This window comes from Meles meles, chromosome 14 (genome assembly GCF_922984935.1).
Source record: "Meles meles chromosome 14, mMelMel3.1 paternal haplotype, whole genome shotgun sequence".
NCBI classification, from domain to species: Eukaryota; Metazoa; Chordata; class Mammalia; order Carnivora; family Mustelidae; genus Meles; species Meles meles.
The window spans coordinates 31,081,341-31,153,429 of record NC_060079.1 but is presented as its reverse complement, the minus strand read 5'-3'; the positions used below and the strand labels follow the sequence as shown (position 1 = coordinate 31,153,429).

General features: G+C 41.8%; 1 protein-coding gene across 1 annotated transcript; it reads left to right on the top strand.

Annotated features, from left to right (window-relative positions):
* The first annotated feature begins 19,066 nt into the window (after positions 1-19,066).
* Positions 19,067-50,970, top strand: TNFSF11 (TNF superfamily member 11). Its single transcript, XM_045978277.1, has 5 exons — positions 19,067-19,465; positions 26,125-26,292; positions 45,227-45,269; positions 45,350-45,448; positions 49,467-50,970. The coding sequence occupies exons 1-5, from the start codon at positions 19,235-19,237 to the stop codon at positions 49,886-49,888; spliced, it is 963 nt and encodes a 320-aa protein (XP_045834233.1). The 5' UTR covers positions 19,067-19,234; the 3' UTR covers positions 49,889-50,970.
* The last annotated feature ends 21,119 nt before the right edge of the window (positions 50,971-72,089 follow it).

Sequence of the window (72,089 nt, the reverse complement as noted above, 5' to 3'; positions counted from 1 at the left end):
TATTCATCTCTAAATGGCAACAGGTTGTAATTGTTAAGTGCATGGAACCTGGAATCATCTGGCTGGGGACAAGTCCTTATGCCTTTTTAGGTGTTAGGGATTTGGGATGTGACTTAACGTTCTGGGCCTCAGTTTCATTGTCTGTAAAATGGGGACAAAGGGCTATTTTTTGGAGGACTGTTATGATAATTAACCGAGTCATACATAGAAAGTGCATTGTCCAGTAACCAGGACAAAGTCAGGGTTGGATTTAATGTTAACTGTTACTATTTTGAAGTGTTCTCTTCACCAAAGAAAGGAAACTGCAGAGAACGTTACTGGCTTCTGTTATGGGCTCCATCTCAAACTCCTTTTCTTCTGCTGTTTTTTCTTTTCAGACTATGTTGGAAATTATAAGCAAACATGCAAGTGATGCATGTATATTTAGTTTCACATACAACCTCATTGTTACTTCCTGGCGCCTTTCCAAGATATCTTACAAGTTATCAATCTCGCCAGGACAGAGTGTGTTTTCTGACCACTTCCCCTTTGCAATTAAGGACTGTGACCACTCGCTTACGCACAGACTGAGACCAGCAGCCTTAACCCCAAAGGAGGTCAGAAACTCCCAGCTCTTCCCGCCGAGGGGGCTAGCTGAGAACCCGATACCGTCTGTTTTAAGGCTGTGGCTAAGACTGTGACCATAGGAACTGGGAACACCCACCAACACCCTGCTTTCCCCCCACCCCACTTCCTTCGCTTCAATGCCATTAGCATGGTTGCAATGCATTTGTGAATGTTTTGAGTGGAGTTAGGTTTCTGATGTTTATTGTTGAATTGCTAAAGATTTGGAGTGAAGACAAACGAACAGACAAACAGACAAGCAAAGAAACGTACAGAAAACACCCGTGGAAGACGAGCACTATGAGCAGACATGCTCAGGATCACCGGGGTCCGTGAAGTTCTGGGCTCGTACCAGAGCCCCAGGATTTGGTCCGTTGCTCTGCAAAGAAAACCTGCCTGAGACACACAGTGAGGAGGCTTTATGTGCACAGGAAATCTGCCAGTCTGGCCTTGCAGATAGGAGGTTGGGTGGTGATGAGTTTTCCTATTTACCTGTTTACAGTCTACCTTCATGGAAGCATTGAATGCAGGACTGAAAGGGGCTACAGAGGGCCATCTCCGCTCCTCGTTCCAGATTTGCTGTCGCAGTTAAATCCAGGGCTTTGCCTCTCTGATTGTTCTCTGCACCATGCAAAGCACAGAACAGTAAAATAAACTCCCAAAGACTTCTCTCCTGAGAGTGTGGGAGGGCTTGGGAGTGAGGCTGGCTGGGCTGGCAATGGGAAGGTCAGGTTGCACTGCGCTATCCACAGGCTTCCCCGTCTGACTTCATCATGGTGCCTCTTACACATACTTATCCACGTAAACTAAACTCCATGTGGCTAAAAGCTGTGTCTATGCTGTTTGCCACTGTATGCCCCACATCTACCACAGTGCCTGGCACGTATCAGACTCTTAGTTTGCATATTTGTTGAATAATAAATAAATGAAATAAATGTCTACTAATAGATGCAAATATATAGGAGTTGATATGGTCTGGATTTAAAATATCCAGTCGCACTGTATTCATATGTATATTTGTGTACAATCATGCCAGTTTTTTTGTTTAGTCTATGGTTACGCTGTGTTCTTCTTTCCTCCCTTTTTTCTTTCTTCCTTCCTTCCCTCCTTCCCTCCCTCTTCTTTCTCTCTCTTCTATTTCTATTTCTTTCTCTTTCTTGCTTTCTTTTCTTTTTTTCTTTCCCTTTTTCTCTCTTTCCTTCCTTCTTTCTTGTTAAAATAGGGAGAGCAACCGTTCAAGGTCTGGAGACAGAATATATTTGAGACCAGTCTATGAAGGCTGTGTGTGATTTCCTTGAAGAATAGACTCCAAAGGCTCTTCCATCATATTTGAAGAGGCTTATAGTATGTAAGCTTCTCCATCCAAGACAGATGATACATTCCTTGGGAGTACAGGATTTTATCACTCCTTTGAGAGAAGCTTAAAGTTTAAAGAAAGAGAAGTTACTGGATTTGCTGAGGAGGAAGTTGAATGGCACACTTTAAGATTATGAAAGGTTGTGCTCTTTGAAGATGATGTTGGCTGAAGGAGTATAAATTATAGCTTAATACATAAATCAAGAGCCTAAAATTTTACCTTTTCATCTAGTAATTCTTCTAGGAATATAGCCTAAAGACATAACACAGAAATCGGCAAAAGATCCATAACCAGTAAAATTCACCATATTATTGCATTTGAGAGTCAAAAGTTGAAAACAATATTAATGTCCAGCAATGGGCAATGGCTAAGTAGATTATGGAGTACTTTCATTAAAGTGGAAAGTAGGACACCTTGTTGTGGCTGCTTTGATACTGTAGATACTTAATGGCCCTAAAGAACAAGCTACTGAATTCGTAAGTTAAAGAAAAAAGTGATGTATGTAACACATACATCATCCCTGGAACCCTACTTCTTCCTATCTTTGACTCTCACCCCAGGAACTTTAGCAACTGGCTGGGTTTCAAGGTAGGATAAAGTTATCTGATCCATAAATAATTTACATAATAATCTGATGCAAATAATTTAAAATCAAAGCTTAATTGTTTCTTTTTAGTGTCACCAAATAGTTGTGTGTGTTAAAATAAACATGACGACTAAAATAATAGGGTCAAAACTTTATTTATAAGGGTGATATTTATAAAGAGTATTTATTGATGAAGAATATTAGAATAATATCAAGTAAAAAAGGACACAAATGTGCATGTACGTGTGATCTAAATAATATAAACATATTTATATAAATATGTACATATAATTTATATCTATGTATATAATTTTTGTGTTAAATTATTTACATTGATTTTTGTTGTATAATACTATTTTAATATATTCAATTTAGTATTTATATTTTAATAATTTTATATAGATGTATATTGCTTTTATATTGAATTAAAATATTATAATAAAATATTGAAAAGTAATTAAAATTACAATGTGATGTATCTATATATGTATATATTTATTTTGTTTTTGTTTTTATTTTGTGTATTTCAAGTTTTTATTTAAGTTCTAGTCAGTTAACACACAGTGTAGTATTGGTTTCAGGAGTACAATTTAGTGATTCTTCACTTATATACAATCCCCAGTGCTCATCACAAGTGTTCTCCTTAATACCCATCACCCATTTGGCTCATCCCCCATCCACCTCCTGTCCAGCAACCCTCGGATTGTTCTCTAATGTTAATAGTCTGTTTTCTAGTTTGACCCTCATTTTCCTTTTTTCCCCCCTATTTTCATCTGTTTTATTTCTTAAATTCTGCATATTAGTGAAATCATTTGGTATTTGTCTTTCTCTGACTGACTTAACTTACTTAGCATAATACTCTAGCTCCATTCACGTTGCTGCAAATGGCATTCTTTCTGATGGCTGAGTAATATCCCATTGTATATGTATGCTACGTCTTCTTTATGCATTCTTCAGTCAATGGACATTTGGGCTCTTTCCCTAAGTTGGCTAATGTTGATAACGCTGCTATAAACAGTGGGATGCATGTACCCCTTGGAATCAGAATTTTTGTATCCTTTGGGTCAATATCTAGTAATACAATTACTGGATGGTAGAGTAGTTCTATATTTAACTTTTTACGGAAACTCCATTCTGTTCTCCAGAGTGGCCACACCAGTTTGCATTCCCACCAACAGTGTCAGAGGGTTCCTCTTTCTCCACAACCTCATCAATACCTGTTAGTTCTTGTGTTATTGATTTTAGCCATTCTGACAGGTGTGAAATGGTATCTCACCATGGTTTTGATTTGTATTTCCCTGACAATGAGTGATGTTAAGCATCTTTTCATGTGTCTGTTAGCCATCTGGATGTCTTCTTTGAAAATAGACTTCATTTTTAGAAAAGTTCTAAATTTGCAGAAAAACTGAGAAGATATTAGGGAGTTCCCATATGCCCCTCACTCAATTTCCCCTATTATTAACATCTTACATTAGCATGACACATCTGTTACAATTAATGAATCATCACCAATACAGTATTATTCATTAAAGCCCTTGGTTTATTCAGATTGCCTTGGTTTTTACCTGATGTCCTTTTCACGTTTGGGGATCCCATCCAGGATACCACACTACATTTATTGTCCTATCTCTTTAGGATACTCTTTGCTGTAACTGTTTCTCAGACTTTCCTTGGTTTTGAGGACCTTGACAGTTTTTTTTTAATTGAAGTATAATTGACATATAACATTATATTAGTTTCAAGTATACTGCTTATGATTTGATATTTGTATATATTTATATATTGCAAAATCAGCACCACAGTAAGTCTAGTGAACACTTGTCTCCATACACAATAAGAAGAACGGATTGATGAAAACTGTTTTCAAATACTTAAAAAGATGGGGCATCTGGGTGGCTCAGTGGGTTAAAGCCTCTGCCTTCGGCTCAGGTCATGATCTCAGGGTCCTGGGATCAAGCCCCACATCGGGCTCTCTGTTTGTCAGGGAGCCTGCTTCCTCCTCCTCTCTCTCTGCCTGCCTCTCTGCCTACTTGTCATCTTTGTCTGTCAAATAAATAAATAAAATCTTAAAAAAAAAATGCTCAAAAAGAGCTCCTCACGTAAAATGTATGGCGCTTCCTCCCTGACAGTCATGTAGAAAGGTGCTCCCCTTTCTCCTGGAAGGATTAATGAATCTGATGAATGGGTTATCTGGACCATGGACTACCTTTTGTCTTCTAAATATCTGTTAAGTTATGAAGATGGAGCAAGGACAGTTAAATGCTGCCACAAGAAACGGCCATGGTTTTTCTGGCAAGTGCTTTACCAAGGAGGTGCTTGAATACCTGTCCCAATGGCCAATCTCTCTTAATAATTCCCTATTTTCACACTCCTTCCCCATTCAAGTCCCTTTTCAGAATGGACCCTACAGCCAGAGGAATCCCTGAAGGCTGCTGTTGATCTACTCCTCCTATGGCCTCCTACACATTGTGCAGACCCTGGTGCTTGGGTCTCCCAGTATTTAGCTAGGTGCTGGTGGATTCAATGACATACTTAGATAACAAAGCTGGAAATAACCCAAATGAGTGTTTTCTTACCTTGCACTTGACTCTGATCCCTAGTCTCAATCCATGAGGTCCAATTCTCTCAGGGGTATAAATTCAGACTAAGATAAGCCTCAGGAAAGGGCAAGAGTGGTCTGTAGTGGCCTTTAGGGCTCTTGATATATGGCAAACTCTAATGCAGAGGTAATAATATGACAATAGTGAATAGCAAAAGGGATCACATACTTGTGATGGGAAAGAAAATAAAGACATCTCATCTTCTGAGTAAAATTAAAAGCAATACCATTCATTTCACTAATAATTTTGGCTATTTGGGTACAGTACACAGAAGAGTGTGTTTATACAGAACATATTTTCTTCCTATGGATCTTAAAAAAATACTATTTGGATCAGAGCCACTTTCCATGGCAGCTAGGTTTTCCTAAGCCAGCTTTGTGTACTTTGTGAACCTCCCTGAGCTTCCCTGTCCTCCCTGGGGATAGGCTAGATCCTGGAAATGGTTTCTGGGGCTCTAAAGACCAATTCATTCTGGACAATGGGAAAAGAGAGAGTAGAAAGAGAGAGAGAGAGATCAATGAATTGCTGTTTTTACTTGTTATATCTTGAATGAAAGTATCTAGGGGAGGAAAAATTACTCCAGTCAGAGGAGTGCCCTGATGTTTCTTCCCACTCTATGTTCAAGATAGTAGAAGAACTTAACAGGTAAAGAGATCATACCTCTCCTAAGAAGTTTGTGGCCCTACAGAAAAGGAGCTGGAAAAAGCCTGTATTAGTTTGCTTAGGAATGCCGTAACATGTACCATAGGCTAGGTTAAAAAATGGAAATTTGTTGGTCTTTTTGTTTTTTTGTGTTTTTTTTTTACAGTTTTAGAGGCTCAGAGTCTAAGATCAGAATGTTGGGAAGGTTTGTTTCTTCTGGAGGCCCTGAGGGAAGTGTCTTTTCCAGGCTTCTTCCCTTGTCTTGTAGAACGTGGCCTTCCCCCTCTATCTTCGCATTGTCTTTTCTTTATATGTGTTAGTATCCAAATTTCTCTTATGAGTCCCAGTCATATTAGACCTCATTCTAACTTAATTATCTCTGTAAAGACTTTATCTCCAAATACAGTCACTTTCTGAGATTCTGGGGGTTGGGACTTCAAAAAAAAATACAAATTTGGGGGGGTGCACAATTCAATCATAACAAAGCCTGTTTATTCTGATCATGGAATATGCTGGAATAGATGTATTCTCCAATCTTCCCTGCCTATAAGTCTGGGCTCCCCAACTCTTCACACCAGAGAGAGAGGGTAGAGATAATCAACCAGCAAACATTGCCTACAAGATTCCGCTCTTCCAGAAGGTACTGGGTGAGCCACCTCCTCAATCCCAGCCCGGACTGGACCTTGTTCTCTTTCTAAATGGAGCAGTTGCCAAAAAAGCAAAATTGTATGGTGAATCCAAAATAGTCCAAAACTATGAAGCTGGACAGTTTGGCTGTGTGGTGGAGCCCATTAATTATAGTGTGTCCTGATCGTGTTTATTTGTCTAAACTCTTCTTGGTATTGCAGAGCTGCACCCCTTGGACATTAAACAACAAAAAAGTGAGAACCCATGCAAGTCTAGTGATCTCCCCCGTGGCTCAGGTCTATGGGGGGCAGCACAGGGAGGCACACGTGCTGAGTCTCCCTGGGAGAGGCCCTGCATGATGTGGGCTCACCTGGGTCCCACAGAGAGAGATTATCCTGAGTACAGCTGTGGGTCCCCAGGACCAGCCGCCATCTCATTTATCATTAACCAAATGCTGTACAGATTAAAGTGATGGGTTGGGAATAAGGGGGATGGGTGATGAGGCAAGAGAAACACTCGCAAGCCCTCTCCTAATTGTCTTTTGTCCCTGTCCCAGACTGTGGTAAAATAGAGCAGGGACCAGCTGGTCAGCCTTGTTTGTTTAAGCTGTTGACTAATCTCTGAGTTCATGTGCTGAGCTGGTTCATGAAGTTCTTGAACTTTTATTATCCTTGGACTTTTGGCACAGTGAACATGAAATAAGAAACGGGTACTGTTTTGAAAAGAAGCCTATGAGATTGAATGAAGTGAATGTTTGATTTCAAATTAAGAGATGCAAGGAATTTAAATAAATTTGCACAATATTTGTTGACCACTACTCTGTGCCAGGCTCTGTGCTAGGCTCTGAGATCGGAGTGAACTGAATTTTCTCCTTAGCTCTATCAAGAGCTCTACTCACTGAGGCTTCCTCAGTGGGCAACACTGATCCCGTTTCTCTGAAACAATGTTTTAAATGCAAACTGCTAATAAGCAGATATAAATCAGAAATAATGAAAAGTAGGTATAGATCTGTGCTTTTCAATATGGCAGCCACCAGCCTCAGTGACTGATGGGGAACTGAGGAAATTCAGTCCTCTAGTTGCATTACCCATATTTCCAATATTTCAAAGCTATACCTGCCTGGTGGCTACCATATTGCACACCAGTATAGAACATTTTCATCATGGCAGAATGTTCTATTGGACTGTGCTGATGTAGATAATGAACAAATGCATATGGTTTCATGTGGGATATTTTTCATTTGAAAGCATTTTGTAAAATTCAGCATACAGCACCTGGAAAGGCCTGTTAAGGTTGCTAATGTGTATCTCTGGACTGGAAACAACCCTGAAGATTATCCAGATTAACCACCTATCTGATAATTAGTCCACTCTATGACATCTCCACCAAGCCTCTGTCTATGTTGGGCTTGAAAATGTCAACAACAGACATTTGCCTTTGAAGGCAGTGGATGTTCTCAGTGAATTCCCCCTAGTCCAAAATGGTTGGTAAAATTTAGTACAAGGCTCTTTGAAAATATTAAGAAATTCCATATTCTTACAAATTCCTTTGCAGACGAGTTACACAATTTCCATTAGGATTGGGTATAGAAAGAGTAAATGTCAAATGTAAATGCAAATGTCAAAAATGAAACGAAGCTCTGGTGTCAACTGCCCGTTTATCCTGCAGTCTGCTAACCATATTTTAAAAATGAAATCTGGATGAATAGATGACTTCTTTCCTGAAAGTAATCTTAAACGTTTCTCAGTGATTTTCTTTCTCCAAAATACTTCAGCCATTGAAAAATGAGCCAACTTTCCAGATAAATAGTTAGGCTTACCTTTTATAACAACCACTGGTCAAGAATTATACTCAATCATGACAGAAATACTTTGGTGGAGTATCTCCGCTTGAGTAAGCAGGCATACTGATGCACTCCAACCTTTTCTAAAGGTCTTGGCCTTGCCAACACCATGGTACTAAGCCAGGTCATTGCACCACCGAGGTGCACTGGCTGTGTGACTCTGCAGCCGCCCTGATGTGTGACTCTATTGTCATTCTACTGTGTTTTCCTTCCTTGTTTGATCATTCTTTTGACTGCTCTCGCTGAGCACCTCTAGCTGCGGTTGGATAATCTTTACTGGATGATATTCTTTACTGTTCCAATTCTTCTCTTCCCTTTCTTTCTTTTTTTCTTTCTTTCTTTTTTTCCTTTCTTTCAAGATTTTATTTATTTATTTGCAGAGAGGGAGAGAGCACAAGCAGGGAGAGCAACCGGCAGAGGCAGAGGGAGAAGCAGGCTCCCCGCAGAGAAGGGAGCCCAATGCAGGGCTCCACCCCAGGGCCCTGGGGTCAAGATCTGAGCTGAAGTCAGATGCTTAACCCACTGAGCCCCCCAGGCACCCATCTTCTGTTTTTTTTCATACGTACTGGATTTGTTTAAAGAAGAGAATCTGAAATGAGTATTCTTCTAAGATTTCTAATTACTATTAAGTAGAGTACATATATGTTGACAACAATCTGAATGGCTGATAAGTGATGCTGGGCAATAGTCATAGTCATAACAAGGACAAAAAGAAGAATGAAAAGAATGTAACATGCATACATTATGCACCATTCTAAGGATTTGTATACAATGACTCAAACTGTATTCATAACAACCCGTAAAGTAAACATTTCTTTCTTTATTTTTTCAATGGCCTAATGAAGGCATAAGATACTTTGGTCCCCCAGCCAGTAAATGGAAAAGCCTGGATTTAATCACAGGACATATGGCCCCAGAGTCCCTCTTTTTAACCATTTCATTTTAGGACAGAGTTCTAAAGTTTTCACTGTAATACAGCATGGATGCGTGCATGTTAAATAGCCACTTATTTCTATCCTTTACTTTGCATGGGGGACCTTTGACAAAACCCATGACTATTTTATGAGAGTCAGTTTGGTCTAACAAAGAACATAAGGTCTACACTCAGAATGGATATGACATTTGTTCAGGCATCCAATACATACTAGTTTGAACAAAGTCCCATTTGAGTATCTTTTGTTTTTAATCCTTTTGTTCCACCTTTCCCAGAAGGCTAATAGTGCCCGATTTGCATATGAGGATGCAATGCGCCTTCATCATGGTGGTGATAGAGATGGTGTCTGCCATACTGGTCATTTCTGAAATGTATTCACCCAGAAACATCTCATCGTATGTATTTTTGCATTTGTGCTGCTGTTTCAATGTTTTAAGATTAAAAAGGCCACTTTATTCAATAACACTGATTAAGTGCCTGATATTTGCCAGGCATTTTGCTAGGTGATAAGTATGCAATAATGAATACAATAATGTCCTCAAGACTCCCATGGTCTGCTGGGAGGACAGTCATTTGTAAACAGATGAAATCACTAAAGAAATGAAGTAATGAAGTAATGAAGAAGGTGACAGGCTAAAGGTGAGTGAGGAATTTGAGAGGAAGGGCTCTTAGAAAAATCCAGGGATGTGGGAAAAGCCAGGAGGCAATATTACCTGGACTGAGACTTGATGGTTGAATAAGAGTCAACAGAGTAAACAGAAGTGACAGAGAAAACTTCACGGGTGCACTCAGACCTGTGGTGTGACATGGGGCTCATCCAACCTGCAGCTCCTCCAGGATTTCTCCCTTCAGTGAAGGGCATCCCTCAGTTGCAGAAAATGAAAACCTGTGAGGCATCATAGGATCTGTCCTCTTCCTCACCATCCACAGCCAGCCAGCCACCACACTTCCTAAATGCTTCTGGGACCCATCACTTCCCCCCACCACTTCTGCCACCACTGTGGTTTCTTCTTGCCTATATTTGGCAATGGTCTCTTAGCCATCTCCCTGCCTCCAGGCCAGCTCTGTCCGTCTCTTTCCACTACCCACCTCCAAACTCATTCTCCACATTGCAGCCAAGGCATCTAAATTGCAAATCAGAATATGCCATTTCTCTGAGGGGAAAAAAAAAATGTGGAATGGCTCTCCCTTGCTCTGAGAATAAAATTTAAAATTTTATCATGACTGGCAAAAGCTTGGCGATTGAATCTCTGCTTATTTTTCTAGGCTCATCCTTACGCATCCCTTCCTCACACTCTGATCAAGCTATACTGAACTTCTTGCAGTTCCTGAATGCATCCTGTTTTGTTTCTGGGCCTTCATGTGTGTGTTTTCACTAGTTTGGATAACTATTACTCATCCCACAAGTCTCATCTTAAATATGGCTTCTCCAAAAAAAGTCTTTCCTGAACTCCCTAGTCTAGGTTAAGAACTTCTCTTTTGTGCTCCCAGAGCACATTTTACTAATTACCCTCTATGGTTAAGTGGCTGTTTCCTTGAGGAACAGTGTGTTAAAGTGGGACCAAAATACTTGGTGACAAAGACTAGTTGAGAGAAGATACTTGTAGAGAAGGAACCTGGAAACTAGACTAAGGATATAAATGACTGAAGATGAAGTAATCAAGAGATTTATTTATTTATTATTTTGTTTGTTTGTTTGTTTGTTTAGAGATTTTATGAGAAAGGCTTTGAGAGAGACCAGTTGGAGAGTTTGATATTTGTTCTGAAGTATGAGATGACAGAGACTGGGATTTCTCCGATGTCTAAGAAGACTAAAAGTAAATGGTTGTGGTTGCAGCTGCCTGTCTGTTGGCGAGCTAAGATGAAGCTGTCCTGGGAGCAAAATATGTTTTCATTGACAAGAAGGCAGGAGTGTGTACTGGGGACAAGATGGGGGCAGCCAAGGAGGAGACAGTCTGAGGATAATATTTAAAGAGATTTTATCCAAGAGGGCTTCTAGCCAGACACAGGCTGTGGCCAGAAGAAAGAAAAGGGGATATACTATTACCTGTAGAAACTGAGGGATAGTTATCTAAGGGAGAGGGAACTTAGGTTAGATGATTTGGGTGGGAATTTTTTCAAGAAAACATCAACGTGCACCACGAAATAATTAGCTCTGAATATTCATTCACCATGCCCAAAGAGCTCTAGCATAGGTTATAACTGTACTAAATAAGACCTTTCCTGTCCTTTGCTACTTCCCTCTCCACACACACAACAGCTCCTTTAGCCCATGGACATTTTTCCACACTGGTGCTTCTAAACAGAGGGAGGGAAGAAGATTCAACTTTAAATGGCATCAAAAATTTTATTAGTAGACCAATTCCTTCATTTAATTAGCAAACTGAGTGTGTTCTGAAGACCTGTAACCAGACAACTTTTTTATTACAAAAGTGTTAACGAGGAAATTATGAGACTCACATGAGACTTCCAGGGAAAAGGAAAAGAAAAATACAGATTACCGGCTGGCTTTATATTTTGGTTTTAGCAGTTTGATTGTTGTCTGCCTAAATGTGGATTTCTTTGTGCATATCCTGTTCGGGATTTTCTGACTTTTTCAATTCATGAGTTACTGTCTTTATTCAGTTTGGAAATTTCTCAACATAATCTCCTCATAAGGTGCTTCTTCCCTATTCTTTCCTTTTCTTCCTGATCTCCAATTACACATATGTTAGACCATTTGATGATGTTCCACATATTTCTAATGATATATTGTTTTATTTTCTAATTATTGTTCCTTTATATGCCTCATTTTGGAAATCTTCTGTTGAATAGCCTTTGAATTCATGAACTTTTTTTCCCTTTTTGGATCTAGTGTGCTATTAAGCTCACCCAACAAATTCTTAATTTCAGATGTCTTATTTTTATTTTATAGAAATTCACTTATTTTTAAACCATTCCATTTCTCTGCTGAAATTTTATATCTTTTTATGTATTTTCTTTACCCTTTCCCTCTTTTTCTTTACCATAATTATTATAGTTATTTAAAAATCTTTGCCTACTATTTCCAATACTTGGGTCATCTCTTGGTCGACTTCTGTTGGATGCTTTCCATCCTTCTTGATTATGAACCACAGTCCAGCTTCCTATTATGTCATGTAATTTTTAAAATTGCATAATAGACATTATGTATAAAAGAACTTGTAGATACTAACGGGCAGCTCAGGTGAAGAGGATTTCCATCCAATCAAAAGTCAAACTGGGTTGTAGCTTTAGTTTCAGTGCAGCTTTTGTTTCAAATATCTTGAAGGCTATATTTGCTTTGTGCTTATTCTAAATCTCTCTCTCCAGCAATATTTTGAAGAAGTCCTAATTGCCACTGTGAACTTAATGGCTTCCCAATAATAAAAAATGTCCTGATGACACAGTGGTGATACTAGTTGAATGTGAGTTTGGGGTATTATATAATGATATATGTAAACATTGGGAAGATCTGTGGAATTCAGTGAACGAATGTTTTTCAAATGACCATGCCTGATATTACAAAGTCATCCCTGGGGAAGAGATGCATTCAAAGAAAAAGATAGACCAATGGATATTATTGTAATGGAGGAAGAAAACTTCACTGAAGGTTTTAGATGCCACAGTGCAAATATTGGCTAAAAAAATGACCACTTGTTGAATTTTAGTATAGGAGAAAAGGAGAACTCTGCAATTATGAGGAAAGGCAATGAAAATATTCCTCCCTTTTCTAATTATATGTTTGCGTGAGGCTATATTTTCTTCATACACCTCAAGAAAAGCAACGTATCACATCAGAATGAATGCAGGAGCATACAGAATAAGGTTGTCTTCCATTAAAGAAATTTGTAGGGTGCCTGGGTGGCTCAGTGGGTTAAGTCTCTGCCTTCAGCTTAGGTCATGATCTCAGGGTCCTGGGATAGAGCCCTGCATTGGGGGGTCTCTGCTCAGCAGGGAGCCTGCTCCCCCCACCCCCACTCTCTGCCTGCCTCTCTGCCTACTTGTGATCTCTCTCTCTGTTAAATAAATAAATAAAATCTTTAAAAAAATTTGTAAACATAAACAATGCAACTCTATTTGCCAATATTTTTATTCTTAAAATGATAGTTATTTTTCATAAAATGTTACATGTTGTTACCACAAAGAGTAAAAAAAAAGTCTCTGTTTAAATATCTAATATGGTAAATATTAATAACTATAACCCACATTAAAATATTCAGTTTTGGGGGGTACCTGGGTGGCTTAATTGGTTAAGCTTCTGATTCTTGATTTCAGCTCAGGCCATGATCTCAGAGTTGGGAGACTGAGCCCCGTGCAGGGCTCAGTGCTGAACACTGAGTGTGGAGCCTGCTTAAGATCCTCTCTCCTTCCCATCACGCATGCATTCTCTCTCTTAAAAAAATTAATAAATTTAGCTTTTGGGGGTGGTCTCTGGTTTTTAAGAGAGTAAAAAGCTTCTGACACTAAAATGTTTGAGAACTGCTGCTATATAATTACATAAAATCTGAAAGTCACTCAAGTTCAAGTTTTGTTACGTCCTACAAGCTTGATATAAAGATTTTACAAAATTAGCAGTAAAAAATGCATTCTTCATTATTGTGCCAGCATATTATACCTGTAAGTTTGCTGTGTACATTTTCCTAATCTAATTAGGTCATCAAAATATTTAGAGGGATTTAGAGAGTGACATTATTTGGGTACTTTGTTCTTTAACACTCAGTCTTCTCCCCAGTGCAGCCCTCGGTTATTAGAATGCCAGAATCATTTGCATATTCTTTTCCTCTTTTTAAATTTATTTTATTTTTTTAAATTATGATTTAAAAATTTCAGTATAATTAACCTACAGAGTTATATTAGTTCCGGGTGTACAACATAGTGATTCAACAATTGTATACATCACTCAGGGCCTATCATCCCCTTCACCTATTTTCCCCATGCCCCCACCCACCTCTCGGGCAACCACCTGTTTGTTCTGTATAGTTAAGAGTCTGGTTTTTTGTTTGTTTGTCTCTTTTTCATTTTATTCACTTGTTTTGTTTCTTAAATTCCACATAGGAGTGAAATCATATGGTATCTGTCCTGCATATTCTTTTCTTTATTTCTTCATTCATTTTACAAACATTATTTTTTTTTTAAAGATTTTATTTATCTATTTGACAGAGAGAGGTCACAAGTAGGCAGAGAGGCAGGCAGAGAGGGAGAAACAGGCTCCCCACTGAGCAGAGAGCCCGATGCAGGGCTCGATCCCAGGACCCTGAGATCATGACCTGAGCCGAAGGCAGAGGCTCAAACCACTGAGCCACCCAGGTGCCCCCATTTTACAAACATTCTTTAGGCACCTTGTTAAGACAGTAGGAAAACAAAGATAACTTCCCTCAGGAGCTCACAGCCCAGTAGGTTAGACAGAGAAGTCAATTAAAGATTATAAAAAAGTTTCAGAGATATGACGACATATACACACAGTGTAACAAAGAATCATAGAGAAATGGTGCCCGGCCTCTGGAAAAGTAGTGAGAAAAGCTTCATAAAGACAAGGGGCCTTGGATGTGTGTTTGAAGATATGCCAGTAATCAGATGAAAAATTCAGGGAAGGTCAATCCTGGCAGAAAAGACTGAATGACCCAAGGTAGAGAAGTAAGAAAGGGGAGGGTGCAAGCAATTCTGTGTTGCCGGGGCATTAGGGTGAAAGGCTGGAGGGTGAAAGGAAGCAATGAGGGAGGGAGGAAGAAATTGCTAGGTACACGGGAAGGAGCTTGAGCATCATCTGATTGGCCAGTGGACTTTAAGGGGGCTCCATGAAGCCCTAGCAAGGACTGAAAGCCACAAGTCTGTGGGAATGCTTTGTACGGGCAGCACGCTGCCTTAAAATGGATAGGAATGCTATTCTCCAGTTTGTCAGTCTTCTGCATTCTCTATGGTCTTGTGTCTTCTCTCTCCTTATCCTGTTCTGTCAGTCTCTGGATGTCCCCCTGCCTGCTTGCCGTTGTACTGGCACTTAGACCATTTGTGTTGTACTGACCACTTGGGTCCTACAGGTGTCTCTCATCAAGTTTTTCCCACATCTTGTTCATTAAACCCTTGATATATGAAGTGTTCCACCCCATACCATCCTCCTCCCCCCAAAAACTAGAAAATTAGAAAATCAGAGTCAAATCCCTTTTCTGGAGATTTGCAATAGCTTTTGTACATTACTGCCACTGATAAGATCTGCATTAAGCAAAAGCCAACTGATTTTATTTCCAAGCTAATCTGACCACGGGACCTATTCCTTTATTTAAGTGAATGTCAAGTAACATGTAGAGCGGTCATTTTCAGAGTGTTGATGGGGAATGCCCAAGAGTCTCTGAGATTCTCTTAGGGGTTCTGTGACAGAAGTATTTCCTAATGGGATGTCTGGGTGGCTCCATTGGTTAAGTGTCTGCCTCTGGCTCAGGTCATGATCCCAGGGTCCAGGATGGAGCCCCATGTTGGGCTCCCTCTCAGCGGGAGTCTGCTTCTCCCTCTCCCCCCTTGCTCATGCTCTCTTTCTCTCGCAAATAAATAAATAAAATCTTTTTAAAAAGACAAGTATTTCCTAATAATACTACAGCATTATGGTCCTTTTTCCTTTTCATTCTCTCAAGAAGGTACAGTGGAGTTTTCTAGAGGCTGTATGATGTTCAGTGTTTTTTTTAATGTTATGTCAGTCACGATACAGTACATCATTAGCTTTTGATGTAGTGTTCCGTGATTCATTGGATGTCCAGTATTAAATACAGATTAAATACAGAAATGTCCAGTATTCAATTCAGATTAAATACAGAAATGGATAAGCCAGATAATAATGGGATTTTTTAACATGTAAAACAGTGTCACTTTTCTCCCTACTTAAAAACATATAAATGACTTTTTAAAAAGGTCATTATTTATTTATTTAACAGAGAGAGAAATCACAAGTAGGCAGAGATGCAGGCAGAGAGAGAGGGGGAAGCAGGCTCTCTGCGGAGCAGAGAACCCGATGCGGGGCTCGATCCCAGGACCCTGAGATTATGACCTGAGCAAAGGCAGAGGCATAACCCACCACCAACCCAGGTGCCCTATAAATGACTTTTTAAAATAAAACTCTACTGTGTTAACATGTTAAATAGATTTTTAAAAAACCACTCAGTTTAGATTTCTACTATGCCAAATACTCACAGATGCAACTCACATGAACAAAGTCCTTTGGGGTCCTCATTAACTTTTAAGAATAGAAAGCAGTCCTGAAATCAAAGAGCGTGAACACCACTGACCTGGCAGAGTCACACTGGTTGTGAGTAACTGGTATTTTTGCTTGCCCAGTAACACAGCATCAATTCTTTGTATTTGATCTCTGCAATTTAATTTTCCTTTGGGAGTTATCTCTCCTCTCTTCTCAGCCTATAGGTTCCAACTGGGTTAACTCAATCCTCTGGCTCAAGGGAAAAGTGTCTGATGAAGACCTGTGTCCAACCATGCCTGAATCTAGACCTAATGGTACATTTTCTTTTTTTTTTTTTTTTTTTTTTTTAAGATTTTATTTATTTATTTGACAGACAGAGATTTCAAGTAGGCAGAGAGGCAGGCAGAGAGAGAGAGAGAGGAGGAAGCAGGCTCCCTGCTGAGCAGAGACTCCCGATGCGGGGCTCGATCCCAGGACTCTGGGATCATGACCTGAGCCGAAGGCAGAGGCTTTAACCCACTGAGCCACCCAGGCGCCCCCTAATGGTACATTTTCAAGTACATGCACTAATAAATTATCCCTTGACTCCAAAGGATTTTCATCTTAATACACCAGGGTACCAGGAAATGCAGCATGAAAAATGTTGATCTAGTCATTGAATGTAGCTGAGTATTGTCATAAACTTGAATCTTCAATAGTGTTTTTGGTCTTGACATCTCTTAATACCTTAGTTCACTAGGACTCTGACTTAATTATTTTGCAACTAATAACAAGGTAACTGCTTAATTGATATATTAAGGTAATAATAAATCTATTTATGAATTCACAGTAAGACAGACATGCTCAATTGGGAAATGTATTAAGCGAAGAATTATAATAACATAATGATTCTCTGTCTAGGATCGACCCCTGGTCACTCTCTCCCTCAGTCGCTATTATTGAGGGATTAGTTTTAATCATTATCTTTGCCTAGGAAGTCTGTTTTGACCCTCGATAATAGGTTGGCACCCCCTCCCCACCATTACTAAAATGTTCTCATCATTCTTGCACTTTGGCTTTGGAACCCTCATCATAGTTTTAGTTAATTATTTGATGATTTGTTTGATATGTTTCTTTCCCACCAGACTGTAAGCTGCCTGCTTATCTTGATCACTGTGTGAGGGAGAATCCCAAGCAGGCTCCACTCGGAATGCAGAGCCCTTCACAAGGCTCAGTCTCAGGACCCTGAGATCATGACGTGAGCTGAAATTAAGGAGCTACCCATGAGCCCCGGGGGTTAGTTGTTATAATGCACTTTAAATTTCACTGATCCTAATAAAGATTTACCAGAAAGTTGAAATACAGAATTGTTTTCCAAAAGAAGAATAAAAAGGAAAAAGAGGAGGAAAAATAACATCTTATCCTCAAAGTTAACAAACAAAAAGTAGGGAAGAGGCCCAGGTCTGCATGGAGTAGAAGAATAATGTGAATTATTCTATACTGGAGCTTGAAAATTTTTTTCCCTTCTTTTCCTACCAAACTTGTTATACATACACATAAAAATGTTAAAAGCATTTAAAAAAATATTTGAACAAACCATTGCATTTGTACAGATGCTTTTTAAATCCCAAACCCGTTTCTCTTCTGCAACATGTGCTGTGTTCTAAGTGTTCACGGAGCGCACGAGCTTTACTAGCCCCGGGTTGTGTCACTTGTGAGACATCTTGCCTGGAGAAGGGCCCACTAGAGAAGGATGCAGAAAGAGAAAAGAGGGTTTCTAAAAACCCGTGAAAGTTTTCTTTAGGGATGAACTAACATGTGACTTTCACCTTCAACCTTGTGTAACATTCATCTTTCTCCATTCACAGTTATGAGCTCTCCCGCAGCTCCCTACATCTTGGTGTACACCCCTCTTATCTTTAGGATACTGAAGGAAAACAACCCTCAAGCAGTAGCAATGGAATGTGACGAATGTAATATATGGTCCTATATAGGAAGCTACTGGAGCCTACCCTGCTCTCTGTACTGCTTCCTTTTCCTAGCTCAGAGTTGGCACCTACATGTTCTCTGCTCCCACACTCAAAACTGCCCTATTCAAAGCCACTTTGAGGGTGCAGAAAAGGGATTTGGGGCAGGAGTTCTGGTTTTCTAAGGTTGCCAAGATAATGTGGAACCTATATTTAAAGTCATGATAGAGGCTGCACCCTCAGGATCCCCAAGGATATTCCTGGCTGAATTTCTTTCGGGGTGATGGAGAGGAGGAAGGGATCCCCAAGAGATCACCAAGTCCAGCTTTCTCAATTCTGTAGGAGAAATTGAAGCTCTGGGAGGCTGACTGCCCTGCGCAACGCCTGTATCCTTATCCTTAGGATAAGGATAGGACAACCTTTATCCTTAGGGTGAGGATAACCTTTCTCCTTATACCGAGGCCCCTCTGCACCCCCCCCCCCCCCCCCCCCCCCGCCCCGGGCCCATCTCTTGGCAGCTCAGGATGAGCGAGTGGCGTCTGGCTCCGCTGGAACAACCCACGGCCCTCTCCTCTGAGAGCGCTGATGGGGAGGAGGCCATTCAGTGAGAGTAAGAACGCGAGGGAGGAGAAAGGAAGGAAGGGGAGCCAGAGGTGGGAGTGGAAGAGGCAGCCTCGCCCCGGGCTGATTGGCTCCCGAGGCCAGCCCTCGCCAGCGGTTTATAAGAGTTGGGGTAGCCGGGCGCCCTGCCCGCTCGCCCGCGCGCCCCCCGAGCTGCGCCCGGCTCCGAGCGCCCCACGTCGAGGCCCGCCTGGCCCCGCGCCGGCTCCGCGCGGTCTTTGGAGTTGGTGGCGGGCAGAGGCAAGGGAGGGCGCCAGCCAGGGAGGCAAGCGCCGCAGCCAGCCCGCCGAGCGCCATGCGCCGCGCCAGCCGAGACTACACCAAGTACCTGCGCGGCTCGGAGGAGATGGGCAGCGGCGGCTCGGGCGCCCCGCACGAGGGCCCCCTGCACGCGCCCCCGCCGCCCACGCCACCCGCGCCGCACCAGCCCGCGGGCTCCTCCCGCTCCATGTTTGTGGCCTTCCTGGGACTGGGGCTGGGCCAGGTGGTCTGCAGCGTCGCCCTGTTCCTCTACTTCAGAGCTCAGGTGAGTGCCCGCCTCCCCGGAGGTCCGCCCACCTCATCCCTCCCGCGCCTGTGGGAAACTGAGTCTGGACGCCGGGCTCGGCTCCCCCGATCTTGCATATGCCGGAGGGGAAAGTGACTCCAAAGAAGGTGCGTCCGACTCGGGGACAGCCCGGCGCGGGGCCCGGCGCCCTCGCCTCTGCTGTTGGCTCCCGCCCCTTACCCGCAGCGCGCGGAGGCTGGGCTCGCCTGGCCTGTTGCGTTTGAATTTCCCCCGCGACGCAGCATTGGCCGCTCACCTCTAACGGAGGATTGCACGCTCCCCCTACAGACCCTTCCATTTCTAATTTGGAGCTGAGAATGAACTGAACATCCACTTAGGGAAAAATCGATAGCTTAAGCCGCGACCCTTTCCCTTTCCGCCCACCACCCGGAGAGGGTTTGGTCCTGGGGCTGGCTGCTTTGCAGGGGGGTGGGGGTGGGGGCTCTGGGCTGCGGCGCTGGAGGGAAGATCTCGTGCGGTTCTTGCACTGCAGGCAGCCCCTGAAGCAACCGGTGATGATGCCCAGGGCGCCAGATGGGCCGAGTGACACAGCGCGGCCAGAGCCAGCCTGGTTGTGGGTCAGGGGTGAAAAAAGAGGGAAGGACCCTGTGCCGTCCCACTGAGGTGGGCGGGAGAAGGAAGCAAGGTGTGTGTGATGGTGGTGAAGTTCTCACCCCTGACACAGCCTCGTTGCCATCTAGCAAGTAAGTAAACTGCTAAAAGATGAGAAAGAAGGCTGGGAAACTGCAGGGAAAGATAGTAGAAAGGAAGGGGTAAATCTGTAATATTATGCTTTCTGGTGGTTTATGCTCTTGTGTTTTCTTGGAAATTGCAGTGCAGTTGGTTGGATTCATTCAAATGTTCTTGTCTGGTGCTGTGAACTCTTTCTCAGAGGAAGTGGAGGGCTGACTGTGCAAAAAAAAATTTTTTTTTTTTTTATGGGAAAAAAGTTGGGTTTGGACTCCATTGGTTTTCAGATTCAAAGGTGATTACTAAACCAAATTGGATGCATCAAAACATGGCATTGCTTGGGTTTTTGTACTGTATGGTTTTGGGATTGTATGGTTTTTTGACATGTGCCAGAGTCTTGAACTCCATTACTTGTAATCATAGGCTTTTTGTTAAATATTCATTATCCACTGTTTTGTGTTTTATAAAGCAAGTCTGATGACCTACTTTTTAAAAAGGTAGAAATACTATGAGCAGTACTTTAGGACACTTGTATTTGCATCTTAATTAAAATAATCTCTATTGAGATTTTTTCTTTAAAAAAAAACAACTTTTGTAACAAAGACTACACACATCTATATGAAAGTGATGAAATGTTTTTCTTTCATCAGAGGATGCTGCCGTCAGGAATGAGTGGTTCACCCATGTTCCCACCCAGTTTTCTCCTCCCATGTACAGTCTGTATATACTGAGGGTCTACACTGCAGATGAGACTATTAAGTGCTATGGGATGTGAGTTAAGGATCATGAACTCAACATACAATGTCCACCTACTATGTGCATCGCACAGTGGGCTAGGTGATGGAGGGACCTATAACAAAAAACATAAAATTCTTAGTCAAACAGGAGAGCAGCATTCAAAAAAAGGACAGAAGATGTAAGTGTTCTCTGCTCCTTTTTTCTTTTCTAACACCTTAGGGATATGACATTTCATAGTAGTGATAGTAAAGAAGTGTTCGGCAGCGAAAGAACAGTGGGGAATGAATGAGCTCTAGGGAAGATAAACAGCTTAGATTGGTGGGAACCATGGAAACGGGTGTGGCCATGTAGAAAAAGTGGTGTGTTCGGCACTTAGGACAGACGTTCTGCTTCTCCAGGGCATTATTCATGGTCTGGTAGGCTCGAGGGGGCTGTCTGATGATAACTTACTATAATTTAGCCATCTTGACGTTACATGAGTAGTAGTGAAGCGCTCAACACTTCTTTCCAAAGTGAACAGGCCAATTAGTAAGCCTACCTGGAAAATTCTCATTTACAGATTTTTTAAAAAAATATTTATTTATTTATTTGTCAGACAGAAATCACAAACAGGCAGAGGCAGGCAGAGAGAGAGAGGAAGGGAAGCAGGCTCCCTGCTGAGCAGAGCCCCATGCAGGGCTCAATCCCAGGACTCTGGGATCATGACCTGAGAGAAGGCAGAGGCTTTAACCCACTGAGCCACCCAGGCGCCCTCATTTACAGATTTAATGTCATCAGATTTTATAGATACAGTCATGGGTTTCTCTAAGGCTTATGCCACATATATTAGCCATGACTCCTGAAACCCGTTTTTGTACTGCATTTTAAAAGGGGTATCTTTTTTAGGGAAGAAATAATATCAGGAGCAGTGTGTTCATTGGAAGACACATAATGAGACTGCATTTTACTGAGTATACAGTATCTACCTTTGATCCTTAAAGGAGTCCTAATCATTTACAGATACCTTCTGAAGTAGGTACAAGTGAAATGCTATGATGTCTGGAATTTGTTTCAAAATAATAGGTGGGGAGGGTTCCGGGTAGGGAAATGCTTGCTTATAGATGAAACAGGATTGGCCATAGGTTGATAATTGTTGAAGCGTGGTGATAGGTTTGTGGGAGTTCATTCTACAATTCTTTCTAGTTTTATGTATGCCCTTCAAAGTTCTTCTACCTAAGAGAATAGACTCATTTTGAGCCACCACTAATGTAACATTTTTCACTCATATTAACTCCTTTAGATTAGAACTTGGTACCAAGTATGAGATTTTTTTTTTTTTTTTTTTAGTTCCACTAAAGTTGTATCAACTACTTGGGGTTTCTGAATGCATCTAAATTAGAGTGAAATCATTTAAGATCAAGTAACATGTTTGCAGTTTATAGTAAACAAACAAGAAAAAGGAGCCTGTTTTATTGTTTTTGTTTGGGGGGGGTTGCTATGTAATTCTTCAAGAAAAAAAAACCCAGTTAATTTAGTTTTATATGCATTTAGAAGAATGTCCAGGATAGTGTAAAAACTGCGGTGACTTTAAAAAATGTTTCCCCTTCTCAACTCCTGTTTGAGTAGTTAAAAATGAATCAGCCTCCTGAATGTTTGCAGATCGCCTGTGCCCAGATTGAAAAGAAAAAAAAGTACTAGATCTAAAGTAGATTGGCTTTTCCTCCATCAACCTTGCCAAAGAAAAAAATAGCATGCGGTTTGTGCTATATATTTACCACATAGTATTCATACTTTGGTTTGCAAAGAAGAAGAAGGAAAAAAAACCTTCCAAAAAGTTGCTTGTAAAATGTATGCGTGTGTGTTCTCTCTCTTTTCTTTTTAACATCCATATGACCATATTCAAAGTTTGGAGTTTAGCTACATGATAAGGTTTTCAGAAAACTCAATCTCTGTTGCCCTTTGAACTCCTTCCCCTAAACCCCAAGTATGCACACCAACCTCCCTGGCTGTTTGTTCCCCAAACCGGAGAGCAGTCACTACTTCGACTCTGATGTGCAGGCTGCCTGTTTGAGAAAACAGATAACCAAGTAGCACAAATGTCAAGCATCCTGCCTCATTTAACCCTACACATGATTACATTTCAAGGAAGTTTTTTTGTTTTAAAGACTTTCATTTCATATGAACTGCATCATCTGATAAATGCATTTTTAAAGTCTTTTAAATCAGATATTCAAGGTTTATAGATGTTCAGACATTTCTAGGTACAATGAATTCATTTGTAACTGTTTACAGTGAATTTTTTTTTTTTTTTTTTTTTTTTTTTTGATGAGCTTCTTCATTTCTCTGTTGAGTACAATAAGTTCAAGGATGGAAGAATTGCCTGTTTTGCTCACTACCTCATTGGCAGCATCACGCCCAGGGCCTGGCATGTTCAATTTACTGAAGAAAATTTTCCAATGATTTACAATACTAGAAATTTGCAATATGGAAGTTATCTAATGAGTAGCTAAACTAGACTAAAAAATAGCATTTTTTTTTCAGTCATGCAAATTCCCTTTCCGGGCTCTGGTGTCTGGAGAGAGGGTGTGGGACAGGAGAGTCCTTGGTTCAGCCGCTGGACCAGCACTATGGAATGCCCCACACCTTGCCCGGGGGTCTTCCCGGCGTGGAGACGACCAGAGCAGAGTCCCGCCCCCCCCCCCCCCAACTGTTGTGTGTGGTCTGCTGGTTTATACTCCTCAATGCCTCTCTTTTGTCCTCGTCTCCAGTTTTGGGAAGGGATAGCTACAAGACATTGGAGCAAGAAAGATGTTTGGTTGCAGGTTAACAAGACGTTTCCAACAAATGCCTTTTAAGTAAACAAAATGACTTTATTGAAATTAACAATGCCATGCTTTCATGATTTCTTTTGGGAAAACAATTGATGATTTTTATATACGTTTTAGTTCTCATGTTACCTTCCTAAACAATGGTTCTCCAGAGCACATTCGAAGCCCTTGGGGAGAGAGATTTAGTTGGCACCTGCCCTCAGGGATGTGGGTTCCGTTGGCCGGAGGTGGCATCTGGGTATGGAGACTTTTTAAGAGAGAGGGGACAAAATCTTTGTGTTACATTTCTTTGCATCAGATCATTAGTCATCATTATTGTCACAAGATTTTTGTACTAACTGCTATTGCTTATGAAAAAAAAATTGTTTTCCAAGGAAATTTCGAGACATTTTACTACCAGAAAATCTCCATTTGTACATTTGAGATTTGAAAGCATTTCTTCTCAAACTTTCATGTACATAGAGAGGACCAGGGATGTAGTTAGGATGCAGATTCCCAGGCAGCATGCCAGGGACCTGCCTTTCCAAGACTCCAGTGCAGAGTCTGCATTTCCGAGGAGCTCCGGGTGAGCCTGTGAAGCTACAAGTACTCAGACTGTACTTCGAGTAGCGACAACATGGAGGGCAACACTGCTTCTGGTTGATGGCCCTTCGTCTGTCGACCAGTCTGGAGCTCAACCAATCCCAGGGTCCCCAGGCATTTCCCTCTGATCTCTGCATTGTTCCTGTAGCTCAGAAATTTCTGGTGGTGAGCCAACTGAGGCCTTGGCATGATTCTTCCTCCTTGAGGTCTGAACCCAGTGACCTTTCATATCAGAGGCCCAGGCTTCTCTGATTTTGTGGGAAAGTTAGTGGCTTGAGTGAGCTTTTTAAAAAAAAAAGTGTGATCGGAAATCTTTCCTAATATAAAAATTCACATGTTCTGATTTATGCGGATTATTTTAAAGAAAATACAAAAATACGGATTCCAAACAGTTTTGCTTTGTGAAGGACCCTTCTCCCATATGCAAGACTGAAATTAGAATCTGTATTAGTGGGCGCACATGTGTTGAAAGGTTATCATTCATTTCGAGAATCTCAGATATGGGTAGAGTACTTACAAGTTTATTTCTGATGGTTAATAAACCTGCTCATCTTTTTGATTACTTTTACTGAGATAAACCGGGCACTGAGAGAGCTGGTATTAATTCACTGAACTTATATTATAAACTTCTATAATTGTTCCTTGGTTCATCCGGTTTGTACCTAGTAATAAGCAAACACACATGAGGTACCTTGAATGTTTGAAACAAGAGGACAATCAGTTAAACAATTATTATTAAGACAATTGATAGTTCATTATCTCTACCCTTTACTTGGCAGTTGAAACTGCTACAGGGGTTTGTCAGAACCCCGGGAGGAGGGGGAAGACAATTTCAAGGGTAATACTTAAAAAGATGTGTATGCATGAGTGCCTGGGTGCCCAGTGGGTTAATAAGCCTCTGCCTTCAGCTCAGGTCATGATCCCAGGGTCTTGGGATCCAGCCTCGTATCTGGCTCTCTGCTCAGCAGGGAGCCTGCTTCCTCCTCTTCCTCTGCCTGCCTCTCTGCCTACTTGTGATCTCTCTCTGTCAAATAAATAAATAAAATCTTAAAAAAAAAAAAGATGTGTATGCAGACAACCAGCTAACAACTCAATGGGGATATTTTGGGCCGAAAAATCCCTGACATTAGAGGAATTTTCACCCCCGCCAATATCTGTCCATACAGCCTGCTCACCCCATGCAGCCCTCTTCATCCCATGTAACACTAACTATCACCCCTGATAGACGTCCCACACCAAGTTAAGAAACACGGATGAGAGTTTCAACAAAAAAGGAAATTATGCTTCTATGCTTTTTGGGGCTCCCTAGGAAATGGATTTCTCCCTCCCTTCTTTGGCTACTTAAAACATACATTGATTAAGAAAAAAAGGCCAGACAGACATGGTGGCTAACGATGGTGTTTATTTCACCTGGTTTTTGTAGGCTTCATGCTTTGAGTATCCAAGTCAGTTTCATCACCCTATCTAGCATGCTGGGTATGACTTAAAGAGAAAAAGCTTTCTCTACCTGCACTGGCCCCATGTGATTATCCTCAACCCTCCTCCCCCCATGAGAACTACACATTGGCAGACAATTTTGATCATTTCCTCACAATTCACACGTATACACTTGTGTTGTGAATCATCACTATTCATCAAAATGAATTAGAAGTCAATGTTTCACCAACGTGAGGGTAATTGTACTCGCTATTAATTGTTGAGGACATAAAGACTCTTGCAAGAATGAATTTTTTGGTCCTTAAGTCAGTCACGCTTTATTAAATAGCAGAATGATCAATGATAATTACTCTACCTTCTGACTTTTTTTTTTTTTTTCCTCAGATGGATCCTAATAGAATATCTGAAGACGACACTCACTGCATTAATAGAATTTTCAAACTCCACGAAAACCCAGATTTGCAAGACACAACTCTGGAGAGTCAAGACACAAAATTAATACCTGATTCGTGTAAGAGCATTAAACAGGCCTTCCGAGCAGCTGTACAAAAGGTGAGTCCACATGAGGATATAAGTCAAGGGCCGCAGTGACCCTGCTAATACCGAAAATTAATACTGGCTGAGTGTTGTTGACTCTGTTCTTTTTCATTTTAATAATTTGTAAGAGAGCTACAGAGAATTTTTGTAAGAGATTAGTAGAATTCTTTTGAAGTTGGTAGTGGCTTATTATGGGGACCGGGGACTTTCATGCACATATTCTTGTCAGAAGATTTCTTCTTCTCTTTTTCTTTTTTGTTAAGAGGAGTCGTTTAAATTCATACAGTGAAGGAGGACAAAGATAGTTTGCGATATTCACTGGGTCAGTTTGCTGCTGTGAATTGCCTGCCCTAGAAACCATTCCCTCCGTTTATAGGACTCACGGCTATTTCCTTGACATTTGGTTTTGTAAAGGTGGGATCTCCTATTCCACATGTGTCGGTCCTGGACCCTGTTAAGAATAATTGTAACTTGGCGTTGTTATCGCCCGTGGTGAGGAGGTCAGCAAGCAGAGCAGGAAGCGATGTGGCGGGCAAGGTGGAGATTCTGTGTCCATCTTCTCATTTTCCCTGGGAGCTGAGTGAGAAGGGAGGAGATGGGGATGGGGACGCTGGTGACCTCTCTGACACCGACATCTCCAAGTGAGAAACACTGCAACTAATAACTGTGTGTTCTGCTTTTCTGAATAACATCACTTGAGAATTTGGCAGCTGTGCAATTATTTTCCTTACTGACTCCACCAAAAACTGGGTAGAACCCAGTGACTCCCGTGCCTGTCTGCTCACTCACATTGTGTGTGAATTCTTGTATCGAGCCCTTTATCCCAGCCCCCAGTTTGCAACTCCCTGGGCTATCTCTGATCATCTTAGGGTAAATCCTAAAGTTGCCAAACTCCTTAAATCTAAATTGCCTTTTAATTCAGTTTATTTTTTAAAAATCCGCAGATAATAATAGCATTAAAAAAAAAAAAAGGGTATGTGCCAGAGGTAGAGGTTGGGAGATAAAGCTGGTTTGTATATGAGTCGATATTTGCTGTATTTTGTCAAATCTAAGATACCACCAATTTTCAACTTACATTAGTATTTCATGCACCACAAAAAAAGAAAGAAATGTTGACAAAAATATTAAACACAGGGGCTCCTGGGTGACTTAGTTGGTTAAGCAACTGCCTTTGCCTTAGGTCACGATCCTGGGGTCCTGGGATCGAGTCCCTCATCGAGCTCCCTGCTTAGCGGGGAGTTTGTTTCTCCCTCTCCCTCTGCCTGTCTCTCTGTCTCTAATGAATAAATAAATAAAATCTTAAAAAATATATTAAACATGACCATCATAGATTCTGTTTGCATCTTAATTTCAGAGTTACTAAAATATAAAAAAAATGCATCAGAGAATCAATGAAATATATATTGCTCTAATATCTATAAGAGCATATTAGTTATAAATATTACATTTTTGTTATAATTTAGTATATAGGTGCTTAGCTTTATGCAGCAAGTACATATTTTAAAGTGTGGGCTTAATTTGATCTTTTTATTTATTTAATATATTTATTTAATTTTTGAGCTATAAGAACAGCAACTCTGCTAATCTACTCATTTTTATTCTTTTATGTTTCATTTTCATTGGTCTGCTTTCTTATCCCATCTCCCAAATACTGGGTAATCTATCTATAAACAATGATTTACATATACTAGAGATAATCTATTAATTAAAAACTGAACTCCTAATTCAGGTAATTCTGGTTAAGTAAATGACCGTCTCCTAATTTTCTTTTTTTTTTTAAAGATTTTATTTATTTATTTGACAGAGAGAGAGGTCACAAGTAGGCAGAGAGGCAGGCAGAGAGAGAGGAGGAAGCAGGCTCCCTGCAGAGCAGAGAGCCCGATGCGGGGCTCGATCCCAGGACCCTGAGATCATGACCTGAGCCGAAGGCAGCGGCTTAATCCACTGAGCCACCCAGGCGCCCCCGTCTCCTAATTTTCTGTGTCCCATATTGTTCCTCCTTACAATGAAAAGATAAGTTTTTAATTTCACAGATGTCCTGGTTCTTAAAAATTATCCTCCCAGTTTTCTTCTGGATGAGCAGGATCAGCCAAAATAATTGGAAAATAAAAAAAAATTAAGAAAAACAGATATCATTAACATTTATTTAGAGGAATGCAAAAGTGATTCATCTGAACAGGTCAAGAGAGAAAAACATTAGCGTCTCGTAGATACCGAAAAAGAGAATGACAGGATTTCATATTTATTTCTGATGTTTAAAATCCATTAGAAAACAGAACCGGATGTATTCTTGATGTTTTCTAAACATCTCAAACAAAAAGTTAGCTAATGATGAAAAACAGAAACATTTTCTTAAAGTCAGGGACACAACAAAGATGCCTAGTGTCCCTCACATGAACATTGTTCAGAATATACTAGCTCATGTAATCACACAAGGAAATACAATGTATGTATATACATACACATATATGGAAAAGGAAAGATTTGCATGTGATGTGCTTGTATACTGGGGTAAACTCGAAAGAACTAAAAGACTGGAAGCAACATCCATCCATTTGTAAAAATTAGTAAGTAATAATTACAAACAACAAGTAGAAAACAAATGAAAAATTCCATTCGTATTTTTTAAACAGCCCTAAAAACAAACTGAACAAGGCACAGACAAAAGCTTATGGAGATAATACTAGAAAACTCTACAGAGGCATTTACAAGGTAAAGACGTACCTATGCAAAGCCCTGATCTGTGGGAGACAAAACACCATAGAGTAGATTTTATGGGATGGGATGGGTGTGAATGTGTGTGTGTATGTAATTTAGTACAGTATAACATTATGTTAAATCAGTGGGCATAGTCTGAATGATTCAAATATGGCACTGGGAGGATTTGTTTACTATTTTTAAGAAGTAATAGACATACCTCATGTCCTAAGTGAAGACAAAGCCCAGCTAGAGAGAGTAGTGGGGGCCACTTCTCTCTCTCTCTTTTTTTTTAAATATTTTATTTATTTGACAGAGAGAAATCACAACTAGGCAGAGAGGCAGGCAAAGAGGGAGGAGGAAGCAGGCTCCCTGCGGAGCAGAGAGCCCGATGTGGGGCTGGATCCCAGGACCCTGGGATCATGACCTGAGCCGAAGGCAGAGGCTTTAACCCACTGAGCCTCCCAGGCGCCCCGGGGGGCCACTTCTCTTGCCTCAGTTTCTGCCCCTACCTGCCTGATCAGAAGTTAACACCTGGTCTTTGTCCCATTTCCTCTGCACTTTCTAAGTGACTGTCTAGATAGGATGACAGACCAGTTTGTCTTTAAAATGAGCGATAACGGCAGAATTTTCACTATTTTAGGAGCATGTTGCAGACTTGGTGCCTCGTTCCAAATAAGCAACACCGTTATAAGAGATTCAGGACCTGGCCAGCCAAAGGAGAAAGATCTGTGGGCAGACAAGAATAATCAACTCTTCTCATTAAAGGCACACAGTTTTTGTTTTTGTTTTAAATTTTTATTTATTTATTCGATAGGCAGAAATCACAAGTAGGCAGAGAGGCAGGCAGAGAGAGAGGGAAACACACTCCCTGCTGAGGAGAGAGCCCGATGTGGAGCTCGATCCCAGGACCCTGGGATCATGACTGAGCCGATGGCAGAGGCTTTAACCCACTGAGCCACCCAGGCGCCCCAAAGGCACACAGTTTTAATTACAGATTAATATTATCATGGTATAATTACAGATTAGCATTATTTATTAGTAATAATTAATTAGTACTATTTATTTACAGATTAGTATGACTCATAGGATGAGGAGAACTTTATTTTGCTAATAGCACATTGTTTTGTTGTTGAGCTGTAAGATTTTACCCATTATTCATTGGTAATAACGTTACACACAGGCAATCCTTTTCCAAGAGTAAGGAGCTGTCATGATACACCCATGTGTCTTTGGAGGTAAAAGATATCATTTCTTCCCCCAGACAAGAGGATCTTTAGGAAGGAGACGAACGTTACCCATACCTTATCATTAGAACCAAGCCGTGTTTATTAAGCGCACTTACTGTGCTAGGCCTGTTGCCATAACTTCTCCTATATCCAAGGACTTACTCTTCTGTTACTCTCGCCAAATAGTGATTTGCCAGCTGTGTTGTCCTTTGATGAGAATTATCGGTTAATATGACATTCTCTACATCTTGCCAAAATAATCAGATTTCACATTTCTCTTGCCAATGCTGAAAATAGAATGGACGTATCTGGCATTCATAAGTAGGTCTTTATCTTAGTGTTAGTTCTAATATAGATATCGAGTGAACCCGTAAAACAAAATTACATGTGAGGTCGCAATCATTATTGAAGGATCAAACCCATCTAGTGGTAACAAATGCTAGACATAAGCACAATACTACATTATATGTGTGCAAAAGTGCTGTTTACCCAGCCTGTCTTTGGTCAGACAAGTAATGCTGTTTTTCCCCCTTTTTTGTTTGTGGCTAGGTTTTCTTGGTTTTTTTTCCCCTTTAGCACAGAACTCTGAAAGCCTCTTAGTGATCCAGCCCTACCAACTACAATTTACAAAGTCTATCATAACAGTCTATGACAATAAAGAAAACACTAGCACAAATATGGTGTCCAATTTATAAAGCAATTCTTGTTTCCAGCTTTGGCAGCCTCTCTGGCCTCTGCTAGCCTGAGGAGTGGAGTGGTGAGCTCAGGCCCAAGCTAAGGGCACTCGGCCCTTAGATCTCTCGGCCAGTCTCGGTGTAAGACCGTGTGTTTAGGTACTAAATATACACTCTGAGCACTCCGTGCTGTGACTCGGCGTGATTTTACCATGCCCCGTTGTTGATTTCACATGGACTACCTGTCGGTGAAAAACTTCCTGAAACTTACTATAAAAAGTATTTCAAAGAATGATGTGGAGGAGAGAGATTAATGGGGGATACTCAATATGACCCCCCAGGATGTGGGAAGGCAGCATAAAGATGTACATGTGTGTGGATTTTTTAATATTAGCTTTTAAAATATTTTTGTGGCTCTTCTATAACATACTTAATATACAGGAATATCTTATTTAATACTTCAGTTAATAAATATTATGCTTGGGAGCATTACAACTTTTTCCTAAAAGAACCATACAATCACAGAGGTCACAGAATGAATCTGCAGACTCCCATCAGGACAAGAACTCACACTTGAATATATCCCACATAACGTCTCAAGAACGAAGGAAAAGAACAAATAAATGATTGATGTCTTATGGAGCTCTGTGAACTAATATTTTTAAAGAAGACTGGGTCAATCACCAACTTGTAGAGCCTGAGTGTTAGTAGTCTGGTTCTCATTTATCTGATGTCTTCACCAATGTTATGATTGATAATTATTAATATTGCATGTAAAATTAACGTGAGGCACTTAGGCCCCAGTATAGATACAAAAATATAGATGATTTTTGTTGAAAGTTATCTCCATCCAGACTTCTCCCTTTAGGCATGTTTTGCTCTGGTCTCTGCAGTTTCACTACAGAATGTGAAAAGCCGAAGATGATAATGACTACGAAGATGATAATGACTATAAGATAATAGCTATCTTCTGTTGGCATATTCTTGACTCATCATTTCCTGGACTCAGGAAGCCTCTGAGCCTCCAAAGGCTTACTGGAAAATGGGGAGTAAACCCAGAGCCATCATTATTGAACAATTAATTCTTACCTGGAATTCTTGTTTTAATCCCTGAGGACCAGTAAATATTTGGTCCCATCTTGTACAGGATTCACAGTATAAATTAGAACTCTCTCCTTCTATGAAGAATGGTGTACCCAAAGATATCCAAAGCTTTGATCCTTTAGGAATCAGTCACAGTCTACCTGCTATAACAAGAGAACCCTGATTCATGAACTAAGTTAGGCAGAGTTTTTTCCTCTCCTGTGCAAGAATCCAGGGGTGAGCCAGCCAGGGCTAGCAGGGAGGCTCCTCCATCATCGGCTGGTACCTTCCTACCTTCCATCTCTTGGCCCAAGTTGGCTTTTCCATTTGTTGCCATTTCCAGATGGAGACAAGGGATAGAAAAGGCCAAGAGGGGTACCTGGGTGCTGAGATACCACTAGTAGCATCCTCTTGGCAGGAAGTTACTCATAAGACCACACCTGACTGTAAGGGAGGCAGCAAAATGTTATCTCTAGGCTGAGGAACCATTTGCACCAAGGAAGGGGGTTGCCCATCACTCACTGGGAAGAGGAGAGGCTGCATTCTAGCGGACAATAGCCAGTCTCCAGTGCTCACTAAACCCTGTTCACTATATGAGCAGAGTTAACTCCGTGAATACATAAGTCTATGAATAATTGGGCTGGCTAATATTTTGTTTTCTAAGGGTTAAAGTACTTCAGGATTATTTGGATTCCGGGAGAGAAAGAAATTTAAAAGGGGATTTAATGGCGTGCATTTTATGAAGGAGCTTTCAAGGGTTTGTTTAGATCCACATATGGGACCTCTGAATGAACCTTGATTGTCGCCTACCCAGTTTTTAGGAGGTTTTATGGATTCAAGAACATTAATTTAAAGCCAAAAAGTTAACCGATGAAGTGGTTGTGTTCTCCGTACAGAGAGCTGATCCTTTAGAATTCTCATGTCAGTTATTACAAGGAGACTATTCCCATTTTAAAAACTGAAGTACATAAGAAATCAACTAAAATTTGAGTAGATCTTACCTGCTTATGGAATTGTAATCATTAGCGTCATTTCTCTAGAGTTGTTATATACCATTATCTCTCACTTGCTTTTTAATTAAATATACACATAAAAAACACAAGGGGGGAAAATTAAACCCCATTCATTATCACTTTTCCTTTGTATATGCATATGTAGCCCAAGCAAGTTTCTTGTAAACCCACAAGGAAACTTGGGGTTTGGGGGCACTGGTGTTCCCAAATCAAGATGTTAGTCATGTAGTGGTTTTCCAATGGGATTTCTTCTGTGCCATAACAGTTTTGGAAACTGCAATTCAATCAACCCCAATCATATTTAGCATTTATGAAAACTGTCTTTATGGGAAAGCTGAAGTAAGACCCACAGAATTTTCCTACAAAACCAAGACCATCTACTACTGCCTTTGGCCCAACAATAGGCTGTTGGCTGTGATATGCTCAATCTTAGGAAGACGCAGGGCAAAAGGTAGGAGGGTTTGCAAGAGGGAAGTAACAGTGAGTGGCATCATCAGAGGTGGGCTTATCCGTGTGCTAGAAGTATCCCAGGATGGAAGAAAAGATATTTTGGATCAACATTCTTAAAGAGACAGAAATAAGAGAAGCATCTAACTGTGTGGTTGGGGATCTTGACCTACAGTTTTAGGAGTGGATAAAACTCGGGGTCCTTGGCTGGAAGGGAAGGTAGCAAAGGTGAGATTGGATTGCTCCCCACAGAGTGGCTCATCTTCGGGGAGATAGAACGTGTGGAACTGGAGAGTGATGTTCTCTAGACTGGTGTTTCCCAAACCTGCTTGATCGTAAGAATCCCTCGGGGACCTTGTTTTAAAAAATAAGCAAATAAACCAGATTGGTCACAAAAGTTTTGGTAATTCAGGAGTAGACTTTGTGATTTCAGAAACCCTCTCCGAGAAGGACTGGTCTGTCTTTAAAGGAAGGCTTCAGGGTGGGAAGGAGAGAGCCCCTGGGACCAAGGAGGTGTATGAAGCATCCTAAGAAGACGTGAGAGCTAGCAGGGTACAGGGAAGCCTTTGGTGAATTTAATGGTGGATGGGAAGAGTAGGAGCAAGGCTGTGGTATGGAAAAGTGGGTTTTGAAAGTTGCAGAGAGCTGTCTGCAGCTCAGATGATGAGACAGATGTTTGTTTGAACCTTTGAGATTCAGGGTCTGAGAGAGTTCTGATCTCACGTCGCTTCCTCATCACAAGGCTGCTGCCCTAGTCCCCAATCTTTGCCCTTCGAGGACACTGGGGGGGGGGTGTTGTTGGTGGCAGTGGTGGTAAATATGATAATGATGACTATAAATCAGGGGACTTGTATTCATCCAAAGTTTTGGTGAGCTCGGAACCTCTTTCTCCTGGTGCCTATGCCTGCTTCTTATCTGCTTGAACCCTTTCCTGGTGAAGGACCATACCATCATCTCCATCACCCCAACCGGAAGCCAGAAGATCATCTCACACTCTCCATCGCTGACTCTTTACTTGGCTCCCATCCTGTGAACTCTGCCTCCTCACAGAACCTCCAACTACTGCTACCTAGTCCCGACTGTTGTCACCTTCATGCAGGAGTCGTTAGCACCATTTGTGGCCTGGGTCACTGCAGGTGGCCACCCCATTCATGGTCTCACTGCCTCTAGTCCATTCTCTGCACAGCTGAGTGACCTCTAAAATGCAAATCTGAACATGTCCCTTACTTTCCTGCTTAACAACAATCCTTCGGTGGACCCCGGTAACCAACAGGATAAAGTCTGAGCTGCTGAATATATAATACAGAGTCTTTTGTGCTCTGGAAACCCTCATTCCAACCTCTGCCTCTCCAGGCTCATTACCTTGTGTCCCATTCCATCACACACCGAGCTTGTGCCCAGTGGCCCTAGCACGGTAAAATGCTAGAAGTTCTCTAACCGGTCTACGCCCTTCCCCACTCTGCTTCCCTGCTGTGACCCAAAGCACAGTGAGGGCAAAGATGATATCTCTCCTGGAAACACAGCATCTTTAGCACCCCTGTAGCCCCCGCCCAGCAGCCATCAGTAAACTTTGTGGAATGAATGGATGGGTGAATGAAAGATGGGCATTCGTGTGTGGTCCTTTACATGTTATTGTAACACAGACCTTTCCTGTGTCATTGATTCTCTTTTAAAATTCAGCTCAGGTATTACTTCTTAAAGGAGCCCCTTCCCCCCTCCACTGATGCCTGCCTGCCTACCTTTGGGTTAAAAGCTTCTCCTGTGTGTGCTCAGAGTTTCTTTATTCAGTCCTGTCATGCAGGGCATCCATGGCAGGAGCTTGGTGTGGGGCTGACACACTCAAATGTGAGCCTTCCAGGACTGGATGATGTTTAGTTTTTCTCTCCAGTGGCAGGCACGCAGTAGGTGCTCAGTGCAAGTTTGAAGAACCGGTTTAATGGGTAGTGAGCTCTGCTCATGCCTGCTCTTGGTGTCGTCGGATGGCTATCTGTTCGCTACTGCCAGAAAGATTCCCAAAGGGCTGGAGGTCACTCCCAAGTGTGATGCTTGTCCTGCTTCTTGGAGGGGGTAGTTTCTGCTTTTGGGGCATGAACACATTAAAGGATCTTGAGGTTAGAGGACCCTAACTGGCCACCCTGCCCCTTCCTCCCTGGCCTCATTTGTCCACAGGGGCTGGCCTGGTACCTCTGTTCCCCTTACCATCGTATTCCCAGCAGTTCAGTACTTTGGGGAGGGTCTGTGAATGTTAGAGCTCTGCCAGTGTAAGGGGGCATTACTGTTTCAAGTGGCAGAAGAAATCCGAGACAGGGTAAACAGCACACCTCGTGCGACGTGCACGCCGCAGTCACTCCGCCGGGCCCTTAGATTAAACTTTGTAACCGAGTACTGTAGTGCAAGACATGCTAAAATTGGGCTCTTTATGAAGACTAATATTGCTGTCATAAGGCTACTTTAGGAATACTCCAGGAGACCCTTAACTGTGGCAGAAGGTTTCTCTTTTAAACCATGAAGGTTAAACAATAAAAACTAATTTTCTCTTCCCAGCATGGCCAGCACACTGCCAGGAAAGCATCACTCGGTTCTAGGAAAACAAGGGCACGCTCTTCTTCAGCCCTCTGAAAGAGGGAAGAGTACATTCTCTGTTTGCAAAAGTGTGTCTTTTCCTATCAGTGGACTTCTTTTGGGAGAAATGAACCCAGGCTGACTGTGCTTGGGTGGAAGGAGACCAATGCACGTCTTGGTAAAGTTCTTCACTGAGAAATTTCCAGAAGTGGTCATGGGTTGGTGGTGGCTGATTTAGTGAAGGAGGAAAACAAATTAAGAGATCAAGAGGTGGGGTGCTGGGGGGATGGGCTGTGGATAGAATCTGTGTTGAGAAAACTTTGGGTCTGGGTGAATTCTGTGAATCAGTAGTTTATATTAAGAAATAAAGAATTTTAGGGATCAAAATGTAGAGTTGCAAATGAATCAGAGAGGGCTCTTCCTTTCAGGATTAGTGGACCCAATGCCCTCTCCATGGGCTCCTCTCCCTGCTGCTAGCTGGGCCCCTGGAGCCAGTCTTCCTTCCCTTGCCTCTCACCTCTCCCTGCCCCCCCAGGGGGTGGGTGATGTTCAGGAGCCGCCCCACCTCACCATTGCTCCTCTCCTGTCCTGGTGCCCTGGAGGACAGTGTTTCAGGCTCTGCTCTACCTTCCTAACATGTGTTCAGCATGCTCAGTGGACCCCCTTCTTGACGTTCTTCGCTTTGAGGTTATTTTAAACCGTTACCACGGACAGTTCATGAGGAACTACGGGGTCCCCTCTTCATCCAGGTGCCTATAAACTGTTCCCCCCATATCTTGTGGATTAGAAGGAGGGAGAAAAGTAAGGGGCCGAGACATCTATATTAATGCTGTCCCTTTAATTGCTGCACAACACCTGGGTATTCTTTCTGTGAGTGGGTAGGCTTTCTGTGCCCTGCAAACCACAAATACCAGGCAAATAAAAAACTTTACAAATAAAGATGAGCTACTGATAAGACAGTAAGACGTGTCTCTGAGAGAGCACTTGGAGACCATGTCGGTATGAAGAGGAGGGCAGGATACTTGCAGTGGGGACTGGCTATAAGTAGCTCTGGGTGGCCGGCACACGGGGTGTCCCGCAGTGGCCTCAGGAGTCGGTTTTGGGGGCTCAGGGAGGGATGGCAAGGGAGCCTGAAGCAAAAACCAAGACACCTTGCAGGGCCTTCTAAGCCCAGGGGAGGAATGTGGACTTGCTCCTGAAGCCTGTGGGCAGCTCCTGCAGAATTTTCAGAGAAGGACCGTGTCCTCCGTGTGCCCCAGCAGCAATGGGTCCGTTTGAGGCCAGCAAGAGACTGGGAGAGGAGGGAGGAGGCTATTATTATGATCCTAATGAGAAACGATGATAGCTTGAAGGAAGGCGGTTGCACTTGGTGGAGAGGAGGGGAGGGCTCTCTGCACTACTGTTTATGTGCTGGAAGTCTGCAGGACTTCTCTGCAAGAATGCGAAACTGGCTATTCATTTTCAGCAACAACCCATGTGAGGCATTCTTGTGCTAACTCGGCTGATGAATAAACTATTCTTGTAACTTGGTTGGAGAAGAATTACATGAAGGGTATCATTAGGATGTTAAAATGAATGCATTACATACGTTAGCAAGTGTATGAACCCTGTATTATATCCGGCAAACGGGGTGTTAAATCCTTGTTCAACCAACCAGATGTCTCTGCAGCTGCCTCAGGTACTGCAGAGGGAGGCAGCCACCTGAGACCTCAGCCATGAGCGGGTGCCAGTGGTTTCCCAAGCATCTGGCTGTACAAATTGCTTCTTCTAGGCTCTGACTGACAGGCTCCAACTGACAGGCACCGCCTGGATCACACAATTTATGTCACCACACCCAGGTGGGATTTTCAGTCTCAGAAGCTCAACCTCCAGCAACTTGACCTTTTCGGGGAATCTTTACAGCCAGGAATGTCCTCAGTGGGAGCTTCAATCCACTCCAGTCATTTCATAAGATTATAAAACACAGCAATCAAGCAAATAAGGCCATTTTAATAACATTCGCTCTTGAATCGGGATGCTATTGAAGTCTTGTTTGGGGCAGTGCTTCAACCGAATTTGCAAAAGCAGGCTTAACATTTGCTGTCAATGTTGAAATTACCCGGAGCAAAATTTTCATAGCTCCCCAGAGGAGCTGAAAATACTCATAGGTGTTTGTATTTATTCTTGTAGAGTACACTCTCTCCTAAGTGCCTTTGATTTATCAAGATTGAGCCAGTTCTGAGATGTCTCCCACCTCCCTATGTTTGGTGAAAGACCCCAAAACATTTTAGAAGATGTTCGAAAGAGCCTGTGCCGATAGCCTGAAGACCCGGTCTGCACTCTTCAAATTCACCCTACCACACTCTGGGCATTGGGCTTCTTGGATGTTGAGTTCGGGAGAAGTTGAAAAGAAGCAATCTTAGAGACCACAGTTACACAATCACATCGATCTTTTGTGTGCTTTCTTTCCTGGCGGAGATATTGTGAAACCGCAACATTTTTCTATGGGTGAAATAAAAGTCGAAATAAAAAACAAAATTATATCGGTTGTTTTCTTGTCTATTCAGATGTACTCTGACAGCAAAGATGAAAAGTTAGTGCAGTTTAAATACGAAAATACCACAATAAGAAGATTTAAAAAAATGTTGTGAAATTTCCTCAGCTCTATTGTTTTTAGACTTTGGAGTGGGGGCGATAGCAATTTCCAAACTGCAAAGGAGGGCTGTGGTATCCCAGGCTAGTCAATGCTGAACGGTGTCCACTAGGTGGCAGTATGTCAGAGGGTTTCTTTTTTCATTGAATTGACAGCAATTTCTTTGGCTGCCTACCAGTAGTTCGCTTTTCCTTTTTGTTTTGAAGGGTTAAATGAAGCCATCATAATTGAGGCCCAAATTATGCTTATCTGAAAATGCATAATTTTGCTGAAAAGCCTACTTGTTACAGTGTGACCATAAAATGAATTCATTCATTCATGTGAGTTTTCTTGGTAACTTCTAGGTAATGATCCTAGTCGTCATGGGTAGATTGTAGAAACTGGGGCGGGGAGGGGGGGGGGGCAATTCTTTTTGTCCCCTGCATGTAACAGTTGCTAAGTATGCTGTATTCTGAGAAGACAGATCGCTGGTCTTCCTGAGGAGCAACTATCGGGTTCTCTTTTGTGGCTCTTAGCAAAGACCTTTAAGAAAATTGCAAGGAGGACTCTGCCCAGCTTTTCACCTTGGAAACTGTTTCTGGCTCCTGCTAAAGGCTGTTTGCTGGGAGGTGTGCAAAGCTACCTGTTCTTCCTTATGATCGTGTAGACCACATATGCACAGGATGAACTTTTTTTTTTAACATACAGCTGGATTTAAAATAAGATAAACACACATAATATTCTTAAAAAGGTCTCTTTCATCTGAATAATTCATTCAGAGGAGAGAAGTTGGGATATTCTTTGTCGTGTTTTCCCCAGATTAGATGATCAGAACTTTTTGAATTCAAAGAAACCAGAAGCAATGTCTGAATGATAACATCTGGGAATAAAGAACCGTACATTTTAAGACACTCTCATTAGCGTGACAGAAGTGCAGGACTAGAGTGGATGAAAATAAATGCAAATGCGCTGCTTAGAAAATAAATGGGACTGTCAGTTGGGGTGAAGTTGCAATTCTCCTTTAGAAGGGTTTTCCTATAATCTTGAAAATTAAAAATATTAGGGGGGCATTCAAGAAAGATCCATGCTTGGCATATACATAGCCAAGTATTTGTTCTTTAAGGAAAATGACAAACCAGAGTACCTCCTGCCATGTGGTGTGGACTCAGCAGAGTCACAGTTGGAAATCGACGCCTGTCATGGGGTCTGCAGGCCCCTGGTTTGGGCACTTCAGCAGCCAAGCCCTGAACATGGGCTCTGAGCCTGTTTTCTGAAGACCCTGGAAATTTTGAGACCTGATGTCAAGGCTCTTTTTTGTCAGATTTTCCAGGCAACCTGCAGGGACTTGGCAGTCAGATCTCCAGTGAAGATAAGCCTCCTTTCAGACTTTCTACTTCAGGGAGGAAAAAAAAAAAAAAACCCTAAGGATTTCTTGGCAGGCGTAGGGGAAGAAAAAAAAGATCTTTTTTTTTTTTTAAAGATTTTATTTATTAATTTTTTGAGAGAGAGAGAGGGGGAAAGAGTATGAGAGAGATCACAACCAGGGGTGCGAGATAGAGGGAGAAGCAGACTCTTCCCCTGAGTAGGGGCCCCAGTGCGGGACTTGATCCCAGAAGGGATCAAGGGTGAGCCAAAGGCAGACGCTTAACCTACTGAACCATCCAGGTGTCAGGGGGAAAAGATCTTTTCCCCTCTCCCCACTTAGGTTCTCCAGTTGGAGCTTTATACATTAGACTGATAAGAGAAAGATGAATAAAAGAAAAGCAGAGGGGCATCTGTGTGGCTCAGTGGGTTAAGCTTCTGCCTTCGGCTCATGTCATGGTCTCAGGGTCCTGGGATCAAGCCCGCATCGGGCTCCTTGCTCAGCAGGGAGCCTGCTTCTCCCTCTCCCTCTGTCTGCTTACTTGTAATCTCTATCACTATGTCAGATAAATAAATAAAATCTTAAAAAAAAAAAAAGAAAGAAAAGCATATGCATGTATTGAATGTATGTTTCCTAAAGAAATGAAGACCTGAGGAAATGGTTAGCCTGACTGGTTTTTATACTAGGTTTGATTGGCAGTGGAGAGGTGCAGGGAAAAATGTGACAGGACAGAAGGGTCTGAGCTATGGGTAGTAAACTGGGGAAATCTTAGCAAGGCTTGTCCCTTCCAGTTCTTCTTAGTGTCCTTCCATCTTGGAGCTAAGGATGCTCATTTCCCCTAGTTAGGAGGAGAGCACCTCTCATGGGAGGGTCTTATGACCTGCTTCAGAGGAGAAAGATGAGTCGGAGGGTCCTTCCTGCACCTGCCATTCCTCAAATTCCTTCAGCTTTAAGTATTCAATAGGCTGAGGCCTTATATTTTGGGGTAGCACATTCTGAACCCCATGATGGACCATTGAAACTTTTCTGCCAGCTTTCAGGCATGTGTTTGGTGACATTTGTAAAGGGAGAGGGATGTACAGCTCTGAAAGAGGAAATCAAGGGCAGAGGTTGAAGTCCCAGCTTTATGGGGAGAGCCCTTCTTCTCTGAGCCTCTATTTCCCAGTCCAAAAAATCAGCGTAGTGGTAATTACCCAGTCTCTGATTCTAATAAGAACCAAATATGCTAACATAAGGGAAAATACTGTTAGCTATGCATGTGAGGGATTATTTAATTTTCAGCATGAATATGTGGAATATATATATAAGTTGGGAGAATATAACAAATCTATGGCCAAATACAGACACCGCCAAACAGCCATTCATGGGAGAACTCAATTAGTAATAATGTTTGTCAATGGCCGGCCCTATATCAGAACCACTTGGAGAGAGTCCTTTAAAAAAATAAATACCAAGTCAGTATTGGACTAAGTGGAGTTGGGGCCTGGGCCCCCAAGATGTAGTCCTAGAAGAGTGTTCTGCTTATGGTTGGCATCTATGCACGTCATTTCGAGTTCAAAAAATTGGGGGTGAGGTAGGGATACAGGAACAGGTAATAAGAGTACATTTTTTGGTAGCCTCAGGTCGTAGACATACCATGTACTGCCTTTGCACATGGAAACTACTCTATAGGGTTTGAGAGGGATTGCAACTTTGGGGTACCTAAGAATGGGTATAACATGAAAGCAGCATTACATGATGGGTCTCTAGCTAGAGTTCTAATTCGTCCTCATCAGGACACATTAGGGTTTCGTTTGTTTTCTTTGTTTTTGTTTTTTTTTTTTTTTAACAGTTGAAGTATTTGGGTTTTTTGTTGTGTTTCCTTTTGTTTGTTTGTTTTATTTTTTAGCAGTCATTGAAAGTGCTTCTGAACGGTCCTGGTTATTGAATTTTCTTGTAATAAAAAGTTTCTGTGACAGCTCTGACCTAGGAACCACTCCTTAAATGGGCAGAAGTCTACCACCAGGTGGGAAAGAACAAACTTTCCCTGTCCGTTTAGTCAGTGACTTTAGTCTGTTGCTGCTTTTGCCTGGGTCTCGACCTTCACACAATGTCAGATTGGCCCATCTCTGAAATCTTCTGGGATGTCAGAGGGATTGCAGTTCTCAGATTGAGGCCCTGAGCTACCAGCACTAGCTCACCTGCTAGAAATGCAGAATCTCAGGCCCTACCCAAAACCTACTGAGTTAGCAACTCGGTTTCAACCTGCCCTCTGGTAGACTGTGACGCATGCGAGTCTGAGGACTACTGAGCTGGCACATAAGCTTTCCCATTGCTTTTCTCAATAAAAGGTGTGTTTTTCTCCATAGAAAAGCATGAAGCAGACATTTGGAGACATACGCCATACTCAGCTTTGCTTCTTTCCCCCCTCCTCCCTCTCCCCTTTGTTGAGACAAATCAGGCCTGGAGGGAAAAATGAAGGGCAGATTTATATTCCTGAATTAATCTGTCATCAAGGATCCTATTTCAATATTTTAAGAGATAGTAATCAGGTAAAGAAACATTGTATATATTGTATATATAAGAGAGTCAGTATGTATAAAGACATATTATATTGTAGGTGTACCTACAATAGTGGGTGGCTCAGTAGTTAAGCATCTGCCTTTGGCTCAGGTCATGATCCCAGGGTTCTGGGATCAAGCCCTGCATTGGGGCTCCCTGCTCTACGGGGGAGCCTGCTTCTCCCTCTTCCACTCCCCCTGCTTCTGTTCCCTCTCTCACAGTGTCTCTCTGTGTTGAATAAATAAATAAAATCTTAAAAAAAAAAGACAAACTGTAAATGTATAAATATATATACAATTTGTATTATAAATGTATATATAATGAATAAAGATACATTGTACATGTATATACATACACTTATATAAAGTTGTAAAGATATACACATATATAAAGATATACTGTATATACAAATGTATAAAGATACACACAATGTATAAAGATACACTGTGCCTCTATAAATCTCTGTTATAAATACAGGGGAGACTAAGCCAGGAAATTCCAGAAATCAGAGTACCACTGAGAATCTAGAAGTCATAAGAAGAGAGTTAGGAGATTGGAGATCAGCTGGGGAGAAAAATAAATCTTGGATGGACAGGGAAGAATAAAGCCTGGAAAGGGCCATCGCATGGCACCACTCAAAAAGGGCTGCCACAATTTGCCTAGAATTTCCTACAAGCAATGCTCCAGCATTCTGTAGGGCAGTACCCTGGGGCAGGCAAGGGCAGAAGGCAGCCCTGGATGAGCGCCTAAGGTTTCTTTATAAAAGGTAGTCACACTGTGACTTCTTTAGGTAACAGAAAACAGTTGTGCTATTTCCTCCAAGGGTCTTTAAAAATAGAATAGATTCGGGGAGACGGGGGGGGGTGTAGGGAGAGGGTGGTGGGGTTATGCACATTGGGGAGGGTATGTGCTATGGTGGGTGCTGTGGAGTGTGTAAACCTGGTGATTCACAGGGGTATTATTAGTACCCCTGGGACTAATAATACACTATATGTTTATAAAAAAATTAAAAAAATAGAATAGATTCTTACCTCTCTTGGGAGTCCTGAAGGCAGAGAGAAAAATCAATGCTATTTTTAGAATCCTTCCAACTGTTAACAGTTGAAGTTGTGTTTGCCTCTATCTATCATCTATCTATCCATCTATTATCTATCTATCTATCTATCTATCTATCTATCATCTATCTCGGAGCCCTTCTCTTGAGATACTCAAAGAACTTAGGTTATATGGCTAATCTTTTAAACATCACAGGATGGGGCTGGGGGCGGGGGGGGGGGGTGGGAAATGGTTAGCATGCATGGCCATCCCAATAACAGAGAAATGAGGAATCTCCCAAGAGTGTTTCTAGTATCTAGGTATTTGAAGTACCAGACACTCTGCTAAGTGCCTACATGCATTTAATCTTAACTTCCTGCCTTATGATAGAGGTTCTATTAATATATTTAGTACAGGTAGGTGGCTGATAAGGGATTTGAACTGAAGTTAAATCTGACGTTTCACCCACTCCATCTTAATAGTTAGTGGTAGGTGGGGTCATGATTCAAACGGGTATGCAGTTACTTACCTATCAGATCCTTCATTCTCAGGGCTCAAATAGAGATATGCAATTGCCTGTGCTCTTTTCAAACTTGTGCTCTTTCTTTTTCTGGTTTGAGTTTCTTTCCCTCCCTTTCTTCTTTCCTCTCACCCTCCCTCCCTCCCTCCTTCCTTCCTTCCTTTCTATTTTTCTTTTTCTTTCCTTTCTTTCTTTCTGTCTTTCTTTCTTTCAGATTTTATTTGTTTATTTGAGAGACAGAGCAGGAGCCAAGTAGTGGAGCAGAGGGAGAGGGAGAAGCAGGCTCCCTGCTGAGTTGGGAGCCCGGGCCGGGCTCAATCCCAGCACCCTGGGACCATGACCTGAGCCAAAGGCAGATGCTTAACAGATTGAGCCACCCAGGCACCCCATCCTGGTTTGAATTTCTAAACCTCTATTGGTGGAAGTATTTTAACTTAATTATTGATACTGTAAAAGCTCTTAGACTCCCATATAGTACTTTAAATACACTGATTTTTTAAAATAAAAAATTAACCATTGGGAGCTAGGCATTATTCACTTTCCTGTGAACTGAACTTCATTGTGGTAGCAGGAATTCACTAATAAAATAGACATAAAAAGAGCTTCCCTAGAGATTTAAGAGGGTCATATATTTTGTGGTAATTGTTATTTTCCTAGGTAGCTTCATCTTCATTGATGTATCTGTTACAAATTCTTAAATATGTTTAATTATTCTAGGTTTTATAATGTACATTGTCTTTTATTTCCTTTTATTGTCCGAAGTATTTTGTTAGATGGTATGTGTGTAAAGCATACGGACATAACTCTTTGGAATGAACATCTCTTTTTAAAGATTTTAAAATTTATTTTAGAGAGAGAGATCCTACAAGTGGGGGCAGGGGCAGAGGGAGAGAAACTCCAGCAGACTCCCCACTGAGCATGGAGCCTGGCACAGGGCTTCTCACTGCCCTGAGACCGTGACCTGAGCCGAAACCAAGAGTTGGACACCCAGGCACCCCAGGTTGAACTTTTCTTGATAGTTACCTAGAACACCAAAGAATTTCACTGCCTACACATGCCTGGCATATTTTGAAGGAAAGAAGATGAATTTATCATTAAGTCCAACAGTCCTAAATTCTTATGTCTTGACTAGAAGAGTGAATATATAAAAAAGATTTTTGTCTTTTCATTTCAGGAGTTACAACATATTAGATCACAGCACATCAGAGCAGAGAAAGGTAAGCATGGTTCTGCCTGCATATTTGAAATCATATAGGGTCAGTGTTCTTGGGCCTAATATGGTTTCTCTCCTCTCCAGCTATGATGGAAGGTTCATGGTTAGAACTGGCCAGGAGGGGCAAGCCTCGTACTCAGCCTTTTGCTCATCTCACTATTAATGCCACTGACATCCCATCAGGTAAGTTCCATTTGCATCCAGCCTGAAAAAGATTTCAAGAATCCTTTATCAGTCCACTTAAATACTCAAAACTATTATTAGCTGGTTACTAAAATTTTGAGAGCCCTTAACTTGTAGATCAGAAGAAGGATCGTTTGGTACTGAGTTGATGATCTCTATTGCAGAAACAGTTATTGTCAACTCTGCCAGAATGGACGTCATCGCTTTTCATTTTCAGATCATCAAAATGGGTGCTTATTTTTAATGACTGCCAGCTGAGATTGCAAAACTGGGAAGGGCAGTCCCTTGTCATGTTCATCTGTGTTTCCCCAAACCAAATTTGGTACATCCCCACAACCAACCTATGAAGTGTGTGATTTATGTCCTGCAGAATTCCAGGTAGGGTCTTAACAGAGTAATGTTTAAGAGGCAGGAGCCCTCCAGAAAAGGAGACACACTCCTTCCCCAAGGGCTTATAACTTTCTCTGGATAAGAATTTAGCTTAATGCACTGGAGAGCTGAATATCTTTTAGAAATGAGGAAACCCAGAGCTCTGTCCCTACAGATGTCCAGCTGTGTCCTAACCAATTCTCAGCTAGCCCACCATGTAATCCCCACTGGGACTCTCTACCTTGGGATAGGTGAACATCCAAAAGGTCAAAAGAACATTATTTAATAGAGTGTCAGTTGACATCATTATTATTATTCTTATGGTGTCATTTGTTCAACATAAAATATGTACCAGGCATTTCACTGTATTCCTTACCTCTGCTCTTACCACAACCCTGCAAGGTAAGTGATTATCATTCAGATTTGTAGACAAGGAATCTGAGTTCCACATAATTTATCTGCTCAAGATCACAAGGGTGGTAGGTTTAGAAGTTGAGTTCCACTCCAGTTGATCTCCAAGTCCACGGTTTTTACACTACAGGCCATCATATTCGTACCCTGTAGCTAGCTGGCTTAGAGGGAAAAAAACTCAGAGCCCTTATGTTCTTATTTTCTCATAAGAAGTAAATTCCTGCAGTCTTAATAGAAGGGGCTTGCAGTCTGATGGGCTGGGTATGGAGCCCCATCGCACCACCTACTGGCTGTGTGACCTCATACAGATTCCAAGTATCATTTGTGTGTCAGTTTCTTGACGGGGATGGAGAGTCACTGGGTGGCCGTGGAGATTCAGCGAGGCTAGGTCAGAGGATGCGCACGGGGAGGCTGGCCTGTAGTAAGCACTCCGTGAATGCCACTTGTTACAATTATTTGAGTTTTATCAAATGGTTATGCACATTCCATTTTGTTCTAAAAACGACTCAAGGCTAGTTTTTCTTGGAGTTAAAAAAAAAAAAAAGACCCAAGTTTTCATAGTGATTTTGCCATCACTCTCATAGTGTGGGTCGCGGAGCCATATTCCCTGACTGCAGACGTGGAAACTGAGAAGTCAGCGTCTTGGTTGGTAGCACATTTGTCTTGACCCTCTATCCTGCCCCAGAGATCTGCTTCATAAACAGATTTTCTCTCTGCACATGTGGATGTGCGCCGTCCGTTGAAGTGACACTAATTTTCTGAGTGAAAACTGTTTTGCATATTAGCAAATGCAATCAAATTAATACCGATCAGCTGTTTGTGCTATGAACGTACTCTGCATTTATCTTTTCAGTTCATTTAATATGGCATATGATAAATATTACATTACACCGTGTGCCAAAGTCTGTTTGGCAATAGCGAGTGTGTTTTAGTTATAAAGCTCTCTCTTCAGGCACCTAGCATCAAGTCATTGCCAAAAAACAAGGCAAAACTCCCAGTTATTTTCCGATGGTTATTGAGTTTGTAAGTGAAATGAAGTCATGTATGCTCCGTTTAAGAAAATAACGTTTGCTCCTCTGGCTGAGCCAACGGCTCCTCGAGTCCATGTATCTCCCAGTTTCTGGCCAGTACTGAATTCTTCAGAGGAAGGTGGCTTTAATTTTACATGTTCATTTTTGGCCTCTGTTTTATATTTATTTATACATAAGAAAAAAATCAGAGCTTGCCTTCTATTGACTGTTAGCTTATGGATTTGCAAATCTTCCTGAATAAAATGCATTGGGAAGTATTTTGCAAAGCCAGACTACAAGGCTTTCTTAAGAGGGCGGCTCAGGATAAAAATTTGGACACGCCTCTTCCCTAGCGCCTAATTACACTGATCATAGGGGATGAGGGGCTGGGGTACAAGGTTGTCAGCATGCCTTGTTAGTCATGGAAACCCAGGCTTGCCATGTGTGGTCCCTCAACTTGATCACAGTGTATTTTTCTTTCCTTGTCTCCCACTCTTCTCTATCCTTGAGTTTTCACATTCATTCACACTGATAGCTTTCCTCCCTTTACCCTCTGCATGCCGTGCGCATCCCATTCTTTGTTCCAACAGTTTCATTCTCTGGCACTACCCTCTCTCCCTTTTCTCAGCTCATCCACATTCAATTGAAGTCCTCCCCGTCCTCTAGCTCCTGTGTCCCCCCATTGGGCTCAGTGCTCCTGGTCGCCATTCATTTCTGCTGCGCTCACTTAGCCGTTGCCTAACTGAACTTCAACCAAGTGCTGTGGGACACGCAGCAATGAAGATACTATGTCTTCCATTTTATATGCTTATTTCTTATTTTCTCCACTATCAGTGCTAAGTGCCTCGAGGGTATACTGCTTGATAAAATTCTTAATTATGGGCAGAGTGAATCCCCATAGAAACCCCCACACAGATATTTATTGAATGACTGATCAACTAAATGAATTGGTGAATGGATGAGTGGATGAATAAAAATAAAGATGTGTTTAGTAGGGAATATGGACGCTCCTTCCAATTGACTAGCTAATGGTGGAAGTGGTATGTGGTCAAGTTTCCTGTCTCTTCTCCTCTCCCCATTTCCTCTTCTTTTCTGGCCTGTCCAGTCTGCACCTATTAGCCCTTGGTCTAACACTAACAGACCCAACCCACTGAGAGGGAGACTTTACCTTAGTCATTCTGCTTCTCTCTGTTAAGAGTCATCATAGGAGATAAACTCTAAGACAAGTCATAAACTGAGAAAAGGACTGAATACAGGAAGAAGGTAAGAAAAGAGAAACATGGGATAATTTTAGGTGGGAAACATCTTGAATTTTGTTTGGTCTGTGAATGGATTAGGTGGCTATTTGCCAGCCTGGAGGAATTACTTCACTAGTGTTTGTGGGACTATGATGAATAATTTTGCAGTCCCCTCTTGATTCACTTGGAACCCTGAGATGATATTTACATTTGGAATGATATTTACATTTGGGGGGATATTTATGCTCTGGATGCTTTCATCTGGATGACCTGAGGTGGGACCTCCAATGAAAAAGAAAGAAGTGTGAAAAGTGGGTCCTGAAGGCCGCAGTATCTGTAATGCCTTCTCAGGCTCGCTCTAGTGACCTCCTCTGGACTTCAGGAAGTAAACCGTCCTTGGACAGGTTTTGGGAACATTTGAATCAAGCAAAGTCTGGAAGTTCTCTTCCTATGCTTGTCTCTTGCTTTTCTGTATCAACTGCCTTCGGCTTATTCTGTCTTCAACCTTAAATGATCTTCTGATTCTGTTGGCTGAATCCTGTATCTATTTCCATTTCAAGTTCACAGGCTCAGTAATAATCCAACAAGGTCATTCTTGATTCTTCTGAGAAGAACTCTCTTTCCTTTGAATACTCATAGCAATTATCTGCACCTTTATTTTCAAGGTTCATGCCTTTCTTCTTAACTGAACACCGTACTGAATACCGGTCTTAACTGAACTTAACTGAATACCGTACCCATTTGTCATGTACTGCAGGCACCTTAAGGGAAGGAAAACTGAGTTTTTGTCTTTGTACTCTCTCAGGTGCCTAGCAGAGAGCACTAAGCCCATCTTAATGTATTTCTGCCCTTTTAGAAAATAAATTCTGAGAAAGTATTCTCCCTTTGGAACAATAACGGTTATGCTTTTCTTCAGCCTCATGGAATCGTGAGGATGTCTTTCTCATTGAAGGGAATGGATTTTAAATCGTGTGCCTTTCCTCTCCTCAGGTTCCCACAAAGTGAGTTTGTCCTCCTGGTACCATGACCGAGGTTGGGCCAAGATCTCCAACATGACCTTCAGCAATGGAAAACTAATAGTCAACCAAGATGGCTTCTATTTCCTGTATGCCAACATCTGCTTTCGACATCATGAAACTTCAGGAGACCTTGCCACAGAGTATCTTCAGCTGATGGTGTATGTCACTAAAACCAGCATCAAAATCCCAAGTTCTCATACCCTGATGAAAGGAGGTAGCACCAAATACTGGTCAGGGAACTCCGAATTCCATTTTTATTCCATAAACGTTGGAGGATTTTTTAAGCTACGATCTGGTGAGGAAATAAGCATCGAGGTATCCAACCCTTCACTATTGGATCCAGACCAAGATGCAACATACTTTGGGGCTTTTAAAGTTCTAGATATAGATTGAGTCCCATTTTGTGGAGCATTATTCTGTATTTCCTAGGATGTATGGGGAAAAGTTCTAAACAAGCCGAGAAAGATGTATATAGATGTGAGACTACTAAGGGGTATGACCCACAATGGTACAAGGAGACTCTTTACGTGCTTTTGACTCTGTCGCGAGCATGTGTATCTACCGCCAATGGGAGATGTTGGAGTAAAGTGTGTTACAGTTTAAAGGCTTTCTTACATAATGGCTTTTAAATTTTGTAATGAATTCCTAAAATTATACCAGATTAGAACAATTATGGTTGCCTTTATATGAAACTGTATTTGGGCTATGGGAGGGGGTTAATTCTCTGGATCTAGCCTGTGGTTATGTTCTTCATGTGGGGAAGGGGTCGTCTAATTGCCAACTGATGACCATCTGCAGGGTTAAGTTCCTTTGAATGGTTACATCATGCTGGAACCTTCAAATAAATACTTTTTCTAATGAGGAGAGAAAATATATGTATTTTTATATAATATCTAAAGTTATATTTCAGATGTAATGTTTTCTGTGCAAAGTATTGTAAATTATATTTGTGCCATAGTATTTGATTCAAAATATTTAAAAATGTCTTGCTGTTGACATATTTAATGTTTTAAATGTACATACATATTTAACTGGTGCACTTTGTAAATCCCCTGGGGAAAACTTGCAGCTAAGGGGGAAAAAATGTTGTTTGCTAATATCAACTGTGTTATACTTCTTTACTCTTTTTAACTTAATAGATTTTTCAGACTTGTCAAGTCTGTGCAAAAAAAGTTAAAATGGCTGCCTTGAATAATAAGCAGGATGTTGGCCACCAGGTGCCTTTCAAATTTAGAAGCTAATTGACTTTAGAAAGCTGACATTGCCAAAAAGTATACATAATGGGCTACTGGAATCTGTCAAGTGTATTTATATAATTATTGAACAGGTGTTTTTTTCTACAAGTGCTGCAAATTGTAAATTTTGTGGTTTTTTTTTTTATGGAAAACTTATCAGTGGCTTACCAGCAAAAAAAAAGGAAAAAAAATCCCATTTTTTAATGTGGCAGATGATATTTTATACTGTACAGTAAAAACATTGCCTTTAAATGTTAATTTTTTTGGTATAAAAATAAATTTATAAGAAGACCTGCCTTGTGATGTTGTGCTTCTCTTTCATGTCTGTCTTATTCTGTGATCCCATTCTTTCCAATATGCTCCTGTGGCTTCCATCTTTCCAAAGGTTACTGGGAGAACTGCAGATTTAATTAAAAATTAGGGAGAGATTCAATTAAATTAAGGAACCTGCAAATTTGAAAAATAATTTACAAAGCATATGTATGCAAGAATGGAGCCAGATAGGAAATAAAGGCTTCTTCACTCAAAAAAGAAGAGTTTATGTTATGCATCTTTCTTGAGAAATTATCGGTGTTGTACACTATTTCCTAATGTCCTGTGGGACAATTGAACTGTGGGAGCCCTTGAACTTTTGAGAGCTTACCATGGTGAGGAAGCATTAACAATGGACTAGATGCTCGACCTCATGGGAATTTATGTGGGGAGCTGTCCCAACCCATGCTGGTTACTCACGTGAGGGAGAAAGCAGAAAACAAGCAACTTACAAAAACTCAGGAAGCCATAATTTAAGGCACTTCAGATTCATGGATAAATGTTTCTTGATGGTTGTGAAGAATGGAAGGAGGAAAGAAACAGCAAATGTTAAAGAAAAAATTATACATTTTAAACAGCAAAGCTATGATTGTAGGACTCAATCATTGTCTAAAATATGCCTATTGTTTTAAACCTATAAGTAACTCTGAGGTAGAGTGGCACAAAATATGACTGCATATTCCAATTGCTGAGCCTTGGTTTAAGGAAAAATGAATTTTTATATGTAATCAGAATTTCTCCACTCTCCACTGACATGAAATCTTGTTATATAAAGAACTTAAACAAACAAACAAACAAAAACAAGATTTCAATGTGTGTGACATGAAATCTTGTTATATAAAGAACCTTATTAGCTGCCCTGGCTCCTATAATGTGATTCTGTCATTTCCACAGGTGAATGATATTCATTCATTTGTTCCACATTATTCACTGAACACCAACTATGTGCTAGGTACCATATCAGGCCCTGGGGATCCTAGGGCACTCTTCCTGACCTTGAAGAGTTTCCATTCTCGTGGGGAGGATCGTCCTAAGAGTGTGGTAGGTAAGCTCCAAGGTACATAGAGTACGCTGTGACATCAGAGAGAGGGTCATTGAACCCAACCTTGGGACTCACAGAAGTTCTAGAAATTAAGTTGGGCTGAATACGAGTTGGCTGTAAGCCTCCCAAAGTGGATATAGAGTAGATATCCATCACTGTTTTTCAACTTAGAGGCAACTAACTTGCAATGTCTCAAAGATGAGCTAAAATCCAAAGTCTGGGGATGGAAAGAACCTCGGATCTTGTGAGACAATACATGGTGGCACCAGTCAGACCCGGGAGTTACCATGGTGGTTGGTCTGCCACGCTAAGGGCAACCCTCCATAGAAAACCTTGAAAATTCAGCCTGACCGAATTTGCTTAAGTTAACAACCTGGTAGGTGAGGCATTTTTAGAGCTTTGCCGGAATAAATCTATGACTTAAGGAAATGTTGGTATGAACTGGGCTATGCCTTGAAGGAGTCAACTGTGACGAGTGGAGGTATGGAAAAGGCTTCTTTTCTAGTGATGCTCAAGGCTTTCCAGGATCTGAGTAGAAGGATCGAAACGCAGGATTCAACACCGACTTTCCCATTCACACATTACTCCACACACACTACTTTTTCTTCTCATTCATCCCTTTTCCCACTTCCACTCTTATGGGTTTTAGTCTTTTTCTTTTTTCTTTTCCTTCCCCTCTGCCCCGAATCCCTGGCCCTTGTCTCAAGAGGACCATTTTGTTTCTCTGGTGGCCTTTGAGGAAGAAGGAGGCTGCTGGCATCTGACTGAGACAGAACCAGATCTTGTCAACAGCCAGCAACAACTAAGTGAATGTGCAGAGGAGTGACAAGATCATATCAGGAAACCAACACATACTGGATGCTCTGGCAAATGGAATTGTCTGCTCCTTGTAAACATCCCCTTTCCATCTTCCCACCACATGCCAAATCTGAAGGAAGGAAAGCATGCAAAATTTGAGGTCCTCTGTCTTCCCGAGCTTTTACAAATACATCAGATACATGCACACTGGCATCTTTCCAAAACACTACATGTGCAGTAATTCCTGTTCGGTAGAGTTTCTTTCCTCCTTCTCCCGCTTCCTTTTGTCTCATTTGTTTCCACCAGGCCATTGTAGAAAAGTTCCCAGGGAAGATAACCCGTTTCCCCAGTGACTCTAGTGGAAACCTGAGCACCTCATATCCCATTCTGTTTCTCTGTGTCCATATGTTGATTTGGCTTGGAACGGTGGCATGGGGTTCCACCTGTACATTTTGGGGACACACCTCTGACTCAGCTTGCGGTTGCACATTTAGCCCGTGGAGTCATTCGGGGCATGCCAAGCATGTGCTAGCTTCACTTTTGGCTTTGTGAATCGATTCTCTAACGTCCTTGCTATGAAATTGAAATATGTTTCCCAGAAGTTGCATTTATAAATGCTAATTAGTTATTGATTCACATTATGATGATTTAGCCTTGTGTCATTTTTTTACAATAAAAAAATTTGTACACAGTGCGTGTTAGATTTTAGCTATAAAACAGAAATCTATCCTTTTGATTAGTAACACTTTTATGATACCTCTACTCTTCTACTCTTGTAATTGAAAAATTCTATTTTCTAATCATTTACTCTCACCTCCCCTCTCCTTTGCTGACTGATTATTTTCTTTTCAGGAGCTTCTTGACCAGTACCCCAGCCATTTGTAGTGACAATCTCTTTGATATTATCAGATGTGGACCAATTATTCATTATTTATATTGCTTCTGGCTTTCAATGATTATAGAGAAATCCTGTAGAATCTTCTGTTTTGAAAATTTGAAGGTGTCCCCTCCTTTTGGCAAAGGAATGAGCTAGGGGTTACTTACTCCATTGGTAGCACCCAGAACTAAGAACCTGGAGATCAGGGCTGGCTTCGGAGACAGTAATTTCTTCTTTAAAGACAAAAAAACAAAAAACAAACATATTTTAAGCTTTCTTATGAGGGTCCGAAAATCATGGTATGTCACCATCTTGGGAAAAACCCATTTTTTCCCTTTTTCTATGAATTCTGCACAAGCTTCATTTTCTCAAAGATCTGTTCTTAATCATCTTATGTTGCTGGGGTTGGGGGGTACCTGGATGGCTCAGTTAGTTAAGCAGCCAACTCCTGATCTTAGCTCAGGTCTCCATCTCAGGGTTGTGAGTTCAAGTCCCACATTGGGCTTCACTTAAAAAAATCTTCTGTTGGTGGGATGAAATCTCCTCAGGAAATGTACACATCTTTTGGAAGACAGATTACAAATCCAGGATTGGAGTTCGAGCTCTGCTGCCTAGTAACCTTGGGCAGGTAGCCCCGTTTGGATTTTGGTTTCCTACCTTGTGAAGCAGAGTCAATCTACCTGCACTGACAGGTTGTGAAGATGGCACATGGGAGGGGCTCAACAAGTTGGAGACACTATTATTATCTTCCCATCCCATTTGCTACACCCTAACTCCCCAGAGTCAAGCACATATTTTTGTCTTTTTGTCTATATCTGCCATGCACGGTCATATTGAGCAAGGCACTTACATTACATTATACTGAGCAAGACACTCATAAAAGAACTAGGACAGATATTAAATTAATTTCCTAGGGCTGGATTTGCAACAATTACACAGACTGAGTGGCTTTAAACAATAGAAATTTGTTCTCTCACAGTTCGGGAGGCTGGATCTCTGAAATCAAGGAGTTGACAAGATCATGCTCTTCCTGACGGTTTTAGGGAAGAATCCTTCCCAAGGATTCTGATGGGTTCAGCAGTCTTGTTCCTTGACTTGTGGGTGCATTCTCTGCTTCTATTGTCATATGAACCTACTTACCCATGTGCCTGTGTGTCTCCAAATCACCCTCTCTTCATAAGGACACCAGTCATTGGATTCAGATGGTACCCTAAGACAGCGTGACCTCATCTTACCTTGACGACATGTGCAAATACTCTATTTCCATATAAGGTCACATTCACAGTTTCTGGGCGAACATGAGATTTTAGGCAAAGGTATTCAACCCAAACATTATCAAGGGACATAGATTTCAAGAATGAAACAATATCTGGAAACCAAACCATACCTAAATCGGAGTAAATGAATGCCATAATAGAAGCATGAGCAACGGTGGTGTTGAATGTATCTAACACAGTGAAGGGTTGTTTCTTTGAAACATGAAGGAAATCATACTTGGATTTGAGCAAGTATGAAGTGTTTGTGTTGGCTGTTGATTTTCACGAGACCACGCTGGGATTAGAAGAGGGTGCTGTGTGCCTTCTTACACCTCTCCTCCCTCTCTGCTCCCCACCCTGCACCAGAGCATCCTGGCTCTGCTGACGGCCATGACAAGATTTGCATTTACTTCTTCCTTCCAATGGAAAGTATGGTTTTGTTCAGGGATTAGGAATTAAATGCAACATTGAACCAGATAGAGAAAACGTTATTTTCCCAACGTTTTAGAGCTCAGAGGGAGGCAGCCCAACTTCATGGAGCCTTGCTCAGGTAGGCATGCAGGGCTGATGTTTAGTAAGGTGATCTGCCTGCATGTTGGGTGGGGGTGTGTGTGTGTGCTGTGGGCAGTCACATGGGTGATGGCAGGAAGGGCAGCAGGGATGAGAGATAAGAACCATATGCATGACCCTGAAATCTTTGCTAAAGTGACTAGCATCCTTAGGAGTTTGTTTTTATTGCCTTTCTGCTGGGAGCCAGTGGAAAGGCAGCATCTGCCCAAACACAGTGAGATGCAGAATGGAGGAGCCTGCAGAAGCAGGAGCAGAGGGAGGCATAGGGCTTCAGTCATGACCTCAGGGTGAAGGTGCTGATACTTGGAGGTGGAATCCTTCAACCTTCTCTGGGCAGGGAAGCCTGCACTGAGAACACAGAGGTCAGGTTTAAAGGAGTATATTATTCAACAAAAAACAGGCTCAGACCTATACAGAGAACAAACTGATGGTTGCCAGAGGGAAGGGAGATAGGGGATGAGCAAAATGCATGAAAGGGAGTGGGAGACACGGGCTTCCAGCCCTGGAGTGAATAAGTTACGAGAATAAGAGGCACAGCATAGGGAACATAGTCAATGATACTGTGATACAATGTGATACAATGATACTGCGGTAGGGTAGTGCCGGATGGCGACAGGAGGGAGCTACACTTATCGTGAGCACAGCAGAACGGTATATATGGGTCAACGCACTATCTTGTACAGCTGAAACTAAGGTAACATTGTGATATTGTATGCCAACTATATTTTTTAAAAAAGGGGGAAAAGATTTGTTAAAAAAATAAAAGATAGAGGGGGAGCGGGCTATGGACATTGGGGAGGGGAGGCGAACCATAAGAGACTATGGACTCTGAAAAACAACCTGAGGGTTTTGAAGGGTCAGGGGTGGGAGGTTGGGGGAACAGGTGGTGGGTAATGGGGAGGGCACGTTTTGCATGGAGCACTGGGTGTTGTGCAAAAAGAATGAATACTGTTACACTGAAAAAATAAATAAAATGAAAAAAAAATCAAAAAAAAAAATAAAAGATAAATAACTTGGGGGGCACCTGGATAGCTCAGTCGGTTAAGTGTCTGACTCCTGATTTTGGCTCAGGTCATGATCTCAGGGTTGTGAGTGTGAGCCCCGTGCTGGGCTCTGCGCTGGGTAGGGAGTCTGCTTGAGATTTTCTCCCTCTCTCTTTCTCTCTCTCTGTCTGCCCTTCCCCCACCCCTCGTGTCTCTCCCTCTCTAAAAAAATAAAAAATAACTTGGAATCTTCAAAAAAGAGAAAAAGTAATGTGTTCAAATTTAGAAGGAAAACATCCTAGACCCTAATAGGTAAGAAAGACAAGCTTACATATAACTCTAGGGAAAGGACAAATAATGAGTGAGACTTAACAAAAATGCCTAAATGAGGATAAGTCATGAAATAGGGGAGGGGCCTCTAGAGGAGTTAACCTAAATCCCCAAGTTCAGAGAGACCTTATCTATAACAGCGAAAAAGGAGATAACCATCGAGCATCAGCTATACCCTGGGGACAGAGGTAACACCTTCCATCTCCTTCTCTCCTACAAAATCGCTAACACAAGTGGCCCATGATCCAAAAGGGAAATCCCATCCAAGTTCAGGCACAGGTCAGTGATGCATGAGGGGTGAGGAGTATCTGGCCCATGGGAATGAAAGGGTAACGCACCCTGGGTCAGACTCCAAGTCAGTTCATGGATGTGATTTTAGTGTGTGCCCAGGGGCTCAAGCAGGGATACAGCTCTGAAAGAGGACTGGCAGGACCCCAGAAGAGGGTCAGATCCCAGCTGCCTGGGAGGGGAGGTAGGCAGTGCCAAGACACTGGGAAGCCCTAGGATGGGAAGAAGCCCCAAGGGCCCATGTTTCCTGGGCAGCATGGATCTGACAGGCAGATAGGCTCCCTTTGCGGGGAAGAGTCGGGAAGCTGCCATGTCGTCCTGTCCCTGACAGTATGAAAGGCCGATATACTGAATTGATATTCTGTAGGGTTTGTAACAAATTACCACAGACTTGATGGCTTAAAGCAACAAAAACTTATTCATACTTATTTCTGGAATCAGAAATCTAAAATCTAGGGGCGCCTGGGTGGTTCAGTCAGTTAAGCATCTGCCTTCAGCTCAGGGCATGATTTCAGGGTCCTGGGATCGAGCCCTGCATTGGGCTCTTTGCTCAGTGGGGAGCCAGCTTCCCCCCCTCTCTGCCTGATGCCCCTCCTGCTTGTACTCTCTCTTTCACTCTCTCTCTCTCAAATAAATAAATAATCTTAAAAAAAAAGAAATCTAAAATCTAGGCACAAGCAGGACTCTAAGGAAGAATCCTTCCTTGCCTTTCTAGCCTCTGATGGCTCTGTGAGTTCCTGCTTCCAGAAAACAAGATGAGGAAGCAGGACAGTTTCAAAGAAGGAGAATGTTTTCCTGAATGCCTTAAACCCCAGAGGTTCAGAGCTAACTTTTTAAAGATGATTTGACAACTTGTTCACCTCGGTTTCTGCCCTCAACAAGGGAGTAAACTTGACAGACAGAGACAGGTTAATTGAAATATTCCCTTAGCATGCAAGCTACTTGGGCAAAGATGGTATCCTTATAAACCGCAGGGATGTTTAATAAGTTTTGTGTGTTTTGTTGTTTGTTGTTTTTTTTCTCAACTGTCAAAAGGAACTCAAAGCTGAATGTTTTTGTTTGTGATATAAGGGCTGGTGATAAAGGCTTTCTTTTAGAATAAAAACTATTGCTTTGAATCATAGGAATTCTTTTTTTTTCTAAATATTTATTTCTTTAAGAGAGAGGAAAAGCAGTGGGAGGGGCAGAGGGAGAGGGAGACAAACAGACTCCTGGTTGAGCAGGGAGCCTGACATGGGGATTAATCTCATGACTCTGAGATCATGACCTGAGCTGAAATCAAGAGTCAGACACTTAACCGACAGAACCACCCAGGCACCCCTAGGAATTTTTGTTTAAGTCTCAGATACTGGCCCATAGAAATCTATTTATACAAGTTATAATGGCAATAGCACCTCCTGGGCTGAAAAGAGGGGTGGCTTCTGGCCCAACAGCATGGCTAAAGGGAGGAAAACAGGCAAACATGGCTAGAAAACATTCCTTATTTGTACTTTGCAATCAAATCCCTCAGAATTTGTTGTGCATTGTTAATATTAATGTCTATAGCCTTTAAAATATTTTTTAAAAAGTCCTATATGACATAATCTTGTTTTTATAGTAGACTTAGAGAGATCTGTGGGATCATTGGTGTACCTGCAAGGAATGAGTCATTCAATACCTTGGTTTTACTAGATTGTATGTCCCATACCACAGGGGTTAGACAAATTTATCCCACTTTAAATGAATATTTAAAAACATCTGTTCAAGTTTTGTTTAGGAGAGGAGAATGACGTATGTGACTGGGCAGAGGAGGGGCTGCTGGTGGCAGCATTAAGCTTCCTCTGGGCCATCCGGAACAGTTCTGATCTGGCCCAAACTTGCATATCACACTCAGTAAAAGGACTCTTCAAGCTCATCACAATCTCCCCCAAATAGCTGATTGTCTCCTTTCTGTTAGAAGAACCTGCCCATTGGGACCAAAATGAGTTCCTTCTTGGCATACAGAGAAGTAAATATATTCTCTCCATCTCTATCTCCTTACCTTTCAACTTTCTCCAGCACCTGCCCCTCCAGCCTACCCAATCTGGCTCTGTAAATCATAGCACAGTAGTCTTTAGTCTTCCCACGATTAATAATGATGGACTGTATTACATCAAATTGACAAAGATTATCAATAGTCTATTAATGCATTTTCATGCATTTTTCTTTGCCTGGATTGATGGTTAAGAAATATCTAGATTTGTTTCTTCTCTTTTACAAAATCAATGCCAACATTCATCTCATGATTAAAAATCCAGATGGGGCCATAGCAAGTCAAACTTTTTAACCCTTCAGGTTTAGCCAGAAGGTTTGAGAACCTCCTATATATTGAGCATTATGCTAGGGCTGTACCCACATATCATCTCTTTAATGCTTTTCCTTGGGACCTCCTCTTGTTCCTTGTGTTTTAATCATAGAATCTATGACCCAATTTCTCTTATATCTTATCACCTTTAGACTGCTTCCTAGGTCTTGGTCTTGCCTTCTAAGAAGAGTGTGTGCCTTTCAGTATAAGAATAGTGTGTTCTGTGTGCATCTCTTCTATTCCCAAAGGTGCCTAGCAGATGATGGGGGGGGGGAAGAAGAACTCAATACAGGCTTATTGAACACTTGACTAATGAATTTACCTGTGTCTTCTGTCAACTGGGAGCACCCACAGCCCACTATACTATTTGTAATGCAGATCTTAATTTTTACCTCTTGAATTTTTGTCCCCATTCTCATTGGCGCTACATAAAATTGGGTGAGAGGTGGAAAGGGATATGGAGCCAAAGAAGCCACTTGTGCATGATGAGTTTTCTCAGGTGTAGTGCCTTCCTTACATAGAATCCCAAGGCAGAGAAGTATGAGAGGGTGGAAAGGTTAGCAAATTTGATGTTAGGAGAATACAGATCTAGACTTGCCTCTTCAACAATTGTTCCATAACTTAATCTTTTTCCACCTCTTTATTCACAAAAATCAAATAATCATAGCACATCACCTGTCTTATGTTCTTGAGATCTCAAGTAAAACAGATGTGCAAACATGTCAGGAAGAATAAACTGTAATATGGTTTGGATAGGGCCATTGTTCTTGAGGTTACTCAGACCAATTACACAATTTGACCTGATTGGCATCTAGTATCTTCCTTGAAGCTACTTTCCTCCTCCAGCTCATGCATACCCCTTTTGGTGCCACCCCCCATACCAACAAGCGTGCATGTCTGGGCAAGATTTTAGCGGTCATGGGCTCAGTGCATTCCCCGTTCTCAGTGGTGACACATTCGTCTTTAAATAGTTCTACTTGGATTTGATATTTCAATTTTTTTTCTCCTATTGAACTCCGGTTTCACATTCTAGAGATTGAGTCTATCTCTTCCAACCTTTCCCTTTTCTAAAGTGAAAGAGAAAGGGGGAAGGCAAAAAAAAAGTACACCTTAATCACAGTAACAGTGGATCACTTTCTCTTTCTTGCAGGCAAGTAGCAATGAATTAGAGTCTCTGGGCCAAACCCACCTTGCTCTCCCAATCCACTGGGTACTTCTCTGCTTTCTTCACTCCTCTTGGTGGAGCCGATCAGCCTGTGGTGAGCCTAGTGGTGAAAGTGAGAGGAGTCCAAGAAGACAGTGGCTGAGATAATTCTCCTTCGTTTTTTTGAAAGCAAGTCTTTAACGACCATCCCCATCTACTGGCCCTTTTCCTTAACCTCAAATCCTCACAGTCCCGAGGGTCTAGCATTTGGTAAGGACTCAATAGAATACTAAGCAACATTTAAACCAATTTTTAGAAAAATGAATAGATTTAAAGAGTATCTTTCAGAGATATGTGGATATTGTAGAGAGAAAATTCCCCAGTGAAAGAATGGCTCAGTCAGGAGAAGCATTTCAGACAGCAAGGGTTGGTTAGGGAGGAGACATTTTGTGTGTGTGTGTGCCTATGTGTATTGGATGGGTATAACTTCGGATGCTTTTAGCTATAAAGAACAAATAACCTGAACTCGAAGTGGCTTGAACAATCAGGAGATCAAGAAGTTTGTTTCCTTGCATAATAAGAAATCCAGCAGTGAATCAGGCTCCAAATCTACTTCTTATGGTTCCCTCTGGTCTGGTCTCCTTTGCGTGTTGACTTCATCCTCTTGGCATTAGCAAAATGGTCACAGCAGGTCCAGGTGTCAAATTCCAATAAACAATGCTAAGGGAAGAAATAATAAGCATAATCGGCCCAGGCTCTGGCAGTGCCCTTGGGGGGCTCCCAAGGGCACAGAGAGTAAGTTTTCCAATTCCTGTAAACCGCCTTCTAGACAGAAGTCAGACGAGAGCAGAGAGAGCTATAGGCTTAGCTCACGGAAAAACATATTGTTAAGGATTTTTATGCCACTTTTGTGTGCAGAACTCAAACTGGAAGATTTCTCTGAGCAAACTCCACTGGGCACTATCCACGCACAGCTGCGTGACCTTCACCTGAACCTTTGCCATTCTGCTGACTTGCCTTATAAGTACCACTTTGGGGCTGGTCTTCTAACATGCACACACGTTTCTGAAATCTGAAATCCTCTTTAAATTTTCTGCTCAAGCCAATAAACTGAGGATCCGGTATAAAAGCTTTCCATTCTCTTAACACCAGCCCTATTGAGGACTTGTTCTTCCAAATTGTTTGGCTACTTATGAGATTGGCAGCCACACTGTGTTCCTACATGACTTAACCACTTTGCATCAACTGCACAACTGGCCCCAATGACTGCAAAAATTGGTCATTAATAGGCTAAGAAACAAATTTCAGTGGGACAACAGTCAATTTCGGGTCAGCAGGTGCATGTGGCCAAGCCCTTGTCTGTACTTCCCAAGCAATCTCCACCTCTGTGCTTTTCCCAATCCTCCTCCATGGTGTTGGGCAGGACAATTTTCGAAAACACATTACAGTCGCATCATTCACTCGTCCCAATCTGCACCAACAGATTAAGTGCAAAATAGCTACTGGCATTACCCTCTTTTTGCTAGTTTTCCTCCTGAAATATCTGCCCTGTGGCATCTCCACTGTGTGCCAGTCACACCAAAGCCGCAGCTGTTACTAGACGGAGTACGCATGCGCGTCCACACCTCTGCGTGCGCGCCCTGCTCTGGCTGACATTCCCCCATCAGCATCTCAGATCTGCTCCTTATCCTTGAGCAACAGCTCTGAAGCTTTCTTTATTCTCATGGCCATCAATCCATCAGCCCCTTTCCTGGGCCCCTGTGGCACTTTCAGTGACTCAAAGCCTAAACTATAGTTATTTATGTACCTGTGTGTTCCCCTCACTACTATAGCAACTGTTGTGTCTCTTTCACCATTGTGGGCATGGGACCCAGCTCAGTGACCAGCGATGAGGAGCTGTCCCAAATATATTTAATAAGAAAAAGAAGGAAGGAAGACGGGAGGAAGGGAAAGAGAATGAAGGAATCTTCATTCATGTCAAGTCAACATGCTCTCCTAGATCCTAGTACTCCGTATCTTCCTCTCAAGTCTTATCTTTGGCCGAGAGTAAAAATTAAGGCTAAAGGTACTGAGAGTCGCCTGGGTGACTCAGTCGGTTAAGGGTCTGAGTCTTGGTTTCAGCTCAGGTCACAATCTCAGGGTCATGAGATTTAGCCCTTCATAGGGCTCCCCACTCACCAGGGAGTCTGCTTAGGATTCTCTCTCTCCCTCTCCCTCTGCTCCTTCCCCTGTTCATGCTCTTTCTCTCTCTAAAATAAATAAATAAATAAAATCTTAAAAAAAAAAGTCTAAAGGTAATGAGACAACCCAAAAGGCAGCATCTGGAGAGTGTCTAGCTGTCCCAGGCAGCTCTTCCAAAGCCAGCCTAAAGACAAGCAACAGCCTTCTCTTCCCTGTGGAACAGAGGCTTCTTACTCAGTAAATGTTTTACTGAGAATCTCTTCTCAGGTGCCAAGGGTCACTGATATTTTTTAAAAAAGATGAACTAGACCCAGTCCTCGGTAGCGGTCCAGTTTCGTTATCTCAGTCTTCTCCTCTGGATCCCTCAGATGCCGATTGTTTCCTCACATCATAAACTACCCATGCTTGTTAGCTCTCCGTTGTTCCTGAACTCTGGATGTCACTGCTCAAGGTCTGGAGAACACCCCTGTTTTCACACCACGCTGAACCTGAATACAGAAGTCAAATGATCAGCCTCTTGTTAGTGTTCTTTTTGTTTATCCTCCTAAGTCTGCTTCTTCAAGTATTCTCTCTCTCTGCCCTTTCTAGATGCCAGTTGTAGGTATATTAGACCTTTTTACTGGTCCCAAATGCACCCCCATGCTGTTCTGTACTTTCCCATCCTTTCTGGTTCCACACGTCAGTCTGGATGTTTCCTCCTGACCTGTTGCCTAGCTCGCTAATCCTAGCCCTCACAGATTTGTTCCTGCAGCTCACTCCTTTAATACACACATTTCAGTGATTAATTTTTTAGTTTGAGAATTTTTATGTGATTCCTTTTCATAAGTTCTAGTTTTTTGGCTCAACTTCTCCCCTCCCTTCTCCCTATCATCTACTTTTTACACTGCTTAATCTGTGTTTGATGTGTTTGATAACTTCAATGTTGAAATCACTGTTCTGGTTATCACTGCTGCATAACAACCCACCCCCCAAAAAAGTAGTTGCACAAAGCACCCCCTTGCCTGGAATCATTTAGAAATCTTCAAAACAACACACCCCCCCAAAAAAAGTAGTTGCACAAAGCATCCCCTTGGCTGGAATCATTTAGAAATATCTTCACTCGTGTCTGGCAATGGATGCTGGCTGTTGGCTAGAGCATCTTCAAATACTTTCTCAAAATGGCCGAGGCTTCCTGGTGATATGGTGGTCCCAAGGCATTACATTTCTTACACGGTATTGCTTTAGATGCTAAGCAGAGATCTGGGGTCGGCGAGGGGAAGAGTGTGGGGAGAGCAAGCAGAAGGTTACTACGGCAAAGTGAAATTTCAGCATCTGAAATGCCAATGTTTAAACGGGGTAAGGACATATGGGAACTCATCCTCCCCCGCCAAGCTGCAAAATAGCGGAAGATTGTATTATTTAATGATAATTACATATTATGATACCATGATAATTAACATGTTTGAGAGATTTGTTGAGGGCCATCAAGTCTAACGTTTCTTCAAAATATCTCCTATCATTACCCTCACCTTTTAGATGGGAAAACTGAGGCCAGAGAGGTTCAGCAGCTTGGCCAAGGGCACCCAATAAGCGGCAGAGCCTGAATTCAAACCCAGGCGGTTATACACCAGAGGCCACTCCTCAAAACTCTGTTATGTACAACGCAATGGCCAGATGTACACGGTCTCCCATTTTCTGTGCATATCCTGGCTAAACCCCAATGGCAGAAGTTAATGAGAGCAAAATGCAGTCATTATGTTTCGACAGGAGAGGTCGGGTGGAAGCCAGGCTTCAGCATCATTTATCAACATCAAGGGCCTCGGCAGATGTTGCAGTAGGAAGAGGGCTGGATTTGAATTTGGATTACTCACAAGATCTGGTTTAGGTCTAGGCTCCATCATTGCTTCTGCGTGAGCCTCAACACACCATTTAACCTCTAGGTGCAGTTTTTGCATTCTAAAATGAAGATCCTAGCACTTTAACTGAATGACGGACTTATCTTCAGGGCTGTGGGGTTGGAGGGATAGAGAGTGAGCAAACAGACAGGCCCGTCACTGCTGGGACAGTCAGCGAGAGGTGACAGCAACCAGTCAGAGGAAGACAACATTCAGACCAGACCCCTCTGACCACTGACGATACCAAAGTAGGAAATGTAGTGACTTGTATGTGAAGAGGGTGTGAGAGCCACAAGAACCTGCCACACAGGGGCCAAGGACAAAATGACAATGGGGCAAGTTAACCTGCTTTTCCCTTTCCAGGTGCTCACTCGGGGTGGAGGCCAAGGGCCAAAAGTGGGCTTCCCTTCCCCTCCCAATCCACCCCTCCTCCCATGACCTGGTCCTCAGGGTGGGGGTTGCAGCAGTCCCCGGTGGAGAGCAGGAGAGGATGCGGCAGCCAGAAGGGACAGGAGGCAGAGGCAGGCGGGATGCTGGGTCAGTGGACACTCCAGGCACCCAGTGCATGCTCTAATGATCCATCAACCGTCAGCTGTACAACAAAATAAAAGATACAATTACCAAGACTTTACAGTCTGTGCCAGCAGAGCCTTGATCCCCAAGCCCAGGCAGGCTGGGGGCAGGGCCCCATAAGACCATGCTGCTCTTGGGCGCCCTGCAAGGCCGGCTTGGCTGCTGGGGGTGGGCTTGGTGCAGCCCCCGACCTGTTCTAAAGTAGCATTCAAGTCAAGTCTCAGTGTAGAAACAGCATTGATTAGGTTGCCAGCCTCCCAGCTTCTGTTCAGCCTCCTTGTCCCTCCCTTTGTAGGGAGACCTGGATATTCTTTCCATGCATTGCTTTTTGCTGACCACTACCCTTTGGGAGGAAATGTTTGGCGCTGATGTTCTAGGTCTGAAAGCATTATGCTAAATGAAAATAAACACTAATAAATCCTGCTTTAGGCACTGGGGTCACACGCTGGCTTTAGGGAGCCATTTACATCTGTTTTTTCTACCGAGGGTTGCAGTGGCAAAGTAACATTATTCAGGTGTCAGTGTGTTTGATGTGCGTTTTATTAGACACAGGATCGCTGAAAAACATTAGCCTCTAGTCAGCTTGAACTCCCGTGCTGCCATCCAGCTGCTGGTAACTTCCCCTTCAGGGAGTGCCTCGTTTAGACAGGTCCATTTTTTAATAAAAAAACATTTTTAGTCCTGATTCATTGTTAAAAATGGCTCCTCAAAATAAATTTCCATAGACGTGGGTTGCATTTTTCCAGTTATAAGAAGAAACTTGTGTTTGACTGTAGGTGCAGCAAATGAGACATAATATAGTTTAGAAGCACAGACACATTGCATCTTGCATGAAACTGTGTGGTTACGTTTAATAGAACCGTAAGCTTCCGCAGTCTAAATTCTATAAATATTGCCCAAGAGTAATTTCTTATGTATTGTATATTTTATCTAAAATTACAAAGTTGGCTATGAGCTATACTATTTAAATTCTTAATTAATAGAACTGGGGAATGTTCATTTTATTTTTTCTTTGTTGATATCATTAACATTAAAAATGTAAGCTTAAGGTGCACAATATGATGATTTTATACAGATGCATATTGTGATTTGATTACTAAGACTATTTTAATTAATAAAATTACTTGGATGGTTCAAATATGTTTTAAAAATTACACAGTCAAGGGGTGCCTGGGTGGCTCAGTCATTTGAGTGACCAACTCTTGGTTTTGGCTCAGGTCATGATCTCAGCATCCTGGGATCTAGCCCTGCCTTGGGTTCTGTGCTCAGCATGGAGTCTGCTGGAGATTATCTCCCTCTCCCTGTGTTCCCCCCATCCACCACCCCCAACCAGCTCATGCTCTCTCTGTCTCTTTCTAAAATAAAAATAAATAAAATCTTTTTAAAAATATTATAAAAAAATTACTCCATCAAAATACATAAAATTCTTTAGAAAGTCAGTATCCTTCAACAGAGAAATTCTAGCCTGGAGTAATCAAAAGGGAAGATAAACATACATGTAAAAAAGGTGGCTACCAAAGAATCATTATTTACAAAAAAAAATGAAAAAAAAGAATTGTTATTTACAACTGCAAAACACAGAAAACAACTTAGTTATCCAACAGAAGAATGATTACACAAATGATGGTATTAGAAAAACAATACGGTCTCAAGGTTAAGAATAGGCTTTGGAGTCAACTAGATCTGAGTGTGAGATGGGGCTGGCTTGCTAATTTTGTGACCTGGAGTAATTAGTTTTCTCATCTAATGTATTATTTAGCTATTGCTAAATAAAAAAACCGCCCCAAAACTCAGTAGCTTAAAACAGCACTCATTAATTATCATAGCTCCCATGAGTGCAGGTTGGCTGGGGTTGGCCCTGTAGAGCCAGAGTGGGGGTGGGCTGGGCTGGGAGCCTCTGCTCCTCCCTGCAGGTCCCTGTGCCCAGTGGTGGCCCCGCTCCACCAGTCTCTCATTCTTCTTGCTTATCCTAGTGGGATAGACAAGCGTGTACTTTATGTGGTGATAGAAGAGTCCCAAGAGGGAAACATGAAAACTCGTAAGACAAGGTTGCACTGTAATTTCCACCTCACTCTGTCTAAAGCAAATCACACTGACCAAACCTCAAGTCAAGATGTAAAAAAAATACCACACAGTTAAGATTAGAATTCCACAGCAGGGATTCTCAACCTTTGCACTACTGACCTTTTGGACCAGATAGTTCTTTCTTAGGAGGGGCTGGCCTGTGAATTGTTAGATGTTTAGCAGGGACCATCCCTGGCCTCTACAACCTAGATGTTAGCAACACATCCATAATTGTGACAGCTGAGAATGTCTCCAGACTTTGCCAAATGTTCCCTAGGGTGCAAAATTGGTCCCTGGTTGAGAACCACTACTCTATTGGGAGGGATGAAGAGTTGGGTCCAGTAATTAAGTCTGTCACTTTGAGGGTTATAATACTGCTGACCTTATTTGATTTTTCAAATGATTAGGTTTTTCAGTGATTAGGTTCAATTGCTGCTACTTTTATAAGTACTTAAAAATACAACTTCTGTTCATTTATAGCCATACAATGTGGTCATTGAAAGATTTTTGAAGGATTTCTAATATCATGAAAAAATGTATTAAAGTTTTTAAGTAAAAAAGAAAGGATGTAAAATGATATAGGCTTCGAGAGAATAAGTGTGTGGGGGTGCTGGGTGGTTCAGTTGTTAAGTGTCCACCTTCCGCTCAGGTTATGATCTCAGGGTCCTGGGATCCAGCCCCAAATTGGGCTCCACACTCAGCAGAAAAGAAGTGTGTAAATAATATGAATATGAATGTAAGTATAAATACTCAGGAAGAAGAACAATTGGACAATAAACCATTAAAAGGTGATTTTTCTATTGTGGTATAATTTGGAGAAATTTCTCATTTTCTTTATATTTTTCTGTTTTTTTCACCTAAATTTCTCATAGTGAGATTGTATTTATTTTTTAAATCAGAGAACAAGTTTGCACATGACACACACAACATAAAATTTAAGATTCTCCAACCTGATTCTTCTCTCTTCCCAAAACATTTCCTTTGAAGAAGAGCCCTTCAAAAAATCACTCTATTTGGCTTGGTCTTTCAGAGAAAGTATTATATATAGATGGTCAGTAAATATGTGTAGTTCAGGATTTCATTTTTTGCAGTAAAAATCTCTTCTAAAGGCAAGAACATATTAAAATGGGGAAGATTTTTAAAATATAAAAATATTAGGTATTGGAGATTATGTGGGGAGGCAGATTTATATCCTGTGGCTGGAATTACAAACTCCTGCAATCTTTCTAGAAGGCAATTAGTTCTTTAAAGTGTTCACACATAACATTTCCATTTCTAAGTATATCTCTCTTAATTAAATCATCCAGAGATGTATATGAAAACTGTTCAATAAAGATGTTCTCAATCTGTTTTGTAATGCTACATTTTGGGGTCTTTTGTAAGAGTAGCTTTGTCTGAATCACAACAAAACATAATTTGGTATCAGAAGTAGTATCCTGCAGGGGATCACTTTAATATAGATATAATATAAATATAAATATAATATAATATAAATATAAAAAATCACTTTAATAAGTGTGTGATTTTTTAACAATTGTGTTAAAATTGATAGTGCTTAAAATTGATCTTTTAACAGTCATGGGATAGGCAGCAAGGAAACATATGAGAAGCTGGCGACTTTTATCAAATCACAGCACATTTGGCAAAATTGGTCCCTGTGAGGGGCGCCTGGGTGGCTCAGTCAGTTAAACGTCTGTCTTTGGCTCAGGTCATGATCCCAGGGTCCTGGGACAGAGTCCCTCATCAGGGTCCCTGCTCAGTGGAGAGCCTGTGTCTCCCTCTCCCTCTGCTCCTCCCCCTGGCCATTCTCTCAAATAAATTTTAAAAAAATCTTAAAAAAACAAAACAAAACAAAACTGGTCCACGTGATACTTTGAAGGCAGTTTACACACCTATCAGGCCTCGAGCTCTGGGGGAAACAGTGACACAAAATCAGAATGTTGATTTCTGTTGACTGTTTCTTGGTGCTTTTAGTTGGCAATGCGAAAGAGAGAGGTGAAGTTTGGCAAGAATTTTGTCAGCTTCTCAATGGAGACGAAAGGAAAAAGGGCTCAGATGGGGATGTCCCCTGTGTGGGGGGACCACAGTCTGAACTGACTAGCAATCCCGTAGACCTCGTGGAGCTGGGAAATTGAACTGTTTCAGTACCATAAACAGAAAGCGATAATACTGGGTCTAAGACCTTTCTCCGGGGCCTGCTGTTATTGGAACCCTAGGAGGCAATCCTCTGGCAAATACAGAATTAGGCATATTGTCTACTCATCCAAGCCTGTTATTTTCAATGACCTCCAAGTTGCTACTGAGTTAGAGAGGAAATAGTCCAAGCTGAGAGATAAGTAAACAAATGAGTGCTCATACACTTAAGATTTATGCAGAAAACATCGTTGGTTATCCTGACATGTTTATGGAAATGACTGGTAGCAAGTAGTCCGGAAAATGGCTAAGAACTTTGAAAGTACTATGTGATCAAAGAAACCACAAACCTGGCCTGCAAAAGCTTGTAATTTTCTGATCCCCAAAGCAACCCCCGGGAAAGTCGTGCATCCCCAAGGAAGACAGGCTCTCCCACACTCACTGTAGCTGTGGCCACAGAACTTAATGGACAAGCAGAGTCTCTGAGAGGTCACTGGACAAAGGAACTTCTCCCAGAGAGGGGAACCAGTTGGTGTCTGTCGGCCAAGGAATTTTTGTCATTAGCCGTGGCAGACTTATCATAGTTCCTTCCCAGTGAGATGTCATCACTCTTAAGGATGATAACCATTCTGCCTCCCACTCACCCCTTTTTCCAAAAGAGAAGTTTTTTATAGCAGCTCTGTTTCTTTGACTTCACTACTGAAGAGTAATTATGCAGAAGGTGCCGGTTAGTTTAAACGTCTCTAGACCGGGGCACCTTCAACCCTGATGGAAAAGAACTCTTAAACTTTGAGTTGGATTTAGTAACAGGAAGCCTCTTTAGGCTGTTTCCTTGGGGGCAGGAGTATATTCTATGTATGGTTAGGGCACAGATTCGTAGCTGGAGGACTTGAGACAGAGGCTGGAACTGTCCTCAGTATTCAGTCCTTCTGGCACTCAGTAAAATCTCTCCCATGTTGTGGTTTTGCAAGCTCTGTGGCTAGGCAAAGGGTGACCAGCTTTTCCCAGCCTCCCTTATAACTAAGTGTAGCCATGTGGTTGAATTTTGGCAAATGACATGTGGACAGAAGAGAAGTGAGCCATTCCTGGGGCACATCCTTAAGAGAAGATGCTGGCCTTCCATCCGCTCTGTTTCTCCTTCCTTTTGGCTGGAATGTGATGGGGGGGCTGTCAGGCCTGCCTCACCCACCTGGACTAGAGAGCAGTTTCCTAGGGCTGGGCACAGCCTCGTCCCCAAGAACACCTGTCCACCTCTTCATTTATCCGTGAGAAAGAAGAAAGCTTATATCTTGATGGAACCACTATAGTTCAGGGTCTTTTTGTGCAGTACTTTCAATCTACCCTGAAAACACAATTGCTCAGGTAAAAAACACAACAAAACAAAATATAAGCGCACAGTGAACTTGAAAAAGATTTTAAAATATATTTTTTAAAGTTATTTATTTGACAGAGAGAGATCACAAGTAGGCAGAGAGGCAGGCAGAGAGTAAGAGGGGGAAGCAGACTCCCAGCTAAGCAAAAAGCACGATGCAGGGCTCTGTCCCAGGACCTTGAGATCATGACCTGAGCAGAAGGCAAAGGCTCAACCCACTGAGTCACCCAGGTCCCCACGAACTCAAAAGTTTTTAAGAGGCATGTTTGCATAGAAAAAAACCTAAAAAGCTGAGTACTGAAACATGTATTTCTGAATAGTGTTATTACGAATAGTTGTATTTTCTTCTTTGTGTTTTTCCATATTTTCCACTTTTTTACTGTGCATATATGTGATTTTTATAATGAAGGCACCAATATGAAAGAAAATACTATTTTCTTTTAAAGATAAATAAGCATGGATTCCTCATTTCTCTTCCTCACATTTAACTGTTAATATGTTGCCCAATAGCCACAATTTTTTTCAAAGCCAGGAGCATTTGACCACATAAATGCCTGGAGGAAGCTCTTAGTGCTTTTTCTTATCTTTAAATGTCGTAAGACCTGTTCAACACTTGCTGGATGTCTATCAAAATACTTCACATTTCATGGAAAACTAGAAGAATAATTACCAGGGAAGGCCTTCTTACAGCTGCTGAAGCACACCAAGACCAACCAAGTGGGCAATTACAGGAGAAGAAATGGCCTCTTGAAGAACTTGCCTACATTTTCCCCCTCTTTAAGAAGCTTCTTTGGCAAGCATACTTTTTACATTTTATATGAGGCTGTTATGATTAATTTTAATCATAAAATTGCTCAAAATCCTCTTCCTCTCTCCCTATATCCAACCATCCAAAAGATAAATCTTGCTTTCCAGGCCAAGTCTAATGACTCACAGACCTCTTCATGGTCTGAAAAGTGCCTATATTCCCAATCTCCTCTCCAGACATGATTCCCTACCCCCTCCACCCCCGCAAACACACCTTATCTGGCACTCAGTAATTCAGCTACACTGAATGTCTTTTTCATGAATAGACCTTAATTTTTAGAGCAATTGTAGGTTTACAGAAAAAGTGAGCAGAGTTCCCATATACCCCTAACTGCTACCCCAACACATAGTTTCTCCTGTTATTAACATTTTGCATTATTGTGGTTCACTTTTGTAACTGATGAGCCAATTTTGATACATTGTCATTAATTA

Coding starts and splice junctions, on each gene's coding strand:
- TNFSF11 (XM_045978277.1), top strand. CDS start 19,235: ATGCGCCGCGCCAGCCGAGACTACACCAAGTACCTGCGCGGCTCGGAG. Junction 45,270..45,349: donor GCACATCAGAGCAGAGAAAG/GTAAGCATGGTT, acceptor TCTCCTCTCCAG/CTATGATGGAAGGTTCATGG. Junction 45,449..49,466: donor TGCCACTGACATCCCATCAG/GTAAGTTCCATT, acceptor TCCTCTCCTCAG/GTTCCCACAAAGTGAGTTTG.